Consider the following 62568-nt stretch of genomic DNA (forward strand, 5'->3'; position numbering starts at 1 on the left):
GGTTCATGTTTGAACCTATTTTTTACAGTCCATGGTTTAAACAGACATATACACATAATTAATAATAATCACATCTAAAGATGTCGATCTTGGTGGAGTTTTTGTTTTCCAAACACAGCAAATTTTGTCCTAAATGAGCATAAACATTTAGGAAAGCAATCAAATGCTTTTTTTTTTTTTTTAGAGGTGTGCATTTTTAAAGTGACACCTCTGTTATTTACTGTAATCAACAACAAAAAAATCCAAATAAATGAGATTCATTCGTTGCTCTTTAATCAAAATGTGTAAGTTATACAGTGAAGAAAAGATTGAGATTTGATAACTTGATTCTATTTCTTTATAATGGCTATTAATTTTAATAACATAAACTGTTTTATTTGCAGCTAATGTATGCTATTTATTTTGTCTTTTGTAAATAATAATAATAAAACATATTACTCACTGTTTAACTGTTTATTTACAATGAAATAGCTCCAGAAGAACATATTAAGTAATTTGGGGATTGTTTTAGGAGTGGTTTGGGAGATATCCCTTATCATGGTGGGTTTATCCCTTATTTTCACATCCAAATATTGACAGGTATGTTTTAAAGAGTTACACATGATTGATTGGTCTTGATTGGTCAATGATACGAAATCATTTTTCTGGCCTCATGGTGCAAATTACCATACCAAATCGCAGCATAAAAACTATGAAACACCTGTCCCAACAGCAGCTTTCTCCATCACTAATATAACACCAACACCACTACACACATCTCCACTACAGGTCACAGTCAGGCATGCTGTCCGTCTATGGGGGTTAACTTGAATGTTAACCCTGTGTGTGCTGGAAGGACAAACGCGCCAGAAAGCAGCATCTGTCCTGGACATCCAATGAGCCTGTCGCCTAGCAACAGAGGCTTTGGAAAAAACACAGCTGCTGCCGGAGCTCATCCTGCTGGAATGCCACCGGACGCTTACTGGGCATATGCATGGAGGAAACATGGTCTAAAGACCCCCTGAAGGGCCTTGAAATGCGCAGCTTTGTCCGATGTTAGCCTTATTGTTGAATCCACTTTTTCGGACACCACTACAAATGGCTGCTCTCTTAAATTGTGCAATATTTAAGAGTATAAAGGCGATTTCGGATACAGTTACAGTTTGTTTTGGCAATGCTGAGCCTGTCTGTTTCTTTCTGCTTTAAAATACATGTGTGTGTGAACTATAAGGGAGTGTGTATAGCATTCACCATAATGAAAAGCATGCTTGTATAGAGTTCAGATGTCAAAACCTCTGAAATTTTCTGATATTACGAGTATTTTAGTCAACTTTCTATGTTTATGTTCAGTCAATAAAGATGCAACGATTCCGATTAAACTATTTACTGCACTTTAATTACAGTTAATTAATCGGTAAGTCTCTTAGCCGCATTTCTAATGCACGGAACGAAACGAAACTGCTGCAATTTAACAAAGTTATGCCAAGTTGCCAACTGTGCGCTAGTTTAAAGTTCCAAGCTTGTACACCGAGGCTAATGTGCATGCACACTGGATTAACTATAGCAGCGGCCGTTCTCATATCACGTCTTATCCGCTTGCAAGTTTATTACTTCTACTGTAAGAATAGATGACAATATGCGCGCACAAGCGGAGCAACAGGCTTGCCTCTTTCCAGCGTAAGCAGTAGAAAACATCTGATCTCATGGTGAGAGTTGTGCGTGCCTTTCAGTGCAATGTCAACAAAAGATATGACGAATTATTATTAAAATGATTATGTATGCATCAACGTAGGGCTCTGCAATTAATCGAAAATCCAATTTCGATTACGGCTTCTAACGATTATGAAAAACCATTAATCGAGATAAACGATTATTCCATTATTTACCGTCCCCTGTCCAGTTGTCCTCACTTGTTGCTCTTAAATGCTTGTGTGTGCGGCGCGCAGACAGTCAGAAGCATGCGGTCTGCACTTGGTCTTATTCGCACATTGTGACGAGCAGAGAGCCCACACATCTAAAGTCATTAACGTGAGCGCTTTAATGTTCAAATAGGTGTCAAAACGCGGTGTTTAGTGATTATTCATATTAACCCTCATTTTGTAATAAACAAACGAGTTGAGGATCAAAAGACAAGTGAAAGCGAAACCATTAAAGTGACAGAGCACAGCTGCCGCCTGTTTTATCATGATGAATAAAACAACGAGAAAATCCCTCTCTGCTCTTGACTGAAGACTTTTGTAGCTAATGTGTTTTTCTTACGGTGAAGATGCTAAAAGCACAGTTTGTTTCGTATTTTTATTCTATTGTATTTATTTCTCTTTCCTTTGCAGGGAGGAAAATAATATATGCAGTTGAAGTCAGAATTATTAGCCCTCCTGAATATTAGCAACCTTTTCCCCCAATTTCTGTTTAATGGAAAGAAGATTTCTGAATATAATAGTTTTAATAATTCATTTCTAATAACCGATTAATTTTATCTTTGCTATGATGACAGCTCATTATATTTTAGTAGATTTTTTTTAAATACAAACATTTAAATTCAAAGTGTGATTCAAAAGCTTAACTAGGGTAATTAGGCAAGTCATTATATAACAGTTTCTTCTGCAGACAATCAAAAAAAAAAAATAAATAAAAAAATAAAATATATATATATATATATATATATATATATATATATATATATATATATATATATATATATATATATATATATATATATATATATATATATATTGCCTAAAGGGGCTAATAATATTGATCTTAAAAGAGGTTTCAAAATATTTAAATTTGCTTTTATTCTAGCCAAAACAAAACAAATAAGGCTTTCTCCAGAAGAAAAATATTAGAGGAAATACTGTTAAAATTCCTTGCTCTGTTAAACATCATTTGGGAAATATTTATTTTTAAAAAATTCTCAAGAGTGCTAATAATTTTGACTTAAACTAATAATCGTTTGGAATAATCGTGATTACAATTATGACCAAAATAATCGTGATTATGATTTTTCCTAAAATCGAGCAGCCCTACATGAACGCAGATGGCAACAACAGTTAATCTAAATAGCTGCTAACCCCATATAAAATGTACATTTACATTAGACGTGATAACAGTGAAACCATGATTATTCTTCAGACTATATAATCGTACAACCAAAATCCATAATTGTTGGATCTATAATTGTTATGCAGTTCAAAACATAACATATGAATGTGTCTGAATGTAGAAGAAGCCTATTTCAGCAATGCACTGCTTTTGTTGTGCTCTGAAATACAACATTTGAATGTAAAAGAAAAAACAAAATCCTATTGTACAATGCACTGATGTTAAGTAGTTTCAAAATAGAATATATTAACACTTTAATGTAGAAAAAGCCAACGTGGGAGAAAAAATACAGCGTATGGTCTCTTATGTGCAGTTATGTCATCACTCATATTGCAAGTCAAATCTCTCCGACCCTTCTTTTGGGATGCTTTTCATGAACCGGCCCCCATGACAAACTAATTGAATAGCTCTGATTTACACTGTCTGAATGTGCCATTCACCATATAGATAATTGTAATTGTGTGTAACAGTTTCAGGAACACTACTTTTTGTTTGCAAATAGGCTCATTTGACATCTCTTCTAGAGTTAAACAGTTGAGTTTAACCCTTTTTGAGCCCATTCAGCCAGTCTTTGTGTCTGGTGAGAACACTTTTAGCTTAGCTTGATCATTGAATCAAAGAGTTTTGATAATTTTCCTATTTAAAGCTCGACTATTATAGTTACCCAAGACCGACAAAAAATCCATCCAATTTGTTATTACAAAAAATTATTAGTGTTTTGACCTGTGAAAGTCTGAAATTTTATTGATAATGGTCTTTAACTTGACATGGTGAAACCTGCAGAAACCCTGTTTTTACCCAGACATTTAAAAAGAATATATTTAGAGTAGTAATCACTATATATATATATATATATATATATATATATATATATATATATATATATATATATATATATATATATATATATATATATATTTTTTTTTTTTTTTTTTTTTTTTTTTTTTATCCAAGGTACCGGCTAATGCCAATTATACATATTAATATATATACAGTTGGAGTCAGAATTATTAGCCCCCCTTTGAATTTGTTTTTCTTTTTTTCCCAAATGATGTTAAACAGAGCAAGGGAATTTTCACACTATGTCTGATAATGTTTTTTTCTTCTGGAGTCTAAAAGTCTTTTGTTTTATTTCGGCTAGAATAAAAGCAGTTTTTCATTTTTAAAAACCATTTTAAGGTAAAAATTATCAGCCCCTTTAAGCTAAATTGTTTTTCGATAGTCTCCAGAACAAATCATCGTTTTACAATAACTTGTCTAATTACCCAAACCAGCCTAGTTAAACTAATTAACCTAGTTAAGTCTTTAAAATGTCACTTTAAGCTGTATAGAAGTGATCTGAAAAATATCTGAATAAAAGATCAAATAAAACAGTTATTAGAAATTAATTTTTAAAACTATTATGTTTAAAAATGCGTTGAAAATATCTTCTCTCCCTTAAACAGAAATTGGGGGAAAAATTAAACAGGGGGGCTAATAATTCTGACTTGTATATAAAATATTGATTAGACTCTTTTTATGAACGCCTGGTTGCATGTCAATAGTTGACTGATTTCTAGTAGTAGGCAGACAGCCAGATAGCAGACAGCCTTTGATTGGTCAGGAGATCTTATGAGATGCTAAAGTGCCCGGTGATGTCATAAAACATTGATGTTTAGTGGTAGAAACCGCAGACAAATCTTAAATGTTTATTTCTTTGAAATGTGAACGTTGTCAGTTTATTAGCACACTAGCTTATAGATAACATAAAGTCATCGTGAACAGGATGTTGCGGAGACTTTTATTTGAGTAAGTTGATGTACTTCCAACTGAAACGGAATATTGAGTTGGGTTGGGGCTTTCTTTTTGCGCATCATTCGCTTGTAGCAAACTAACGGTACAAGGGGCATGGGCCGGGCCAGATGGAATCTGCGGATGTTTTTTGCTATTTCTGTGGAGAATTTTGGTAAAAATCTGCGGATTTCTGCGGTATTATTTTGGGAGTATCCAGTGGAGTATCATAACTAAAACCTTAATATATTAAATAAAAAGTAATAAATACTGAATAAAAACTGAATAAATTCATATTTACACATTTAAATAAATAAATTAAAATAAATAGAATTAATAATGGGCTAAAAATCTCCAGAAATCTGCGGAAAATCTGCGGAATTCTGCGCGCGCAGATTCCGTGTGGGCCTAGGCATAGCTAAGAATATTGTGGCTGAAGACGTTAAATTGACATCATCAGAAGGACTCCCCACTCCAAACGCAGAAGTAAATGCTCATGTTTTGATTGATGATTACCAAAACAATTGTTTTTTTTTTTCAATGGCTTAACTTACCTGAAGAACAACAATGTGCGCTAGCAAAATAAATATTGATTTCACACAGACTTTAAGGAAAAAAAATTATGCTTTGATTCCAGTGGTACTTTAATACCATCTGCTAACCGTGAAAATGTTTATATAATAGTCTATTTAAGAAATCTCTTGGCTTGCTCGGTGTTTATGACAGCGATTCATTGCATAAACACAGATGGAGACTCTTGAAAAGCGGCAGGTGATTGTTTAGACCTCTGACAGGGCACTAAGCAATGAATACAACAAATGTGGCTCATTTTCTATCACACAGATGAGCTAATACGGTGCGGTGGCTCACAGTTTGGCTTTCCTTCGGCCCTGATCATGTTCTGCTGGCAGATGCAGGAGGCAAATTGAATTAATGTGAACATGATTAGGGAGGCGAGCCTTGAGCCCGTCTGAACCCGCAGGATTTACCGGCAGCTCAGGAGAGATGCACACAACCTTTACTGAGGGCCAGGGGATTTCCAGATGAACAACAGTGCTTTTGGGGATTCAATGAATTTAATTACACAGCAGCTAAACTTTGCTGAATATCACCTAAAATTCTGAAACAGTTTTGCATTATTAATATAGTTAAGGATGCACATGAGATTACAAAATGTATAATATAGCATTCAAATCAAGGTTATTAAATTGTACTGAAAATTAATGATACACTGTAAAACAATTGCTGAGTTCCACTTCCACACAATCAATTTGTGTTGGGACAACATGAAGGAGTTAACTTATTAGTTTTCACATTTTTAGGTGGATTGAACAAAGAACAATTAAGTTGCCCCCCCAAAAAACTCAAGAGTTGTCTTGTTTCAGCTCAATTTAAATAAGTAGTTTGAACAAACAGCAAGTGTCATTTTTTGAGTGTAGACAAAATGTATATTTATCATATGTGAACTTTATTTCTTTATTCATAATTGCAGTCAGAATTATTAACCCCTCTAAATTATTGAGGGGTTAATTTTTTTAATTTAATTAGTTTTATTTAATTAGTTTATTTTTTCCCTAATTTCTGTTTAACAGAGAGAGGATTTGTTTTCAGCACATTTCTAAACATAATATTTTTAATAACTCATTTCTAATAACTGATTTATTTTCTCTTTGCCATGATGAGTAAATAATAATTGACTAGGTATTTTTCAAGACACTTCTGTACAGCTTAAAGTGACATTTAAAGGCTTAACTAGGTTAATTAGTTTAACTAGGCAGGTTAGGGTAATTAGGCAAGTTATTGTATATTGATGGTTTGTTCTGGTTTTAAAAAATAGCTTAAAGGGGCTAATAATTTTGACCTTTTTTCACCTGCTTTTGTTTTAGCCAAAATAAAAAAACTAAGACTTTCTCCAGAAGAAAAAAAATATTATTAGACACTGTGAAAATTTCCTTGCTCTGTTAAAAATCAATTGGGAAATATTTAAAAAAAGAAAAATTAATTCAAAGGGGGTTTAATAATTCTGATTTAAAATGTATGGGTCAATTAAAAAAAGAAAAGTTTTCTTAAGTTTTTCTTAAAGCTGAATTAATAAGCTTTCCATTGTGTGTTTCCTATAATAGAACGATGTTTGTCAGAGATACAATTATTTGAAAATATGGAAATTTTTTAAAAATCTGAAAAAAAACACCTATACAAAATATATATTTATACAATTATAAAACACATCCATAAAAATGATTGGATGGATGGAACAATAGAACGATCAACATATAGACAGAACGATAGAATGATAGAACAACAAATGCATAGAATGATAAAAAAATGGATGGATGGATGCATGGAACAACAGATATATAGAATGATAAAAAAACGGATGGATGGATGGATGGATAGATGGATAGATAGCTAGAACGACATACACAGAACGATAAAAAAATGGATGGATGAATGGATAGAACGATAGATAGATGGATAGAGCGACAGATACTTAGAACGATGAAAAAATGCATTGATGGATGGATAGACAGAATGATAGAACGACATACATAGAACGATAAAAAAATGGATGGATGGATAGAACGATAGATAGATGATAGATAGAATGATGGATGGATGGACAGGCAGAACAGATACATAGAATGATAAAAAAACAGATGGATGGATGGATGGATAGAATGATAGAATGACAGACAGACAGATATAGATAGATAGATAGATAGACAGACAGACAGACAGACAGACAGACAGACAGACAGACAGATAGATAGATTGATAGACCGACAAACGGATAGAATGACAGACAGATAGAAGGATGGACACATAGAACAGAGGAGAGATAGAACGACAGACAGAATTTAATTAACGGATAAATATAATAGATCGCTGTTGAAATGGATAAAAAAACAGATGGATGGATAAGTTAGATGGATGAACAGATTGATGGATATGTGGATGGACGGATAGATGGACAAGAGCAAAATAGAGAGAGACAGGGCATGAAATCAGGACAGAAACAAATTATAAAATAAAAATCTGCATATATTAATACATACATCTATATTTAAATTATTTATAATATTCAACCCCTCCCTCTTTCTCTCTCTCTCTCTCCATCCATCTTTCATGGCCAATCACTGAGAGACATGAATAGCAACAGGTGCCAAGGTTCTGGTCTCGCTTGATGACAGAAATAGCTCCACAATGGGTCACGGCTCAGAAAGAACCAGGGGAGGGGGCGGAGCCTCACTGGCCTTCATCTGTCAATCACAGAAATGATTCTGAGCTTCCAAAATTAGCAGCTAACTAAGATTAAATAAGTCTCCGGCATAATTTGGCACGCATCAACAACACACACAAAAAAAAAAATCAATAGAGTACAGACAACCGGACTTTTTAACAGAAGATCTTGTGGGCTGTTTTTAGCTTGTTACTTCAAAGCTTTTATTAGCATGACACGAAATATCAAAGCCTTGTGTGACACATTTCTGAACCCGAGACCCAGGATCATATCCGTGTGGTAAATCCACAGGGGTATCAGAGTTACGAACGTCAAATGGAGCCGAGGATTGAAAACATGACTCGTTTCTGTAAAGCCGCATCGCATTGGCCTTTTTATGGAATAAGCATTTGGCCTCCCGTCCCACAATTCCTAGCAGAGGGAAGTCCCTAAAGAGCAGGGGCTCCACATGCCTGCTGTACTACATTGCTGAAAGGCGGGGAGAGCCCTTACTCACTCGCTGCTGAGAGAACCCATATCAAGTGCACAGCCAACAGGGAGCACTTCCTCTAAGGTTCACTTTCACATTGAAAGGTTCTTCGATAGTAATGATGGGGGTCCAGAAATAACTTTTAACAGCCACGGGAACTTTCCAAGGTATAAAAAGTTATATACAGTGGGGAAAAAAAGCTCTATAGATCAGGGCTATTCAATTAGTTTGTCATGGGGGTCAGTTCATGAAAAACATCCCAAATGAGGGGCCGGAGAGATATGACTTGCAATATGAGTGATGACACAACAGCATATAAGAGCCCATATGCTGTATTTGTGCTCATAAAGACACACACGTTGGCTTTTTCCACATTTTTGAAACTACATAACATCATAGCATTGTACAATGTGGCTTTTTTTTTACAAACATATTCAAATGTTGTATTTCAAATAGCATCCCTAATCCCACCTAATACCTGAACCCAACTACTTCCTTAGTCACTATTACTAATAAGTATAATTAGTTGTTTTCTGTGGTAAAAAGGTTATATATAATGGGAGAAATCTCTATAAGTGCTTAAAATGCTCAACAAGCAAAGAAAAAATAAAAGTACTTTAGTTAAAATACTAACTACTGGCTAATTACCTGCCTTGTAATAATTTACTGGCTGCTTATTACTTCCTATTACTTATTACATCCTTATTCCCACATGAGACCTAAACCCAACTACCTCCTTCCTAACCATTAATAAGAAGCTAATTTGTTGTTTTCCAAAGTAAAATGTTATATATAGTGGAGGAAAAACTATAGATTTGTAACACTTTAACACTAGTTAAGATTTAATTTTAAGTACAAACAACTCGCTTATTACCTGCCTATTAATCCTATACTGGCTGTTTATTAGTACTTGTAGTGGATGAATTAATTCTACATCCCAAAACCCAATACATAAACCCAACTGTTTCCTAACTTACTACTATTTAGAAGCCAATATTTGTTGGTTTCCGAGGTAAACAGTTAGATATAGTGGTGGGAAAACTATATAGATCAGTGGTACTCAAACTGTGGTACGTGTGCCACTACTGGTATGCGGGCTTCCTTCTAGTGGTACGAGGAGGCATCAAATATGTCATATGTACAAGCTACATATATTTAAAAATGTAAACATAAATATGATGACAAATAGCCTATATTTCTAGGTGTTGATAAATAGGCTACTATGTTATTACTTTGCAGTAGTACAGGAGTTTTTTTTTTACTTTTTAAGAAAAGTAATCTATCATTTTAATAAAATGAAAAGCACATAATAATAATAAAAAGCATAATAAAAGCACATTTTAATTTAATTGTTGACTTTTTTTTTTTTTTACATGTAAGCACAGTGCAGGGTTAATGTTCAAACTATAATGTTTAAAGTGGCTGACAATAATATTCTTATTAATAGGAATTAATCTGCCTCGTTTTTTTACTGTATTAAGTTATAGCTGCTTTACTGGGCCTACTACGCAACCATATTTCAATACTGCTCATTACGGTGGTACTTGATGAAAAAAGTTTGAGAACCACTGATATAGATGCTTAAAATGCTCATCAAGCCAAGAAAAAAGTAATACTTTAGTTTAAATTCTGATTACTGGCTTATTACCTGCCTTTTAATACTATACTGGCTGTTTAGGACTTATAAAACATAATATTTATTCGACATCCCAAATCCCACCTGATACCTAAAGCCAACTACTTCCTCACTAACTACTAATCAGAAGCTAATTCATTGTTTTCCAAGGTAAAATGTTATATATAGTAGGGGGAGAACTATAGATCTTTTACACTAGTTAATGCTTTAGTTTAAGTACTAACAACTAGCTTATTGCCTGCATATTCATACAATACTGGCTGTTCATTAGTACTTATAAAGGATGATCTTATTCTACATCTCTAAACTCAATACCTTACCCAAACTACTTACTCACTATTATTAAGCAGATAATTGGGAGTTTATTGTGTTAAAAGTCTTAGTTAACGGCTTGTCAATATGGTGTTTCATCCATTTGGAACTTGTATTTTTGAGATTGTTTGGATTGATTGGGTTGGAATTGCATTAAAACCTGTGATATGGCAACTTTAACCTAAAGAGAGAGGTAATTCTTTATAATGAACCAGATTTTAGATCATTTATTTAACCATGTCATTAAATAAAATAAATATCAATATGCAACGAAAGGAAACTTGTCACCTGCAAGGCATTTTGATGTGGCTAAAAAGGAAGGTTAGGAAGGCAAACAGATGCAAGGGTTGTAAAGGTCGAAAACCTTTCACCTTCTGCAAAGCAACTGGACCTAGATCATGTTTTGATTAATGAAGCCAAGTCCCTGTCAATCAACATTGCACTTTAACTCCTAAAAGAAAACCTACACCAATGAATAGTTCATTTTATAGGTGCTCTGTGCAGTAATTTAGAAAAGTCCATGCCCGATGTCACGCGCTCCGGCACCAAGTGTATAGTGAATACAGTGCCAAGCAGCAAAAAGATGCAGCACACTGCTCTTTTTTTATGCAAATAAACAGGCAGTGTGTACACCTCATGCTTTCAAAACTGAAAAACATGTTCAGACTGATTGGCTTAAAGATATAGATTAAATAAATCTCCTACATAGTTCGACACAGATTGAAACCAACAATACCAAACGAAAATTAAAAAGTAAAGACAACCATGATCAAAAATTAGGTAGGACAATAAGACTTGACTGCATGATTTTTTTTTTTTTCGCCAGAAGTTCTTGAAGACTGTTTTTAGCTTATTTTTGATTGACTTTCTAATTATATTGACATAAATAGCTGACCAGAAAGAATAAACACTTTCATGCAAAACACTAAAGTTACAACTAGAGGTCTGCATTCTGGTCTGACCCGAACAGATTTCTTGCCTCACGGGAATACATTTCAGAATAAAAAGCAATAGCGGATGGTAACTCTTGTAAAATTTGAAAGGGAGAGGGTGGTCTAACAATATAGGAGTCCCACCGTTATTTCAGAACAGCATATCTGAGTTTTCCTCATTCTTATTGAGCACCAGTACATCCAGTGCTCATGTCTGTCACACATGCTGAACGCATGACCATGTGCTTTCTGCATATGAGCAATTCCATGAAAATGTCAACCTTGCCATGAAAAGAAAAATGTTTTCACCAAAATAGTGAAACCGTTTCTACATTTTTTGCGCAGGCAAGTGTTTTACAGTACTTTAAAAATACTTAAAAATGTCGCTGTCAATGTTTTCAAACTATTATATTTGATTTACCAAAGTCAAACAAATGATAATTTCACATCCGTCACATCCATAACGAAAAAGTGTCACATCCATAACAAAGCTTTTCCCTCAAAAATGCAAACATGTCAAAAAAAAAAAAAAAATCAATCAGTTTTGTTCTATAAAGAGCCAACTCTTATCCTTTTGTTGAGCATTATTTATTTTGGGTTGTGCAGTTTAATTCACAGAATTTCTACGAAATATGTTGTATACTGTAAACTCACAGACTTTTTTTGTCACATCCATAACGCTTGTTTATTTTCCTCATTTAAAGTATAAAAAAGTTCACAGATTGAATTTTTTTGATCCCATAACTTTGTGGTTAGTTGTTTTGGAAAATATAAACAGATGGTTCAATATAATGTTAACGTATACTTTCTCTGCGAATTTATGTTTTGAATTTTTACTGCAAATGTCACATCCATAACGCTGGAATCAGCCATATGCATTTTATTTGCACAGTCTGTGCCCTCATCATCTGCATAACAGTTCTCAGAGTGGGCTTTACCATGGCAGAGCAAACTGAAGATGCGCTGTCCTTAAAGGACGTTCAACTTGCATTAGAAAACAGTCAGTTTACTGTAAGGAGACCCACATCAGGGAAGTCTGATGTATGAGAGTGTTTTTTAAGCGTCATAGTTATCATGCCCTTTGTTTGATATGATAATACCTCAAGAGTTTACCCTTTAGCAGTCAATGGGGTCGGATGTGCCACTTTGCACCATGCCATGCAGCGACATGCATTTTAGAATTCTAGATTTCTATCAGGATATACAAACCAGCGATGCAAGTTGGCAGCTATCCGCGGCGCGACTTAAGACACTGTTCATATTTTTGCCGCACCACATAATGCCATCTAAATAGTTTCGTTTTAAATAACATGCGAATGTGTGCGTCCATCCAACTGTCATATGCATGCCGCAGTGTGGTGCATCCGGTGTGCTACCACCTTCAGAAGACTATAATCTCAGGTTTAAGGCAGCACTCATATCTCATCCAAAGGAACAAACAAAACCGACATTTAGCCTACAGTCCTTGCACAACCTAGTTTTAGGAAAGGCAAGTTTATTTATATAGCACATTTCATACACAGTGGCAATTCAAAGCGTTCTACACAAACAGGAATAAAAAAGAAGAAGAAAATAAAATCAAATAATAAAAATGATTAAAAACTGATGAAAAATGTGTTAAACAGGTTATAAAAGAATGAAAAAGAAAACAAAGACTTATTAGTGCGATCTGTGGGACGTAGCACAGCGCTCATTCAGTAAAGGAAAAGCTAAACAGATGTGTTTTCAGTGTTGATGTGATTGTGCCTAATGTTGGAGCACATCTGATCATTTCTGAAAGCTGATTCCAGCAGCGAGGGGCGTAATAGCTGAAAGCTGATTCACCCTGCTTTGACTGAACTCTTAGAATTTCTAGTTTATTTGATCCTAAAGATCTGAGTGATATGTTAGGTTTGTATTCGGTCAGCATATCTGTAATATATTGACCTCCTAGGCCATTTAGTGATTTACAGACGAGTAATAATACTTTAAACTCTATTCTGAATGTAACTGGGAGCCAGTGTAAAGGTCTGAGGACAGGTGTGATGTGCTCGGATTTTTCGGTTCTGGTCAGAATCCTAGAATCCCCAGAATTGTATCTGTTCTCTCTCTCTCTTTTGGTAGTACCCAATTTAAATGTGAGATTTTGGAAACCAGGGAACAGTCGGGTCCGGTAGAAAAAGATTGCGGGTGATCAAAGATTGATTATACAGCAGGGGCCTCATGTACGAAGACTTGCGTGGAAATCTTACTAAAACATTGCGTACGCACAAAGCTGTAAATGTGCGTACGCAGAAAAAATTTCAGATGTATGAAACACTGCGTACGCCGAATCTCACGCATATTCTTTTGTACATCTGAATGAACGTGAAACTGAGCGCAACATGCACGAGCACAAAACCCCTCCCTGCCTCCTCCCCTGTATGAATATGCTAATGACTATGCTAATGGAAAAACCCTACGAAAAAGCAATGGCAAAAGCAAGCAAAAAGAGAAACTTTGAACAGAATGTGAATTGGAGGTGCTGCTTTCGGAGGTAGACCGGAGAAAAGCGGTGTTATTTGCAAGTTTGTTCTCCGGAATTAACAACAAAAGAAAAAAATAGAGTGGGAGAGTTTAACAGATGCGGTTAACACAGTTGGGTCTGAACATCGCACTGAGTGCATTAAAGATAGAAATAGTGTGCTTTATATCTGTAAAATGTTGCGGAACCCTTACCAGACTCAGTGGCGCACCTTGTAAGACGCATGTGATCATGACTAGTTACGTACGAGCATGAACTCGCCTCGAATCCAGCGTCTGATGAACTCTTTCTTGTTTTTTCCCCCGCAACATATCAGATTTTGCCCACTATTTATCACGAGAAAGACAAGTAGGAATCATCAATAAGTTCATATCAATAAGCATCATATTTTATTTGCACATTTATTGAATGGAAATGTTTCTGATTCACGCATGCAAATTCATCTTCAGAAAGTGTCTTTATAGCATTGTGCGTGCGGTAGATCGCTCAGATTACATTGGGAAAACAGGCGACTGCTGCAAATTGTGCTTTAATGTTTGGCTGGTCAAATGTATGGTATGGAAACCTTATATACCTGCTGAACCCGTCTCATACAGCTGCCATTGCAAGGCTCAGACACTTTGTAGAGAGGAATTTAACACAACTGCCTCTAGGAGTCGCCAATGGAAATAAAACAGACACGCAGAAAAAATGTGCGTACGCCTGCCAGAAAGCTGCCGTGAACCTGCGCACATTCCCACGTTCAGTTCATTGTTAGTAAATCCAAACGTGAGCCATTCTGAGCGTGAAACCTGGCGTACGCAAAGTTTTTGTGCGTACGCAGCGTTGATACATGAGGCCCCAGGAGCGGTCGTGTTTCAAAATACAATGAATATTTATTTATTAACTATTAGAGTGCCTTTTAAAAATCTTCAGATTGTAGTGTTGGCAGGTTATTCATCACAGTACCAAATGCTTGAAGACACGTAGAATAGACCATGTAAAAACTAACATTTTTACATTAATCTGGTTTACATAGAAAATTATTGTCTATTTACGTCTTTTCATTGTTAATTCTGTACATTTAAGGCTCTATTTGTTAACATCAGTTAATTTAACTAAAGTAAATATAACGACAACTACAAAAGCATTAATTAATTTTAGGTGACGTAAATTTCTTAAGTAATTCCTAATAGCTAATTGAACTCTAAAGTCATAATCAATTTATTTAACGGAGTTATTAGCTAACTAAATTCTTAAAGTAATAACTTTAATAAACTTGAACATAACTGTTACATGGGTGACGCAGTGGCGCAGTAGATAGTCCCATCAGGTGAAGTTTTTTTTCCCTCTCCGCTGTCGCCACTGCCTCGCATGGTTCAGGATTGATAGAGCTACGCATCGATGAATTTGCTCTTCAGTGTTTGAACTCTCAGTAATGATTAAATCACACTGAACTGAGCTAAACTGAACTGAACTGAAATTAAACACTAAAAACTGAACTACACTGTTCCAGTTACTATGACCATTTATGTGAAGCTGCTTTGACACAATCTACATTGTAAAAGCACTATACAAATAAAGCTGAATTGAATTGAATTTAATTGCTATCGTCTCAAAGCAAGAAGGTCGCTGGTTCGAGCCTCAGCTGGGTCAGTTTGCATTTCTGTGTGGAGTTTGTATGTTCTCCCCGTGTTCGCATGGGTTTCCTCCGGGTGCTCCGGTTTCCCCCCACAAGTCCAAAGACATGCGGGACAGGTTTATTAGGTAAGCTAAAATTGTCCATAGTGTATGTGTGTGAATGAGAGTGTATGAATGGACAAGATGGCGGTTCATTCCGCTGTGGCGAGCCCAGATTAATAAAGGGACTAAGCCTAAACGAAAATGAATGAACGAATAACTACAATATGGCTATTTCTCACTTATAATTTAACCCATTAACTAATGTTTGCTAACAAGACTTTATCATAAACTTTTACCTATTGTACCTTAGCGTCCTTTTGCAATTACATTCGTTTAAAACCTTTATTTATTTCGAACATGTATAAACAAAAAAAAGTCATTTTTATTATTATTTTTTGATTTTTATTTATTATTGTCTATTTTGAAGATTCAATATTGCGGTAATACCATATATTGTGATCAAAGTTTCAGCAATTAATCGCAACAAGAACATTTGATAGAAGCCTACTTACACAATTAGACTGAAATTCGATTTTCACAGAAGCTTAAAAGCCTATATGTACCAGTTCCAACAATCATTCAACAATCAGACACATTTTAGCCCATTGGAAGCAACAGCACACTAAACGCAGCAGGACTGGTGCAGACCGCCCTTCTGCTGAGATAATGCATGGCCTTATATGGCCAGTGGCCGGGAATAAATAAATTGTGATTGTGTCAGGGTGACAGCAGCTGCACACTGGATCCCAAAGACGAGCACGGACAGCAGGGGAGGGCAACAGAGGAAGAGGACGACGGGATGGGGGAATCTATAGTAGACAGTGTCCGGTTACAGGACAACTTCCAATCTTAGACACCTGACGGCAGCCTGGGCCCACGAAGGCCCAACGCCGGGCCAGAGAGGAACCCAAGGACGGAGCAAGGGTAACTGCGGCTGCCAGAGCCCTTGGAAATAACATCCAAAGCTGGAATAACTAGACTTTAATAGCCTTGTGTTATAACACAACACCTTCAGGGTTAAGCGGTTGGATTAAGCCGACAATGGCAAATCAATTAAACCCAAAATGTGAGTCTAAAACTCACACCAGCAGAACTCCCAATCAAACTGTATAATAAGAGATGAGTGGTTAGCAATTGTCAGTCCGCTGTTTGATTGGCATCCCATAAGGTTTCTGCCAGTTTTTAAATTAAGTTTGCAACCATAACAAATACAATCGCTCTAGTTCATCCCAGAAGATCGTGCATTATGACCAAGGCTCTAGCACTTTCCATACGCTAACGTGCCATGCTTCACGACAGCTGACACAATGCATGGACCGAATGTGTCTACTGTACAAAAATAAACCCCCATACATTTATCTCACTCCTTCAGAGCTTCTATGAACATATATAGAATATATATAGTAAACTGAACCTGTAAAAGATCTGTTTAGCATTAAAGGGAAAGATCAAACCTTTAGTTTCAAACGTTTCTCACTTTCTTCTGTTGAACATAAAAGAAGATAGTTTGACGAAAGCTGATAACTGTAACCACTGATTTGTTTTTCCTACTAAGAAAGCCATTTGTTCGGCTTTCTTCTTTCTTTTGTGTTTAACAAAAGGAAGAAACTCTGAAACCTTCTTCAAAATATCCTCTTTTGTGTTCAATAGAGGACAGAATCTAACACAAATCTGCAACAATTAAAAGTACGAGTAAACGAGTGCAAGATTTTCAGTGTGAACTACCCCTTTAAGGCTACTTTTTGTTAAACCGAACATCCCAAGATAACTCATCCATGCCCAGAGTTATTATTGAGCACTGCGGGTGGGTTTAAATAGCTCAGCAGATGGTGGCATGGCCAATCTCCTGCTGGTGACCGTCACAGTTTTAAGGCACCGTTTATTCATTAGTGCCGCCATGCCTGCCTAATTCAAAAGGCCTATACTGTCATGAACATAACATCCAATGCTTTCGATCATTGATTCAGTTTCCTGTTGAGTATAAGGGTTTCCCCTTTCACACGCTAAACTAAAACATTTCAAAATGCTACACATGGATTGGCTCTACAGACATCTGGTCCGCATTTCGGATCTACTGTAAACGATATAATGCTCTTACCTGCTGTGGCCAGTGCCAGCAGGGGCACAAAGACGCAGAGCGAGACTAAGACCTTCATGTTGGCTGCCAGGAGACCTCTGGTAGCTTCTCTGGCTATATATACACCAGGCTGAGAAGGTCAGAGGGCGCCAGAAAGAAGGTGGTCTTTTAGATGGGACTGTATGGAGGGGGCTGGTGCCGTGGGTGTCAGAACAGGGTGCACCCGGAGCAGCTGACTGTCACTTTTAGCAGAGCCGTCACGGTCGTGACGTGAAATCAAGGGTGTTCGGACATCTCGTGCACCCAGTTTGTACAAGAGTGGCTTGGTAACCCAGCTGGTGTTGATTTTGGCAACTGAGGTGGAATGTTGTATGTATGTTTTACAAGGAAACACTATTTGTGACATGGCACTCAATTTTTTTAGAAAAGTTTAATCAAAACTGGATATCAGGGTGATTTTTCCTAGTAAACCTGCCACTTAAAAAAATTGTGAATTTGGATCAAGAATGTGTACATAAACAACAACAAACCACTGGAAATATTGTTTAGCTTTTTTTGACAGTATAATTTATTTATTTTTTGGAAATGTTCCCATTTTTGAATCCATTTAGCTGATTTCCAGGCGGAAGCATTTATAGCTTAGCTTAGCACACATTGTCGAATCGGATTAGACCATTAGCATCATTACATAGTTCAAAAATACTATAGTATACATTCTTGATCCAAATTCATAATTTTTCATCAGCAACAACAAATCACTGCAATTGTTTTGCGTTTTTGACATTATAGTCATGTTTTTTGGGAAATGGGCTTAGTCAACAATCCTCCTACAGTTTAAAAGTTGAGTTTTACCATTTTTGAATCCATTCAGCCAATATTCGAATCTGGTGGAAGCATTTTTAGCTTAGCTTAGCATAAATCATTGAATTGGATTAGACCATTAGCATCTCTTCCTATTTAAAGCTTTAATCTTCTGTAGATACACAGTGTTCTAAGACTGGTGGAAAATGAGAAGTTGCTTTTTTCTATGCTGATATGTCCATGCATCTGTTAAAGTTTGATCAAATCTGGTTATCAGGGTGTTAGTTCTCTCAAAAATAAATTATTTTCCTAATAAACCTGCCATTTGTATACAGTTATGATTCAAATTCACTATTTTCAATCAGCAACAAGAAATCACTTGAATTATTGTTTAGTATTTTTTACATTGTTTTTTTTTTGTTTGTTTGTTTGTTTGTTTGTTTTTTAAACGTGCCCATATTACAGCTTTCCTAGAATTAAACAGTTGGGCTTTATCATTTTTGAATCCATTCAGCCAATTTTCGGATCTGGTGGGAGCTTTTTTAGCTTAGCTTACTAGCTTAACAGAGATCTTTGAATCAGATTAGACCATTAGCATCATTGCATAGTTCCTTTAAAAATCCAGGTGTCTCCTAATAAACCTGCCAATTGTATACATCTGTGATTCAAATTCATTATTTTCAATCAGCAACAAGAAACCACTGCTTATTCTTTTGCCTATTTTAACATAATAATATATTTCTTGGGAAATGTGCACATTTAACAATCCTCCTAGAGATAAACAGTTGAATTTTAACATTTTTGAATCCATTCATCTGATATCCAGGTCTGGCGAAAGCATTTTTAGCTTAGCTTGGCATAGATCATTATATCAGATTAGACCATTAGCATTATTAGATAGTTCCCTCAAAAATCCTGTTGTTTCCTAACAAACTTGCCACTTGTATACATTTGTGATTCAAGTTCACTATTTTCAATCAGCAACCATTAATCACTGCAATTATTATTTAGATTATTTTAACATTATAGTATATTATTTTGGGAAATAGGCTCATTTAACAATCCTAGAGTTAAAATGTTTAGTTTTATTAAATCCATTCAGCCAATATCTGGGTCTGATCTCAAGAGAAAACGTAAGTATTTTACGTTTTTTCAGTTTAGTGGCTAATTCGTACAAATTCATACAAGTTCAGTCAAATGAAAATGTATGATTTTAAAAAGAAGGTGTGGCACCCAACCCTCATTGGGTGATGAGCAAATAGTACTAAATTGTTCGAATGAGATTGTACAAATTCATGCCGATTAGCCAATAAATTCAAAAGTTACGAATTGCCATGAAATCGCATTAGATATGTGCGTTTGTCACAAGCATTTTTAGCTTAACATAGATTATTGATTCCGATTAGACTATTAGCATCTCTTCTTATTTAAAGCTGGAATCTGCAATAGATACACATGGTGTACTAAGACTGACGGAAAAAATGAGAAGTTGCTATTTTCTAGGCCGATATGTCCAACTAAACTTTGCCTTTTACCATGCATCTGTTTTAGTTTGATCAAATTTGGTTACTATTGTGATAGTTTCCTTGAAAATCAATTTATTCCTAATAAACCTGTCACTTGTATACATTTGTGATTCAAATTCATTATTTTTCATCAACAAAAAAAATAATAAATAAACTAAAAATAAACTAAAAATCATTGAAATTATTTTGGCTTTTTTGACATAAGAATGCATTGTTTTTGGAAATGTGCTCATTTAACAATCCTCCGAGAGTTAAACAGTTTAGATTGGCATTTTTGAATCCATTCAGCCGACGTTCAAGTCTGCCAGGAGCATTTTTAACTTAGCATAGATCATTAAATCGATTTAGACCATTAGCATCTTCTACATTCGTAATTCTTCTAGATTTTTCATCAGCAACAAGAAATCACTGCAATTATTGTTTTGCTTTTTTTGACATTATAATCATGTCTTCTTGGGAATTGTGCTTATTTTACAGCTCTCCTACTGTTAAACAGTTTAGTTTTACCATTTTTTAAACTATTCAGCCAATAGTTGGGTCTAGCAGGAGCATTTTTAGCTTAGCATAGATCATTGAATCAGATTAGACCTTTAGCATCTCTTTCTATTTAAAGCTTGAATCTTCTATTGTTACACAGTGTACTAGGACTGACGGAAAATGAAAAGTTGCTATTTTCTAGTTCGATATGTCTAACTAAACTTTACCTTTTACCATGCATCTGTTCAAGTTTGATCAAATCTGGTTACCCGGTGATAGTTCCCTCAAAAAGCCAGTCGTTTCCTAAAAAACTGCCACTTGTATACATTTGTGATCATTCAACATTTTTCATCAGAAAGAAGAAATCACTGCAATTATTACCAGCTACCAGTTTTCAAAATTCTTTAAATAAAACTCAAAAGACTTGGAACCATATGAGGGGTATGTAATGAGTACATTTAAGGCGGTTAATGTACAGCTAGAGTTTTTTTAGCCAATGGTAAACTTCTGGTGAAAGGTAATGTGTCTAATTCAAACTTTATAAGCTTCCTTATACAGTATTGATGTTGTAATGCAATTAAAATGCATGCAGTTAAATAATCTTAACAATTATATTGCATGTTCAAGCGTAAAACGAGATGAAAGACTGCATAAGCGCTAGCGCCATCAGTAGCAGCAGACTAACGTAGCTTAGACAATGTTTCATGCATTTTTCGTTATTCAGCACACTAACGGCCACTCCTCCATCATTATGGATGTGGGGGTCATTTGGCTAAACACAAGATCCTTCATCGTCTTCCTGCGAATGAGCAACAGATATTTTAAAGTGAATTAAACGTATTGAGATTCGCGCCATTAAAAATAGCTGATCCACCGAGTCTTTCAGCACTCTCTCTATTCGATTGATCTCGGCTGGCGGATCAACATTCTCTACGGGATCGCTCTCATCAGCGCCATTGTTTTTAACTTCAGGTGGGTTCGCAAACATGCGTACGGTACTTTTCATTGCGTCTTTCTTAAACTTCAGCTGTTTGCATGCGGTCATCTCAACTAGGTGCGGCTGTAAAGTGTGAGCGCGTTGCCTAACGTGCGCGTCCCTCCATTGGAAATAACGAACTTGCCTTAGTGATAGCCTCAGTCAAAGTTAATCCAGTGTGCGTAATTATTAGTCTCGATGTACAAGCTCAGAACATTAAACTAGCACACAGTTGCCATAACTTTTTTTAGTTGCTGCAGCTTTGTTCCGTGCAGAAACAGGGTTTAGAGAAGCCTTTACGATTAATTACCCCGTGACGAATTAGAGCGCTGTTAATAGTGAAACCGGTAAATAGTTGCATCCCTATACGGATGACGCATGCATCGTTACATAGCGGCTGTAAAACACAAGACACAAAGGATTTTGTACTTGCCAGTCTGACACATTCTGGCACAATAGGAATATTGATTCCTCAACAGTAGTCTCTGCTTCGTCTGTGCTGGTCTGCTTGGTCAATGCTAGTCCTCTCACTCATGTTACTTCTTACTGCCTGCCTGTCTGTTTCCATACACAACGCAGGAGAGCTCTTGGCTCCGCCCCCTTGTTAAGTTAGGCAGGAAGTCTAACTAATTTCATGTAAAGCATCACACCCCTAAAACAACAAGCTGTTCACGTCCCCAAAATGACACTTAACACATTATAATAAAAAAATCTTAATCGTGTTTTGAACTGAACCTAACCTGGCACACTCAGAAAGACCATAATATAAATAATAAATCTTTAAAAAGGGGTAAATCAGGTGCCCTTTAAGCTACTTGGACATAATCTACATTGTAAGAGCGCTATAGAAATGAAAGATGAATTGAATTTTGTACAGGGCGCATAACTTCAATTCACCGGCAAAAATTAACATTGTTTTAAGTTTTATCAAAAACCAACTATTGTTGTGTTTAACTTTAAGTTAATGATATCCTACAACTGACGTTTAAATATCCCTATTTCAAAGCATTTTTTCAACAAAAGATCATATATTTTGCAATTTGTGATAACATAATATTTATTAATTTCATAAAGACTGTAATACTGTGTGATACATTAATTAAATGCAAATGCATATTGTTGTTGCTCTAAACGTCTCACTTCCCAAGCGACACTCACCCCCTTAGCTTGCCCATTGTCTATTTTCTTACTTGCATTATGTGGATGTCGCAAACTTACTGAATTTTCTCAGAAAGATATAGTAGGAGGGTCTCTGTTGTGCCCGGAGGTGAAAGAGTGCGAAATAAAGATTACGCAGACATAAAGCTTGTCTACGACTCGTAAGTATTTATTCAGAGAATGGCGTAATCTGTATGGAACATTGTGTGGGGAATATGGTTAGTCTACGTTAACACAAAAACTCAATTGAAAATACTGAGGTAAAATAAATGTTCATATTTTAAAGACATGGCGGGGAAAGATGGAATTTAACGCAGTGCTTCTTGTATTATATTGGATATCAATTTTTAAAGGAAACAAATCTTGAATGTGGGATTTTAGAATGGAAAGAGCGTTCACCAAAAGTGCTTGGGAACTACCTGACTGAAAATTCAGTAGGGGTGTCAAAATTAATTGTTTCTTCGGTGCACCGCGATGCAGACGCGGACAATTCGGTATCGGTTCAGTAATAATCATAACCGGTTATTACTGACGTCATTTACCTCATATGCGCTCTGTTGCGAAGGAAGCGAGCACGAGTATTTACAACGCTCGAACTACTTAAACTCATAAACTGTGCACAATTTCACTGTGTTTGCTGGATCAGTCTTTCACTGACATATACAACAAAAGCCCCTATTTCACTGGGATCGAGAGAATGAAAGTACTCCATTTCTCTCTCTCTCTCTCTCTCTCTCTCTCTCTCTCTCTCTTTCTCTTTCTCTCGCTCTCTCTCTCTCGCACACACACACACAAACACACACACACAGTGGCCCATTTGACCTGCTGGCGTGACTTTTCTTCTCCTCTCGGCTGTTTTACAGTGTTACTTCTGGATAAAGAAACGAGCGCAGGTCTTCAGAGTTTTCTCTACCGTGTCTATCATACATTAGCTGTGAGTTCGCTGCTGTCGTCTGCCACTTATTAGTATCACTCATCTGTGAAGAGCGCAGTGCACAAGAGCCAATCGCAACCGTTTTTGTTGAGGGTGTGACCAATCAAAGAGGTGTAAGAGAACTAGACAAGGATCAGAAAGTGAGCTGGATATTTATATTTGTTTATATTATTTGCTAAATGCTCCTGTTGTTTGTACAGTTTATATATCTGACTGTTTGTATTATATGACAAAATTGTATTACAAATAATATATTCATACATTTTAATACAAGAACTGCTGCTGTGAAGAAAATATAAAACTGTGTATAAAAAGCACCGTCAATGCACCGTGATTCACCGAAACATCGAATTGAACCGAGTCGATGGCATGATAATCGTAACCAAACCGAACCGTGAGACTAGTGTAGGTTCACAGCTCTAAAATTCAGTCAGCGTATTCTACTCCATTTTTGGGTGAATTATCTCTTAAAAAAAAAAAATACAAGTAGCCTATAGTTTAGCTTGTTGGTCTTCATAACTATAGCCTACGGAATTAACTTCAACATACCCTGATCAGGTTGGAGACGGTGCTGTTAATCGCTGGCAGACATGCTGGGTAGGATTACGGCAGTCGACAGTCGGGAATAAGGTGTAAAAGTCAGCATCATCATCATTTCCTCAGAGAGCGGAGATTAATCCTTATCGTTACACAGCAGACACCGACCCGAGCGCTTCACAGCCTCATGAACTCTCCCTTCATTAATCTGTAAAAGCGTACATGCACAATTCGTCTGTGAAAAACAAAAGAGGAGCGAACAGCAGGTGGTTGTTTCTGTTGTTTAGTTTGTTGAGAGTCAGCCATTTAAGGACATTTAAAGCTAATGAACTGCAGGGCTCCTTTGATTCCTCAGGCATGCTCACTGTGAACTTGGGACTAGAAATATAGTGTTTAAGTATTAGCTTCTAGCCACTCAACATCGTCTTCACGCCACTTATAAACATAATTATGTGAGCTTGCCAGGGTTTTATATTCTACCATATACACAGCAAAGTTGCTAGGAAAAGTAACAAGGTACATTTACTGGCCACTTTATTAGGTACAGCTGTTTAACTGCTTGTTAACGCAAATTTCTAATCAGCCAATCACAAGGCAGCAACTCAATGCATTTAGGCATGTAGACACGGTGAAGATGATCTGCTGCAGTTCAAAACGAGCATCAGAATGGGGAAGAAAGGTGATTTAAGTGATTTTGAACGAGGCATGGTTGTTGGTGCCAGACAGGCTTGTCTGAGTATTTCAGAAACTGCTGATCTACTGGGATTTTCACGCACAACCCTCTCTAAGGTTTTCAGGAGAATAGTCCTAAAAAGAGAAAATATCCAATAAGCGGCAGTTCTGTGGGCGTAAATCCCAGGTGAAAAAAATATATACTTAAATGCAATTAAAATACACTTAAATACCCGCAAATACTTTTTTAGTGTTATTTTTTTGTGTTAAATAAAAGTTTGATGGTTTTACACTATAAATATACTAATTAAAACTATGTTTATACTTCAGTAGGACTTTAGTACACTTGACAATAGTATACTAAATACCAGTAATTCTTAAATACATTTTTAGTGTACTACAATAAAGTACACTACAGAAAAACATCCAAAAGAGTTTTATTAGTGTGTTTTTCAAAAGTGTGCTTTAAATGCTTTAAACATTAGTTGATTTTAGTACACTGTTTACATACTATTCCTAAGTTTAAAATAAATTAATATATAAAAAATCTATTAGTAATGTATTGTAGTAGAAGTACATTTTCCCAAAACACTTTTAATACAGTATTTAGCACACTTTTTTTTTTTACAATTTGTATATTCTTTTAATATATTACGATTATACTTTAAATTAGTCATAAATATATTTAAATGTTTAAAATTAGGGTTCACGTGTATTTCTAGTTGTAACTAAATATATTTTTTAAAATACAGATATAGTATGTTAAAAGCACATTTTAGTTCAATTTCAGGGTGTCTCAAAATAGCACAGTTGAGTGCACTTAGATGGTATTAAGTTTATCTTAACATATACTTCATACTATCTTTTAGTACATTAAGTACAAAATTAGTGTGCGAAAATAAAGCACTTTTAGTACATTACTGAAAAGTGTACTAAGTAAACTTAAATAAAGTGCATTTTAGTGCACTTTTTTTTTTACCTGGGAATGCCTTGTTGATGCCAGAGGTCAGAGGAAAATGACCAGACTGATTCAATCTGATAGAAAGGCAACAGTAACTCAAATAAGCACTCGTTACATCCGAGGAAAGCAGAAGAGCATCTCTGAACACTTCCAACCTTGAGGAAGATGGGCTACAGCAGCAGAACACAAGGTGACATTCCTGTCAGCTAAGAACAGGAAACTAAGGCTATAACTGGCACAGGCTCACTAAAATTGGACAATAGAATATTGGAAAAAGGTTGTCTGCTCGGATGAGTCTCAATTTCTGCTACGACATGCAGATGGTAGGGTCACAATTTGATGGCTACTTCTAGCAAGATAACACGCCATGTCATAAAGCGTGAATCATCTCAGACTGGTTTCTTGAACATGACAATGAGAATGGCCTCCACAGTCCCCAGTTCTCAATCCAATAGAGCCCCTTTGGGATGTGGTGGAACGGGAGATTTGCATCATGTATGTGCAGCTGACAAATCTGCAGCAACTGTGTGATGCTGTCATGTCAACATGGACCAAAATATCTGAGGAATATGTTCAGTACCTTGTTGAATCCATGCCATGGAAAATTAAGGCGGTTCTGAAGGCAAAATTGGGTCCAACCCGGTACTAGTAAGGGGTACCTAATAAAGTGGCCTGTGAGTGTATGTTAATGTTGTGAATTTTATTTAACCTAGAATGGACAGCTGAAGTAACTACTGTAGATTTTGACTTCAGCATGCATCTGATCAGTATTTTAAAACTCGTTTGAAAGCCAAGATTACCTATGATTTGCTTCTGTATCAATTATTTTGTCGATTAAAGCAGATCAGTGTTATTGTCGTTAAAAAAACAACTTTTTATTTAAGCTTAAAACTAAAAAAAAAAAACTTTAAAAATAAAGTCTTATTTTTCCCTGCTTTTTTCTCAGGTCAGACAGGACCACTTTTAGCTTAACCTAGCATAAATAATTGAACCAGATTAGACAATTAGCATCATACTCATTATTTAATTTTTTTAAGTTTCAATTTCCCATTTAAAGCTTGACTCCTGTAGTTTCATAATGTACCAAGACAGACAGAAAAAGAAAATGTGTTATTTTTTAGGTCCATATGGCTAAAAACTGTTAAATGCACATTGCCGCTGTACCATAGCTGTGGCAAGCACAATAAAAAGAAGTCTTAGTAAGCTACTAATGTAACTGCAGAGAAGTCAAGCTTTAAAGGTGCCAAATACTGCAGTGCATTTGTTTAATGTTAACTTGTTCTCTGATATCAACAAGTTTATGGCATCAGTAAGTTAAAAAAAATCTCCAGAAATGGTTTTATAAGCTCATTTATTACTCCATAAAACACCCACAGAATCAAAGGTTCATGATTGACCATATATGGCTCATGTTGTGATTATTAATGAGCTCTACTCTGCAGTACACACACACACATAGAGGTAAAGTTGGTTTTATATTCACACATTCGTTCATTTAGAAGTCTCTGTATTGTTTACTATGTTACTTTGAATATTCAATCGGAATTAGCATGCAAATATGACTTGACTAAACACTGTTTATTTGACTGAGAACAATGTTGTACTTTGGTATTCATTGGCTGCTAATATGATTTCGCTATTTAGAGTTTGCAAATAAGGTAGTGCTGTCGCCTCACAGCAAAAAGGTCGCTGGATGAAACCTCGGCTCAGTTGGCGTTTCTGTGTGAAGTTTGCATGTTCTCCCTGCCTTTGCGTGGGTTTCCTCCGGGTGCTCCGGTTTCCCCCACAGTCCAAAGACATGCAGTACAGTTGAATTGGGTAGGCTAAAATGTCTGTAGTGTACGAGTGTGTGTGTGTGTGTTTGTGTGGATGTTTCCCAGAGATGGGTTGTGGCTGGAAGGGCATCCGCTGCGTAAAAATGTGCTGGATTAGTTGGCGGTTCATTCCGCTGTGGCGACCCCGAATTAATAAAGGGACTAAGCCGACAAGAAAATGAATGAGTTTGCAAATAATACTTTATGAGGTTATATTATTAAGGGGAACGTTTGAATGTGCTAATATAAACCCAACTTTACCTCTATCACACACACACACACACACACCCACAACACAAACACAGAAAGAATGATGTACTGAATGCAGACAAATATAACCCCGATCAGAATAACATTAACCTATTTTACTCACCTGTTGTGTATAAAGGCTAAACTGCAGTTAAACTTGACAAAAGAGAGTGATAGAGGTGTATGGCGTTGTATTTTGAAGCTACGGTCAAATAAAAACACAGCCAGGAATTAACATCAACAATATCAACCTGCATCATGATGTAATATAAACCCAATCAGAGTTAACCTATTTTGCTCACCAGATCTGTTGTGGATAAAGGCTAAACTATAATTAAACTTGACAAAAGAGAGTGATGGAGATGCATGGCGTTGTATTTTGAAGCTATAGTCAAAGAAAACTCAGCAAGGAATTAATGTCAACCTCGGCATGAACAGGTGACAGTTGAGCTGAGTGATTTGACACAGTTCAGCAGTCTAACTTTACATGCGTTTGTTGAAACACACTCTTCAAATTTCACAACTAACAACACTAACAAAAGACGTAACTAATCATACCTTATGTCTCTTCAGAGTGGAGATGAATAAATGTGTTAACTGTAAATCTTGCATTTTGCTCTTCATGGCAGTTTGAACGTGCCTCGTGCTGTCGTTGCCCAGTAGCGCATGTAAACAAATCTGGCGGTCGGACGTTTTTAAAATAAAAGCCCCACGTGCATAGTAAGCGAAATGTACACTTAAAAATAACTAAGGGAGGAAAATTATCATTGTTGTCTTACTAGAAAACGTTGTTGCTTTTCAACTGTCTGAGGCGTGCATATTAATTATGGCGCTTTTTTTATGATCTCAGAGCTTGATGAAGTAGCTGCTTGTCTGGTCCGGATGAACAACCCAAATTAGACATACATGCAAATGTGCAGGGGATGACCCGTGAGGCTCGTCAAAGTTCGTTTTGTCTTTTGATTGGCCCGTTGTCCACTGTGGTTTTATACTCGTGGAATTTACATGAGAATATATGTGTCTGAGGCTCACATATAGCCTATCTTTCTACTATGCCTTAGTATACCCAGGTTTTCATTATAAGGGCACCTTTAAATTATTGAAAAAAAATTGTGAGATGCTAACGATCTAATTGGATTCAGTGATCTATGCTAAGCTAAGCTAAAAGTGCAGACAGACCCAGAAAGCAGCTAAATAAAAAATATATAATAAATTAAACTTTGTAAAACTTCCCTTTTTCAAAAAGAGTGTTCCTTTAATAGCTAAAAAATGACAATGAAAACATTTTAGTTGAGTTTTTATAGAAGCGAAAATAAATTTGAATAGTTCAAAAATCATTCAAATAGAGCAAATTAAAGTTTAGCTAATCAGATTATAAGACCATTACCAATAAACCTCAACACCGCCACTATAGAGTGCTGAACAATGTAAAACTATTTTGAAATCAGCATCATTCATTCATTTTTATTTCAGCTTAGCCCCTTTATTAACTAAAGTAGAATGAATCAGCAACTTATCCAGCATATGTTACACGCAGCAAATGTCCTTCCAGCCACAACCCATCACTGAAAAACACCATACACAATCATTCACACACACTACAGACAATTTAGCTCACCCAATTCATATAGCATGTTTTTGGACTTGTGGGGGAAACCCGAGCACCTGAAAGAAAACCTACAACAACACGGGGAGAACATGCAAACTCCACACAGAAATGCCAACTGACCCAGCCGAGGCTCGAACCAGTGACCTTCTTGTAATTAGCATCATCATTAGAATAAATTTTTTAGGGTTAAAAAAAAGCTTGGTGACAGTACTTGAGATAAGTTTTCATAAGCAAAATGAGGTCAAATATTATTTGAAAAGCTTTTGTAGAATTACTGACTGCTGCTCCTAGACAACACCAAAAAAAAAAATCACATTTTAAACTTGATTAGAGAGAGAATTTAGCTTGAGCATCAATGGAATCCTAAAATGTTCTTCGAGCTCCAGGGGTTTAAGGATCTTCGCTCACGTCTGGCACACTCCAGCAGTAAGAATAACCCGATGGAAATCTGAGCTCATCTTCCTATTTGTGAGGCTCCCAAATGCAATTCAAATGCCACAGCAACACGTCGAGCTTACATTTAAAAATATTCCTCTGAAATGTTAAAGTTGAACCACATTTGTAACCCTGGATAAAAAACCAGATGTTCAGAAATAGCGAAAAATACATGATATGGGCCAAAATATAGATTTTTATACCAAAAACCATTCAATTTTCAAAAAACCTAAAGTAAATTTAACATACCAAATTGGAATCATTAGTAAGTCGTATATCTTTTTTCAGCCATCCCTATTTCTATCATTAGCCAGAAATAAGTCAAGAGAGTTCATCGAGTTCTACCTGAGCTCAAACTCCCCATCCTGTTAATGTTAGGGAGCTCAGGGCTCTCTCCCAAGACATCATGCCAAACAAGCTTATTAATAATCGTCAGCTAAGTGTGAACTCTTAAAATAAAGCATATGATGTTCTTACCGGAAAAACAACGACAGCAAACTGAGATTAAAGTATTTGTTACAATATAGTCTGTGATGTGGAAGTGGAACCTTGAACTGGCAATGTGCTGTCTTACAATAGCATTTAACACTCACATACTTGGATCGTCATCATCAAACCGTCAACATTAGTGGCGGGAAAAATGGCAGGGGTAGGCCAGTTATACTTTGCCACACGGCAACTTGGCATCCTATGGAATGCCTAGGCCAGGGGTGTCCAAACTCCGTCCTGGAGGGCCGGTGTCCTGCATGGTTTAGCTCCAAGTTCCTTTAACACACCTGCCTGAAAGTTTTTACTACACCTGGAAAGAGCTTGATTAGCTGGTTCAGATGTGTTTGATTGGGGTTAGAACTAAATGTGCTGTCTTACAATAACGTAGTTCGATCGCCATCATCAAACCGTCAACATTAGTGGCGGGAAAAATGGCGGGGGTAGGCCAGTTATACTTTGCCACACCGCAAATCGGCATCCTATAGAACGCCTAGGCCAGGGGTGTCCAAACTTGGTCCTGAAGGGCCGGTGTCCTGGAGAGTTTAGCTCCAACCCTAATAAAACACACCTGAAACAGCCAATCAAGCTCCTACTAGATATCCTAGCAACATCCTGGCAGGTGTGGTGAAGCAAGTTGGAGATAAACTCAGCAGGACATCAGCCCTCCAGGAGTTTGGACACATCTGGCCTAGGCCATGGTTTAGCTCCAACTTTCTCCATCACACCTGCCTGGAAGTTTCTAGTACATCTGGAAAGAGCTTGATTAGCTAATTTATGTGCGTTTCATTGGGGTTAGAACTAGAATGTGCAGGAAACCAGCCTTCCAAGACTGAGTTTGGACACCTCTGACCTATGCAATGTATAAAGCAGCAATCATTTCCTACTTTGACGTTCAATTTTAGACATTCCCTAGGCGTTCTATATGCCAGTAACATACATTAAAAGGAAAGCATTTCATTCAGCTTTCAGATAATGCATAAATCTTTAGAATTTCCTAACACTAATGACTGTGTTTTGTGCGCCATTTGATCAAATTAAGTGTAACACAGGCTGAATACATGCATAAATCACCTGTAGGACACACTCCTCCTGTCCTAATGTACCCAACATTTTGTTAGAAACAGTCATATCAGGGTTTCTACTTGTTCTATCTAGTCAAATTTAAGACTTTAAGACCTTTTTAAGACCATAATGAATGAAATTTCAGACTTATACAAGGTTAAATGTTAAAGATTTTTAAATGGCCAAGTTAAAACCTTAAAAAAACAAATGTTATTGTAAGGAAGATAATTAAACCATATTAATAAGTCAATATAGTTAATAAATGTTCCATTTAAACCTTTATTGAAATATGTTGATAGTGATTTGATGGGTGTTGGCCCAATTGGGTATAGCTTTACATGGGAAAATTCAGACCGGTTTATAATTACTTAAGACCTACAACACAATATTTCAGTAAATCTAAGAACTTTTAAGGCCTAAAATTAGTGTTTTTGTAATTTAAGACATTTTAACACCCCGCTGAAAATGTTGAAAATGTTGCGCACTTCTTATCAAATTCATACAACAATGGAAGATCAAGTTGCGTGTGGTGTGGCTTTGCTCTATTTATCCAATATGTGTCCATATGTCTGAAATATCCTGAAGCAGCAGTACTGTTTTGTACTGTCACATCGCGTGAGATTCCCGCTTTTTTAAGATAAATTTGTATATCACTAATGAACATCAGTAACTCGCCAGTAACTTATTTAATGTATGTTTCTGTAGGAAAAAATGTTAAATAATTGGAAATCGGGCGACCGCAATAATCAAACCCTTGGGAACAACTGTGGTCGGAACCAAAGTTCACAGGTCTGTGTTCTCTGAACTGCTATCAAGCGGTGGACGTCTTCATTCTGATTGCTTGCCGCCGAACCGCGTCATAGCTCATTACCATAAAGTTGACTTCATTTCAACTCTCATTGACGCTTATCGCCGCCTATCGTCGCCGGCTCTCATTAAAAATTAATGACTTCTGGCTACTTTGACGCTCTCGCCGCTTTCGGTGTGAACGTACGGTTACTTGGTATACTTGAAACATCCAGGCAGGTGTGGTGAGGCTAGTTGGAGTTAAATCCTGCAGGGACACCGGCCCTCCAGGACCGAGATTGGTGACCCCTGCTTTACTTGTTTGTTTCTATGTTTGCTTATTGACCTTATTTTTCAATGGGGAAGTGCGCTCGTTTTTGCGATTGTTTTAGAACTTCCTAGTCATTTCTCCCATAGACGACTGAATCGCAACCATAAACGTCTGAAAACGGTCAAACTACTCACTCCACAAACAAGTGTTTGCATGACTATACAGAGAAAGTAGAATAAAATAATAATAAAATATCAGTTTGCAAAACCAAGCAGCAAAACGAGCAATTTTTTTTGTCTAAAAAAGGATGGAAGTGAATGATACTGGAAGTCAAGAGCCAAAATTATTCAAATGGCTGCGCTCACTTGTACTCGGAGAATAAGCTGAATATAACTACTATTTTCAACACTTCATTTTTGCATCTTGTTTAAATACACTGAACAGCAGCTACGCTAATTATTTTTTACCCTTAAGTCCATCTGGGGATACTCATCCAGAGGCCCCCAGAGATTATACAGCGCCATTGATGCAATGCAAGACCTGTGAAGAAATGATACCATGGTCTCCATAATCCTGGACCAGGCCGTATCCTGAGCAGATGCTGTGGTGGTCATAATAAAATAACACCACAATACTCTAAGAAGTTGTAAAAAACAAAGTACAAACTTTATTATTCTGTTTTTACAAAGGCACAAGCCTCTTTTCCCCAGTTAAAAAAAAATACAATAGTTTCTCAACAACCAATTGGACTGACTGTCCCACATAAAGAAAAAAAAAAAGACAAAAACAGAAACGAAACAAAAATCAAGAGATGACAGACGATAAGAGAGGGAGAAGATGAGAGACAGGACAAAGTCTGGAGACTGCAGAGACGGCCAGAGGACGTGTGGTGTGTGTGTGTGTGTATGTGTGCGCCAGGACAAAACGCTGAGGGTTAAACACAGCCGTGTGGTTCAAAAATCACAGCGAGAAGAGCTTCGGTCGAGGAGAGCATCTCTACGAAAACAAGAGTGGCTCCTCGTTGTACTACAGTAAGTGCTTCAGGTTCATAAAATCGTCCGCCGTTCCCCCTCGACACACAACCCAACCTCTGATATGTCCTCAGGATTTCTTACAGTGATTTCTTCTGGGAGTAGAAAATACACAAAAAATTACACACCCTGTGGCTTCTGTAGAGGAAATGTTCAAACGGGAGGACCAAAAAACCTTTTTTCTCGCAAACCGTTTTTACAGACCGAACATGGAAAACAAACGAGACACTCGTTTCTATGACCCAAGCAAACCATTATCCGAATAGAAAAGCGCAATGAACAAACAAAACGGAAAAAACGACCAATATTAGACTAGAATGTTCTTCTGAAAGCCAAATACAAATGACAAAATCCACAGAGCCAGCGTGCTGACAGCACCTGATAAATCCAGAAGGGAAAAAACAACAACACACAATCTGTCCAGCAGCAAAAAGATTCCCTGTAATAATTTGGAAATTGATTAGGGACATGCACGCTCTCGAAGATTTCAGCCTAATGCGAATAAAAACAAGACACTTTCGACTATGGCCAAATCGTGCCGGCTGCATGACCGGCAACACAAAACAACAACAGACTTTTCTGGAATGTTTGGAGATGCGACTGGAGATGACGATGACTGTGATGCACCATGCCTTACCGCTGCCGTCCGGCCTCGCTCTCTAGCACCACCTTCAGGGCTAGTTTAAGGCAGGCCTCTGTGCCTCACTGCGCACATCGAAGCTGTGTTAAGGCAAGCCACTGGCACGGGATATATACACGCTCCGTCTCTCAATCCCACCAGGGGTATGAGGAGCTCACAGTTTCGCATGGCTGATCCAAGAGGTGTCTTAGAGCAGCGTTTCTCAACCTCGTTCCTGGAGCACCACCAGCACTGCAGGTTTCGGATGTCACCTTTGTCAGTCACACCCATTACAGGTCTTTTAGTCTCTGCTAATGAGCTGCTGATCTGAATCAGGTGTGTTTGGTTAAGGAGACATGGAAAATGTGCAGAGCCAGTGGTACTCCAGGAATGTGGTTGAGAAACAGAGCACAGTCTCGATCTCAATTGCTGGAGGGCCGCAGCTCTGCAGTTTTTCCTCCAACCCTAATCAAACACAGCTGATCCAATTAATCAAGGTGTTCGAGACTACTAGATTTAACAAGTGTTTAATTAGGGTTGGAGCAAAACTGTGCGGAGCTTGGCTCTCAAGGAATTGGGTTTGAGATTTATGTCTTAAAGGCATTGTTCACCCAAAACGTCACGACTCGCAATACTGGCATTTCGATACCAAGCAGTACTGAAATTTTAAAGAAATGTCAATTTTTCTGCTAACATTTAACTGCATTACTAAACACAAATGATTGGCCATTGTGTTCACATGCTCAACAGAAAGGACTGTAATTGGCTGTGACTTTCACCGCTGTTCACAGAGTGCACACACAGAAACAGAGAAGGTATGAAGATTAGCTAGTCAGTCGATGAGCTGACATATAAGCGATCTGCTGATGGATCGACTGATCTACGCTGCTTTCAAACAATTAGCGGTGCGTTTGCACTTTAGCTGTTTAAGAACGCACACAAATATTAGCTGGAAATGGATTGTTTTAAAGCCTGGTACGTCTATGAGCTGACATACAAGTGATCTGCTGATGGATCGACTGATCTACGCGGCTTTCAAACAATTATTGTTGCTTTAAAATTTTTATTTTAAAATTGCAGTATCGTGACGACACAGCTATTTACTCTCCATCAAGCACAATAACAGATATCCTGAAGAAAGCTGAAAACGTGTAAGCGTTAACATTCATGGTAGGAGAAACAAATATGTTCGTCAGTAGCTACCAGTTTCAGGAAGTCTTCAGAATATCTTTTGTGCTCAACGGAAGAAAGAAACTAGTGAATAAACACCACAATTTTCAGTTTTGGGGTGAACGATTGCTTTAAAAATCCCAAAGGAGCAACTCCTGCATTATTTAGCATCAATTGATTACCTTTGCTCGGGTGTTTATAGTTGGAGTTAAGCTCTGCAGGACTGTGCACCTATAGGACTGGACATCTCTAGCTTTTTTCCGGCAAGCCCAAGCAGGAGTAGCACCACATCGTCATCCGTGTGATTATCTGCAGGGTGTACGAATGTACAAGTCGTACGGCGAAAATTACAGACAGAACAAAACATTCAAAATGAGCGGAGTGAACCAGCGAGTGCATAGAGCGCGAGATTATAGGCCAGCCACTCCTTGGTGCAACCGTAAACATCACGAAACGCCACAAATGTGCGCTTGACAGGACAAAACGGACAAGACAACATGTTTGGGAGAAGGGTCGCAAAGTTCATTCTGAAGGGGGCGAGAACCAAAAGAGCTGCATAGGCTTAAATCGGGCCTTGACAACCCTGGTAGTGCTATTTCCACACTTTCTTTACAAAGAACAGAACTTTACGCTTCTATTAGCAAGTGTGCTAACAAAAAAAAAAAATACAAATTTACTTGCAGGTAGACGTACCTGCCATTTAGCTTATTCCATTTTACACACAAAGAACATGAGAAAAAAAAATCAGCCAGAATTTTTTTTAGGACAGGACTGGGGGGGCGTTTATGGTGACGGAGGGAGTGCTTCACCTTGCACAAGTGTGCGTACTGGGAACCCAGCCCAGTAAAGGCGAGCGACAATAAGTGCACTAAGTTCCCCCTCGTCTCTCTTTGCGTTATTTACAAAGTGTGCATGACACAAAGCCCCATTAAGCAACGGCGGTCTTTATCCAGCTATCGGCGCCTGTCGGCAAATGGGAGCATGTCTGCAAACGAAAAAAAGTGAAAAACAAAAAGGTAACATTTCCTCTAAAGTATCCGGAAGCCGTGGTGTGGAACAGGTTTCTGAAGTCTCATTGGCTCACAGTGATGCTTCAAGCCTCCCCAGAACAGAAAGAGAAATATGACGGGGCGGGGAAGCGGAGAGAGAGTGAGAGAGCCCGGGGCAAAGGGGTTGTTTTTGAGAGAGATGAGACGTCTTGTAGCGCAAGGAACAGGAATGGGAATCCTCCAATCAGAACACTCTAATGCCCTCTTATGGGCAGGAAGTGAAAACAGGAAGTGAAAGGCCTTAAAGGCCCATAGCAGATTCAGACAGCGATTTTTCGTGATTCCCCTCACAAAAATCGCCTACCTAGGAGCGTGTGTTGGCGAAACTGAACACAATTTTAACAGATGAGTATGAATGAGAGCTGTGTAATATGAATGTATTAACAAGTGACCAGAGTGCTATGGAGTACGGTGTGAGTATACATAAGCGTGCTCGTTCTGTCTGCGGCACATTTCCTGTAACATTTCCTTTTATTTAATCCCCTCAATGTTTTCTTTTTTTAAACATTTTTTTATCCCCCCAAGAAACCTTCAAGTCATTGAGTCTGTGAGTCCCGTATGCGAGTGTGAAGAAGACAGGAGGAGAGAGAAAGAGAGAGAGAGTATTTCTGCAGGAGACCCTTCCCTACGGACCCTGCCGCCCTGTTGCGCACCCCCTGGTACACACATGGAGGGCGGATATGAGGGCGGAGGCGAGCCGGGCAGTTAACAGTCCTCAGATCCTTCGTTGTCGGAGGCGGTATCGGAGTCGCCGGTGTCTGTCAGGACTCGTCCCGGGGTGACGATGACCGCACGACGCTTTTCCTCCTCGGGCACCGCCAGCCTGTCCTGCGTGCCTTCGATGTGCTGAATAGCCTGCAAAAACAAACCAAGCAGCTGTCAGTCATGATAAAAATTGTGATAAGTGAAATTATTGTCATTTATTTTAAAGGAACACTCCGCTTGTCATGCAAACAGACTCATTTTACAGCTCTCCTAGAGTTAAACCATTGACCTTTAGCATTTCTGAATTCTTTCAACCAATTTCTGGGTTTGTCGTGAGCACTTTTAGCTTAGCTTAGCATAAATCATTGAATTGGATTAGACTTTTAGCATCTGACTCAATGAGCTTTGATAATTTTCCTGTAATAAAAGTGATATTATTGTCATTTAAAGGGGACACTCCAATTTCTATGCAAATGGGCTCATTTTACAATTCTTTGAGAGTTGAATAGTTGAGTTTTACAATTTTTTTGTCCATTAAGTCAATCTCTGGGACTGTTAGAAGCACTTTTTGCTTAGCATTAGCATCTCACTCGAATGACCAAAGAATTTGGATGATTTTTCCATTTAAAAGCTTGAATCTGTAGATACAATGTCTGTGTATCTGCAATAGTCACATCGTAGGATTAGATTATATATTAAAAATTAAATGGTAGAGATATTATAAAAAAAGTATTCATAAAAGGATGACCATGTTAATTTACATTTGATTGTTTATTTTCTGCACTTGAATACTGTTAGACAGCACAGAAAGCTATATAGCACTGTTTATTTTTGCTCTGTCGCGTTTAAATATGCTTTTAATTTACTATATTTCATGCAAATGCACTGGATAGACAACAATTTGATTATCTCAGTGCATCTAAATAGATGAAATCTTTCCAAATCGAGCTATTCAAATCATCTCATGTAGTTATATTCATACCGCTATATATAAAATCGCAGCAAAACAAAATATTGTCAGATTTTTCCAATTGCCCTAGCTGTCAGTCATGATAAATAAATTGATGAGTCATATATGTTCACTGGTGATGTTATTGAGATATTATTACCATTTAAAAGAAAACTTTTTATGCAAATGGGCTCATTTTATAACTCTCTTAGAGTTAAATCGAATCTCTGCGATTGTTGGGAGCACTTTTAGCTTAGCATAAATCATTAAAACGGATTGGACCGTTAGCATTTCACTCAATGACCAGAGTTTTGATCATTTTCCGATTTAAAGTTTGACTCTTCTGTAGACTGATGAGAAGATGGCAGATGTTTACTGTATGACGACTGAAATCACCAAACGGCTCTAAACAATTACTAAATGCGCTACAGAATATCACGTTTACACTACTTTTTACTCATAGTTTGAGTAATATTTTACAACAGATACTCTTACTCGCTACATTTTTGGGCAGATGATGGTACATTTACTAGAGTATGATTCTTCTGTGCTCTTTCCACCACTGTCCTGGAGCGGTGCAGACGTGTGTTGTACCTGCACAATGGTGTCCAAGTTCTGTCGTGATGTGGATGCTGTGTTGATCACGGAGGCGGGGCACATGGTTACCACGGTGACATGATGGGGTGGCGGAGGCGGCGCTGGGGCAGGAACAATTACTGTGGCGTGTTGAGTGGGCGCAGGCGGCGTGGCAGGAGAAAACACCTAAGGAGAAAACACAACACACGAGGATGGTTACCAACAGCCAATCAAAACATCATGCATGCATTCCCTTTATATATGCTCTTATTCTGACTACCATAAAGCAGTGCTTCCCAACCCTGTACCTTGAGGCACACCAAAAGTACATATTTTGGATGTCTCCCTTATCTGACCCATTTATTTTAGGTTTTGGAGTAATCTAATGTTCTGATGAGTTGATTAAGGTGTGTTTGATTAGAGAAAGGTTGGTGTACTGTTGGGTGTGCCTTCAAGAACAGGGCTGGAAAACATTATTAACAAGTGCTCATAGAAGATTAAAAAAAGACAAAGAATCCAAAAAAATGGTCTAAATTACAGTAATATTGAGAATATCTTATAATTATTTTATTAATGTCAGCTTCTTAGCATTAACAACTCAAAATAATACAAGTATAAACAAATAAAATACAAATACACAAACAAATATTCTTTACATCAGATTTTTAACACTAATATTACAAATTCTGCATGTTAACATATTAAAATCCAAATAGTTTCCATTGTAAAATTATCTAATTTCATTTCTGAGATGATCCAAGAGTTATGCGATGCTTCAGAAATATTTTTATTGAGATTTTGATGCTCAACATTTCTTAATGATGGAAAACATCATAATTCTTCATATTTTTGTGCAAACCTTAATGGATCCTTTCAAATTATCCTTGGACAACGTTTAACAACATGCACTTAAAACAGAAATCCCTTTATTTAGCTGTTTACTGTTAGTTTTTGTCAATTTAATTTGAATAAAAGTATTCATTTAACAACAAAATGACCCCAAATATGATTAAAATTTAACAGTCAATTTCTACAACATCTTCACTACACGCATAAATACATTTCACAAAAGATGACAAAAACATATTCAAATGATTTAATGATTAAAATAAAGTCTTACCCTGCATAATTATTTGAGCACTGCGCATATTATGTGTAAATTATGGGAGTAATCTCTGATAATCAATCATTGAAGTGATTTATAAAACTGGGTACAGTAAGGTGTCATTATTCTCCCCACAGTTCAAGCATTCAATACTAAAAAAGAAACTTTCATTAATTTTCCTTTAGCCTAGTCTCTATTTCAGGAGGTCGCCACAGCAGAATTAACCGCCAACTATTCCACAGCTGAATGATTCAGCATGTTTTACGCAGCAGATGCCCTTCCAGCTGCAACCCAGTACTAGGAAACGCCCATACACTCTCACATTCACACTCATACACTACCGACAATTGAGTTTATTCAATTCTCCTATAGAGCATGTCTTTGGACTGTGGGGGAAACTGGAGCACCTGGAGGAATTAGAATCGGTTTATTGCCAAGTAAGTGTGCTTTACACACACAAGGAATTTGTTTTGGCTACCGAAGCATCCAGTGTACGTAGAGTAACAAGCGACAACACAAAATATACATAAGAAACCCACGCTAACAAGAGGAGCACATGCAAACTCCACACAGAAATGCCAACTGGCCCAGCCAGGACTTAAACCAGCAACCTTCTTGCTGTGAGGTGCCAGTGCAAACCACTGAGCCACCATGCCACCAAAAAGGAACCTTACTAGAATTAACAAATGACTTTCAGCAGACTATAAATAACCCCAAAAGTACAAAACCTGTCTTTCTGCAGCAATATTTCAGACATGAGGCTGAATAAAAAAAAAAAAACACAAATACTCTTCAGATAATAACATTACATTAACATACCAAACATAATGCTATTTTCATGATGGATAAAATAAAAACACAAACCCAAAATGTACCTGTTAGCCTGCATTTACACTGCACTGTTCAAGTGACTCAATTCCAATTTGTTTCTCCCATGTGTCACAGATCGGATATGGCCCATGTACGTGTAAGCAAGAAAAAAATCGAATGGATTCCGATTAACTCAAATCGGATTCAGGCCTTGTTCATTTATGGAAATGTATCCGATATTAATTGGATCTGTGTTCTTGTGTTTGCAGTGTAAGCAGGTAGATCGGATTTTCACCTGTCAATGCGAGTCGTGCGTCATTAAAAACCGTAGCGAATGACGTCAAGTCTGACACTTTCATCTCTAGAACAGACTTCAGCAGAGTCCCAAACCTTAAATCTCATACACGAGCACTTAAACAGCTTTTTATATTGTCATATAGCACAGGTATTTAAGCATGTTAACAAGAAACAGAGAGACAGCATGTGAGAGCGTAACATAAGATGCCTATTGGTTTAAAATGTCCAAGATTAAAAGAAGACGGCCAAATGAGAACTTTTCTGTCATAAACTATAGTAAAACAACAATTTGTCAATAAATTAAAGCCAGAGAACAAATTAAATACGGGAATGGAGAAAAGAGCGCTCTTTAATTATCAGCTGTCAGTCAGCGCCCGCTCGTTTTTTGCCCGCTCATTGCGTCATTACTATGTGCAGTGTAAATGCAGAAGATGATGTAAGCAGGTCATCAAAAAAATTGGAGAGTCACAAAATTGGAATTGACCATTAAGATCTGCAGTGAAAATGCAGCCTTAGTCAGTTTTAATAATGAATATATAGATCATTTATAGCCATGGGACCCACATTTTTACATGGTCATCAAGCCGTGACCCAAATTTTTAGGAACTAAAATACAATTTTTGGAATTATAATTAATTTGTATTTGTTTCCATACACAAGTAGTGACTGATAAATCATAAGAAAATCACCAACAATTACAAATAAACTATATTTTATTGCCGTCACAGAAATATTACAAAGTAAAAACAAAAAATACTGTAAACAGTGGTTAGGGTAAGGAAATGTTCAGTTACCATTAACTAAAACTGAACTGTTAATAAAACATGTTGTCAGGTTCTATGTTGTTTTAGTTTAGGAGCTTTCATGCTCACTTGTGAGAGCACCTCACTACCTATGACACACTGAGGCTTTAAGTCTTTTTTTTTTCCTTGTCAAATATGTAAATCTATACTTTACTTATTCAGGGTCATACTTGTGCTTCGACATATTTGTTGCTTTAATTAAATGAAATTTCACATGTCAAACAGTACGGTTGTCGTGCACACATTTCATAATAAAAGTCAAAATAAGTTTACAATAAAACTTTTGTTTTTTTGACCACACAATCCGCGGCCCACTGAAAATGTTCCCGCGACCCACTTTTGGGTCACGACCCACCAGTTAAGAAACACTGATTTATAGCACACTCCTATTATTTTACAATGATTCTTTTCAGTTCTTTGGACAAAGTTGCTTGAATGATTTTAAACGCGTCTACTTTGCAGCTTGTGTGTAGCATGTGGTTTATTTACATTCTTTAGTAAGAGGCTCAGCGCTTTTAAGACTAGTCTACTAATTTTATCTTCATTATAAGTTCATTAGGTTTTATGTTCAATCCGACTAAATTTGCAAAAATAATCAAGTCAACTTAAAGGAGACCTATTATGCCCCTTCTTAAAAGACGTAAAATAAGTCTGCGATGTGCCTAATGTGTGTATGCTTTTTTCCCCCCTCAAAATACCACACAAATGTTTATAATTTTTTTTAAACTGACCCTATTCAAGTTTGATCCTAACTGTGCCATTTTGGTGACTGTCGCTTTAAATTCAAATGAGATTGTGCTCTTTTGAAAAGAGGGCGGAGCTACAAATGCCTGTGTCAGCATAGTGGCAGATTCAAAAATGCTAATGAGGGATAGATCGTCACTAATGGGCGGGGCTTTCCCCCTCTGATGACACGTACAAAGGGAGAATGTCAATCAAAGTGCTTCTGCAGACTGTTTTTAATCAAGAGTGATTATAAAAAAGTAAAATGTGTATAATTTTACCATTCAAAGCTGGTTATGTTCACAGTCTGTCATCACAAAACTGTGTTTAAACCCCTTATAAAAGTGATTTTTGCATAACAGGTGCCCTTAAATCGGTTTGTGTTGGGACAACCCAGCGTGTTCTACAGTGTAAACTTTAATAACTTCTGATTTGATGCAAAATAAAACTCAAATTAGCATTAAAGATTTCTCCATTTAATTTTTGATAATTAACTTAAAATTCTTCCAGCTGATACTTTTTTTTAAGAAACATCCCTGAAAGTGCTCAGACCCAGAGTATAAAAATGAATCAGCAAATGAATAGATCTTTAAATTCTACTAATGCCCTCTAGTGGATCATCACAACAGATCAACACATGCATGATGCATTGCAAAACTTGTCTGTTATGCGAAAGCACTGGGTTGAGTGTTAGTGAAGGAGTGATGTATATGAGAGCGAGTCTGACCAGCGGGCTGCGTGCAGGAGTGCTGGACTCTTTTCCCAGCTGTTCCTGTTGCTGCTGCTGCTGAAGACGGAGCAGGGTTTGTGTCTGCACATGCTGTTCCTGGACCTGCTGTGCAATCACCTTTAGCTTTTCAGGGTACAAGTGAGCATCCAGTGAGCGGATCTGACAGAAAGACACAATGAGTATGTTTTTTTTACATGCACACCAATATGCTGAGAACTCACAAAAGAATCAGCTTCCTGAAATAAACCTGACGTTTACGTGCAAGCCAACAACATGCCAACGCTAGGTTTACAAGATGCATTGGGATAGTTCCCCCAAAAAATAAAAATTGTCATCGTTTATTTGTTCAAACCTATGAGATTTTCTTCTGTTGAGCACAAAATAAGATATTTTGAAAACTCCTGGCACAAACTAACTTCCATAGTAGGAAATACTAGTTTAAAATATCTCTTATTTTGTGCTCAACAGAAGATGGAACCTCCTAAAAGGTTTAAAACCACATGACGGAGAATAACCGAAGAGGCAAATTTCATTATTGGGAAAACTATACCTATAATAAACCAGTTTATTTGTTGTAAATGATGCAAAAACCTATTTATTCTGTGTGTATCCTAGATTAAATGTTTAATTAATGTCAGTTGTCATGTTGAATAAATAATTAAAAACTGGACAGCTTGTTTTTTAATTTATCTTCTTAAGTTGCTACCTTGTTTCGCTTAAATTTATTTCGATTAAAATTCTTTGGTTAAGGAAAGTGTTTGAGATTGTTGTATGCATTAACATTAACACTATTTTTTTGTTAGAAATGGGCAAATTTTACAAATAAACAGTAGAGTAATAACATTTTTTCTAATCCTTTCAGTTGATCTCCGAATTTTAGCATAGCTTAGCATAAATCATTGAATCGGATTAGACCATTAGCATCACAAAAAAGTTTAGATATTTTTTTTCTATTTAAAGCTTGACTCTTCTGATGTTATGCAGCGCGCTGCAAAAAATATAATGACAAAAAGTCAACAGATATTTTTATGTTGCTTTAACTTATTTTAATGAGTTAATCAGGTTTCAACTACTTTTAAGTTATACAAAGTATAACTTCATATTTTTAGTAAGTTTGATTGTTGCAAGTTGAAATGACTCAAAAAGTCAGCAAGATTTTTTTTTACAGCGTGCATTTATAGACATTGAACATTTTCTAGGCTGATATGGCTAGCAACTACACTCTCATACAGGCACTTTGCAGTCGTCCATGGCTGTAGCAGGCCCAATATTAAGTTGTGCAGCATCACCGTGTGTACCAGTGCTTTTCATCAAGTACATTAACTCTAAAATCTATTGTACGTTTGCTCGGTTCACTGCCAATGAAAAAACACTTGGACATTAATGGCGAAAAACATTTAGAAAAACAAATGTGGTATTTAGTTTAGCTTAGTTCAGAATGATTAAAAGTAACTGCTTAAAATAAAGTAAAAATGAAGCAAAAATTTTCGCCCTCCCATGCAAAATATATATATATATATATATATATATATATATATATATATATATATATATATATATATATATAATTTATAAAGCAATTTTTCACAGTATTTCCTATAATATTTCTTTCTTCTGGAAAAAGTTTTATTTGTTTTATTTCAGTTAGAATAAAATCAGTTTTTAATTAAATAAAAAAAAAACACTATTTTAAGATTAATGTTATTAGCGCCCTTAAGCAACACTTGTTTTCCACTGTCTACAGAACAAACCAACGCTATAAAATGACTTGCCTAATTACCCTAACCTGCCTAATTAACCTAGTTAAGCCTTTAAAATGTCATTTTAAGCTGAACACTATTATCTTGAAAAATATCTAGTAAAATATTATGTACTGTCATCATGGCAAAGATAAAAGAAATCAGTAGGGATGCTTTGATCAGTATTTTTGCAGCCGATACGGAGTACCGATTCCTTGTCATGGTGATCGGCCGATATAGAGTACCGATTCTGATCCTTTAAGCTTTATAATGCATAAAGCACATTTACCTTCTAAGTATGACACTTAAAATAAAACTATAAAATAAAACTGTATCCTTACCCAAGAGAATACATGAAGGATGCTGCAAATAATCCCTTAAAATTGTCTCTTATGACCATTTACTGTGAATATTCCATGAAGCCGCTAATAGATAAAACTGATTTTAAAAGTTGTAAGAAAAATGACTTGCAATCCAATTTGAAAACCTTGCAAATGACGAGAGAAGAATTCAAAATGTCTCAATGAATAAAACGTTTTGAGTGCAAATTTGAAGTTAAAAGGCACGCCAACATATTCATTACTTCTTTACTAAAAAGGAAATAGGCCCTATAAACTACTGTTTATTGCAATAAGGATATTACAACAATTTATATGAATAAATACTGAAGTTTAAATTCAAGTTTTAACTTTCACTTTATGTAAAAAGCCCTAAATACACGCACTAAAAATATATACTTGTAAACAAACAGATCGGCCAGATAAGGAGTGAGTCATGAAAAGGGATTATCAGCCAATAGCAATTGATTGGAGCATCCCTTGAAATCAGTTACACCAAGTGGTTAACCTAGGTATTGCACTGCTGGTTTTTAACATGCATATACAGGTTGCAAGATTGATGAAACCAACAGCAGTGTGCCTGACTGTCAAGCCTAAAGGCTGATTTAAACAGTGTTGAAATTAAAAGCAACGGCACTCGATAGAAGGAATAGTAAATAAATTAAAAGGAGTTGTCCTAACAAACTAGCATGTCCTAAACACGTAGTATGTTTCCTAAATTTCACCAAACATAGTGTTTTTAGGCTTTAGAAGAGTCAAAAACGTACATACAGCACCTTTAAAACTATTATGTTCAGAAAAGTGTTCAAAATATCCATCGTTTATACAGATATTAGGGGGAAACACATTTGACAGGAGGGCTAATGATTCTGACTTCAACTGTATGGCCGGTGCTACTGCTTGTGAATGAACCAATAGGTGCTTATTACAAGTCTCATGCCTCAATGATGCATTTATAATGATCAGTTAATGGATTATCCATTCACAACTTTACTCCAGTAACAAACAATTGGAGTGCACGTTCACATGACCACATGCAATTTGGTTTAAGTAAAAATCAGGTTAAGGATGTACATGTACACACACTCATTATGCAACAGTCAGCTCACATCTTGAGGAAAACTCTTTAATACTTGTTTTGTGCGCCTGAGGTTGTTTCTCTAGCGCGTTTCACGCATAGCGCCAGAGATTGAGCTTTAATTTGCACTTCAAGAGTGATGTTCAGAAGCGACTGGCGCTCTCGAGGGAGCTGCACACCTTCTGTGATTCCTCATTAAATATGCAAAGACTAAAGTGAGCTAATTTTAGCGCGCAAACCGATGCGGTGGAGGAAAAAGTTTGATAACGGATTGCACAGATGACTTATCTTCAGCACTGGGACGTCTCAAATACAGACCTATAGGAGCAAAACTTTGAAAGAGGTGTTTTTTTTCATTAATAAATTTGCCAAATAATGATGGCAAAGATCTATTATGAATGAGAACAGGCTGTGAAATAGGATGACCAAAAGGGATAGTAGGAAAAAAAATTGATAGATGTTAATATAATAGTGGTAGCACGGTGGCTCAGTGGTTAGCACTATTGCCTCACAGCGCTGTCACTGGTTCGAGTGCCAGCTGGGTAAAGTCTAGATCGGATATGCGGCCGGCTGGGAATGCAATATTTACATCAATACAGCAGCATAACAATTATTCATATCTAAGGTGGGGGTAGGTGTTGAAAAACACAATTTATTAGGTCATTTAATAGACGACAACATAAACAATACTCGAAACAACTACTGTTTTTATGTTACTGTGATGGTTGGGTTTAAGATGGGGGTAGACGTTAATTAAATACAACTAATGGGAAATTTAACAAATAATATAAATAATTCCCTTTAACTTCCGGCCGCAACCATATCCGAATCCAGCAACAACGTTCCAGCTGGGTCTGTTGGCATTTCTGTGTGGAGTTTGCATGTTTTCCCCGTGTTGCTGTGGGTTTCCTCCACAAGTCTAAAGACATGCACTATAGGTAGTGGTGTAACGGATCACAAATCTCCCGGTTCGAATCACATTATGGTTTTTTTAGTCACATTAAACCGTTTATCAGAACAGCCAACAAGAGGAGGAGACCAGTGTAATTTGCTTTCCATTTATTACCAAAACAGCACTGCAAGACACTTTTGGTTTTAAACAAACAGAACTTAGAAGATGTAATTTTATTAAAAATCAAATGAAGAAATAATCAGCTGAATAATAAAAAAGAAAAAGAAAAAAAGAACAGTAAAAATATTCAGTACTGTGAAAAATTCACTGTTACCACAACTGTTGCTGATAACACTACATGTAGAATATTTATGTTTAGTCTCATTTTTAATAAATGTTTCAGTTATTCACTCATAAAACTTCATGTTTCATTGCTACACCGCAAAAAAATCCTGGTTGCCTTAAATTAAGCTGATTCAAATTATCCATTAAACTTACATTACGTTAAACTGACTTAAAACAACTTGTGTAACTTATAAAATTAAGTTAGAACATGAAAAACTTGGTTTAATAAGTTACAATGACCTTAAAACACATGTTGTCAGGACTAATTGATCATCAATGTTTTACCGTGTAGATGTGTCGTTTTCGAAGAATCATTCAGTGGAATATTTTGACGGCTGGTTGTCGCCACCTGTTGGCTAAATAATGTAATTGCTGCCTACAATTCCCATTTTCGAGCGTCAAATAAAGTGTTAAATGAGTATGATTTCAATCTTTACCATAATCATCAGTGGCTTTTTCTGAAGTATAAACTGTTCTCCCAGTACTTCTGTGTTATTTGACTGTTTGTAACTTCATAACTCAAGACTAAAGACTGAATCTCTTGATTTTTGCGTTTTCAGATTTGAATGCAGTGAATTGAAGGATTAAAAAACATCAGCAAATCGCCATCATTTATAATTTATGTTGCGTGGGTGTTGAGATCCTGACCTTTCAATGATTAATCGTGCAGCTTATACTGAATATATTAATGCAGACTAAACAAGATGTGACAGAAAACACCTTTAATAACCTAAGAAACCCACCTAATTGCAAATAACCCACCACAACTTCTTCCATCATATTTTACCGGAAAGCCTAAATGCTTTCATACATGTGATGTTAATGACGCGAGAGGCGATCTCTCTGTGAACATTACACATTTAGAATTAATCTACAAATTGAAGGTGATTAATCTGCGGGCCACATGTGTTCTGAACTGTGGATTATGATTCATACGAATCTTTCAAATCTTTTTCAATGTAAACACGTGCTTGACGGACGCGTGTGATCATTACACTTGCATGTTTTTTAGACACCGTGTCAAGACCTTATTTGTTCCTCATTTGTAAGTCGCTTTGGATAAAAGCGTCTGCTAAATGACTAAATGTAAATGTAAGATCTTAAGCTTTCTCAGGAAGCACTGTCCATAACTGTCAGGTCCGAAAAGCAGTGGACCAATCAGAAGAGCTTGGAGGCGGGGCAACCATTGCGAGCTTCTGTTTAGAGTACAAAGTAGGCATGAAAGCCCTTTTAATTTACTGTTACATCATGAACAGTAGGGCGGGACAATAGTGAGGAGAGGCGGGACATAGTGTAGCTCCTCCCCATTTGTTTCATCACAGCTCTGCAAGTGAGAGTGGCTGAGCTCGAGTGCATCAAACGAGAAGTGTCTTAAAGGGGGCGGGGCATGTCAGATACTTGGGCGCATTTGATTGGTCAGGAGATGTAATGAGAAACTGAAGTATGAGGTGACGTGAATAAAACGGTTGATCCATTTAAGTGGAAGTGACAAACTACAGGCTTTACATGTTTATATCAGTTTTATATCTTCTAAACACGAATTGTGTCACTGTTTTGGTGCGCACTAGCTTGTAGATATCCTAAATACTTGCAATACTGATGCTAACATCTAACTTTATTCTAATTTCATGATACCTTTAAATATACTGTTAATAACAAACAGCAAATTTAATTCAAGCATTTTTAAGGATCCGTGTTTGTTTTGAAGTACTTCCCAGGCCTTGAATACACGTGTGTGAAATTCAAGCACTTTAAAAGGAGTGTAATATGGTCACTAGTGTACCTGCTCTTCCAGCATCATGCGAACGGAGCGCTCTTTATCCAGCTGCTGTCGGAGCTCGATCATCTCTCTCCGCAGATCCTCCACCTTCTCCTCCTCCAGGATATCTGGAGAGCCGATGCCTTCGTCCTTCTCCTCCGCGCGCCTCCTCTTCGGGGACGAGCCGCTGAACTCCTTCTGATGGCAGCAAGAGAAAAAAAAAACATTAGAGGATATAAAGAAACAGACAATATCTTACATGAGCTGTAAAAAAAGATGAGCAAATCACAAATCTTTAGGCTGCATTGATCATATTAAAACATTAGAGGATTTGCAGAAATGGATGATATCTAATATGAGAGCAGTAAAAAAGATGGATTTATCTGATGTGTTGATATTAAAATACCTGTATGTAGCGTTTGAGTTGGGTGTTTTGTTGCAGCAGTCGCGTCTTCTCCTGCTCCAGAGAAAAGATGTATTCGGCCGTCTGCTGTAAGATGGCAGCCTGAGAGAGAGAGAGAGAGAGAGAGAGAGAGAGAGAGAGAAAGAGAGACATATTACATCCATCTGAATGCGCTGACATAATCTGGGATCAGTGCATTTTTATATATTTTTTCTTCAGCAAATAGTATAAAGGTGCTGTAAGTCAGTTTTTGACTTATCTAAAGCATAAAAATACCATCATATGTTTGCAGATATTTAAGAAACATGCTAAGTGAACATTGTTTATGTGAAAAACAATGCTAATGTCAGATATTTTGCTTTGAAAATGTGCGTTACGTGCCAGAACGTCTGTCTTTGTTTTGGTCATTTAACCCGCCCACTAGGCTTGGGCGGTATTATGGTAATATGGTACACCGTGGGGTCTAAAAATAGCAACGGTGTCAGTTTCAATATCGTTATACAGTCCTAAACAATGCACTTAAATAGTAGACAAGTATTAAATAAGAAATAATATTTATTTAATGCCTACAAATCCATATGCGTGACTCATCACGGGACAGTGTGGAGGAAAGAGAGATCGAGAGAGAGAGAGAGAGAGAGAGGTGAGGTGAGATGGCGAGTCGTGCACCAAGTGACCTGCAGTTTTGCAGTATTTTCGATTTCGACGGAACGAGAAGGGAGATGTGGCAAATACAAACTAGAGGTCTGCATTCCCGCTGCTGTCCCGCAGGAGCTGACCATATTTCTTGCGGTATGGGAATAAATTTCCAAATAAAATGCGGGAGCGGTCGGTAACTCGTGTAATTTGAAAGGTTTGAATACTTATACGTCAAGTGATCGGCGTACCCACGGCGCAAGCCTTGCGCAGAGCCGTGCATTTATACCTCTGAGCACTGTTTCTGTTCCTCTGCAATAACACTTCCGAAATGATAGCTGGCAGTGACGTGCTTATGTTCCTCTGTGTCGAATTTCTTCGCTGGTGTTATGTTTTTTCTGAACGCTTCCTTTGCATACAAGTGGTTTAAACACACTCATTTTGAAGCAGGAAACGGTGGACGTGCAACAACTTTAACCATGAGGTAAACACAAAACACAATCAATCACACAATAAACACAATCGCTCCATTGGGGTCGTGCTGCTCACGGTCCAACCCACACTCGTCAGAGCTAACAAGTCGCCCAATCACAGAGCTTGCGCTACGCGTCGTTGTGACATGTAGTTACTTTTTTTGAGAAGTGTGCATCAGTGATGCGGACGGCCACGGCAAGGGCTATGCGTCTACGTGTAGGCCGCGGCGTAGCATAGCTGTAGCTGTGCTTGACGCAGAAGTATAAATCAGCCTTTAGTCAATTATATTGCAGCACTTTGCGGTAAACAGCATATTTGATTCATTAGGTCATAAAGGCGCTAAAGGTATGTGTCTGTGACCAAAATGCGACCTCCAGTGGACAGAAGCAGACTCCGAAATGAGACGCAAATTCAGAGTTCTACATGAGGTGGTTATTAATTAGCTTATAACATCAATATTATGAGCGTAAAATTTGGTGAGCAGATTACAGTATGAACCCGTTTCCTGACAACATAATACGTGACAAGATTTGCACCAGACGAAACACAACAGAAATGTAAGTACTGCCATTCAGAAGCACAGAATAGCAATAAGTTGGGATGCAACAATAATAGATTTGGGTTGTACGACTATAGTCTGAGGGATAATCACGATTATCGCAATTTTTATGCATCCATTAATTTCAAAACACTACTAGTTTAGAAAAATCCCATGAAAACGCCCAATTTTTTTTAAGTGTTATTTATTGCTGCTCATTAACCAAATAATACAGCACAAAATTAATAATAAAAAAAACAAACAATAGTCCATTTCTCTTTGGACTTAAAAATAAATGAAAGCAAGACTTTGCCATTTAAACACAAGTGATAATTTTAGACTGAAAATGACTAACAATTAATAAATAAATAGGACCTGTGTAATGTACATCTAAACCACATATTAGCTTAGCCTTTTTAAATGTTGTAATGTTCAACTGGGTGCGCCTGGAAAGCACAAGCACGTTGTTCCCAATGTGCACACAAGCTGCGCACCTCCATTGGAAATAACGAACTTGCGCGCACAAACACATGTGAATAGCCCTTAATTAATAGCCTCAGCCATAATTAATCTTGCGTGTGTTGTGTGTATTAGCCTCGGTGTACAACTCGAAACTTTAAACAAGCGCACAGTTGGCATAAGTTTTGTTTAGTTGCAGCAGTTTTGTTCTGCACAAAAATGCGGTGTTGATAAGCCTTTACTGTTAATTACCAATGTTAAATGAAAACAAGTTTAATAGTGAAATTGGTATATCGCTGCATCCCAAAGTGAATCATTTTTAAGTGCTGAATGCATTCAATCAATCGATTAATCAATCAAGCAGGAGAAAAGAACGGCTCCAAATGATTGTTTTATGCATCAGACTAAACCGATTTGACTCCACTTCATTCAAGCACATTCAATTTCAGCCCAATGGAATCACAATTTCACTTCTTTGCCCCGATCATGATTCAGTTTCCTGCAGTTCCACCTTTTTCTTCGCAATTCTGAATTTACCTAAATTTCTCAATGTGTCTTTAAAAGCTCAACAGATTCAAACCACATTCGTTTATAAGAGCTTCAGAATGATTGGTCAGCAAGCAACAGCATGTATTTTTCTATAGTGTGAGCTGAAGATTTGGATCAAGTGTGTTTTCCTGCAGCCGTCTGGACTCACCTTGCTGAGTTTTTCTCCGTCACTGTGTGGGATGAGTGTTTTCAGGGACTGGAAGCCGGCGTTGATGCTCTGCATGCGACGGCGCTCGTTACTGTTGGCGATTTCCCTCCGAATGCGCCGCTCCTGGTCCCGCGCCGTCTCTGGCGTGAGGGGAATGTTTGCTAAGCTGCGAAAATGAAACACCGCTGCCAATCAGTGTGCATCAAATAGAAGATCAAATATATAATAATGATGATATTATGATTTAAAAGCGCCTCAAGGACACCTGACAGTCAAAAATAAATAAACAAAATTAAAAACAAATAAAGAAAAATGTATGAAAATGGCACACTGTTGAAATTGTTAAAATTAGCAGTGGACAAGAATTAATCGTGATTAATCGCATCCAAAATAATTATGTTCTGACGTAATATATGCGCGTGTACTGTGCAGAAACATAATAAATATGTTATTTTAAAAATATGGTTATTAGGGCTGCACAATCTATCATTTCAATTAGGATCCCAATTTCAATTTTCTCAGATGTTTTAACAATTACATCTGTCGCAGACAATATATCATGTTACCTGATCTATCTGTAATTATAGGAGAATCATATTAGCTTTATTGTTAAGTTTACGTTTCAATTTGCCATTAATCCAAATAAAGTAAACACTAATTATTTTCCACAACATTAAATCATAATTTATTGGCATATTTTAGCATAGATGTTGTTAAATTGCAGAGAATTATACGTAAAAAGTAGACTAATCTTTTTCATTTCAATTTTTCCACACTTACAATTTTGATGGTAATGGCAGACCCAAGTATAACTGCAATAGTTTGTGATACACCCACAAACATCACTTCTTGTGAAATTCACCTTTTAAATACAAAAATGGGCTATTTTCGGAATAAACAATATTAAATAAAAAGATTCCATACTAAACTTTTATAATATGTGTTTGTGTAAAGGTACACCAATTCCAGCAAAGTGAAAAAATATGAAACAACCACAACTAGAATACCTGGGCAAAATAATTATGAACACAAGCTTAATTATAGAGCAATTTCCACAGTTTTCCGCATTTTATGGCACTTTTATGAATGAAATTTGCTAAAATTCATTCAAGCAAAACAGGGCTTAATTTGTGCTGGAAAAACATCGGATCCAGATTCAGTACCTCTGAAATCTGATCCGGCACCTCATTGTACCGTTCCCCATCCACTATTCACTTTATTTTGCGGCTCACCAACCCTCTCCAACTTCTCCCGCGACACATATACATCCGCGGGTAATATGGCGGATCTGTTAGCCAGATCTGTTCTGGGACCTCGCAATTCACAAATGAAGCACTGGATCAGAATAACAGTGTCTTGTATTTAAAGATTGAAAAGTCGGCTAGAATTGAATGAATGTCCATGTTTGAAAAACTTTGTTCTCCATTAAGAGATAGTTTACCCAAAAATGAACTTACTCCCCATTTACTCTCCCTCATGTGTTTCCTTTAGATTTTTTGTTCAAAAAGAAAGAAATTTATTCTGAAGCACGGTAACTACTACCTTCCACAGGGACATTCAACATTCTTCAAAATATCTTCTCACACACAAAATATAAATTCATTTACTCATCTTTCACTTGATCCAAACTTGAGTTTCTTCCTTCTGTTGAAGGCAAAAGGGCATATTTTGAAGAATGTTCCGGTAACCATTGACTTCCATACTATTAGTTTTTCCTACAATGGAAGTCAATAGTTACCGGTTTTCAACATTTTTCAAAATATCTTTTTTCACACAAAACTCATTTACTCATCCTTCACTTGTTCCAAACTTCTTTTGAGTTCCTTTCTTTTGTTGAATTCAAAAGATAAAAGTTTGAAGAACGTTAAAAAACTGGTAACCAATAAATTACATACTACAAGTTTTTCCTACAATGGAAGTCAACAGTTACCGATTTTTGACATTTTTCAAAATATCTTCTTTCACACAAAATGCAAATTCATTCACCTATCCTTCACTTGTTCTTGTGTTTTGAGTTTCTTCCTTCTACTGAAAGCAAAAGAAGATATTTTGAAGAATGTTCCCCAAATTCCACACTATTAGTTTTTACTACAATGGAAGTCAATAGTTACCGGTTTTCAACATTTTTCAAAATATCTTTTTTCACACAAAACTCATTTACTCATCCTTCACTTGTTCCAAACTGGTTTTGAGTTCTTTCCATCAGATAAATGCAAAAGAAGAATTTTCCCCAACTTCCACACTATACGTTTTTCCTACAATGAAAGTCAATAGTTACAGATTTTTTTCATTCTTCAAAATATCTTCTCACACAAAATGCAAATTAATTTACTTATTCTTCACTTGTTCTTGTGTTTTGAGTTTCTTCCTTCTACTGAACGCAAAAGAAGATATTTTGAAGAACGTCTCGAACTTCCATTGTAGGAAAAACGAATAGTGTGGAAGTCAATAGTTACCGGTTTTTAACATTCTTCTAAATAACTTCTTTCACACAAAGTGCAAATTCATTTACTCGTCCCTCACTTGTTTCAAACTTCTTTTGAGTTCTTTTCTTTTGTTGAATTCAAAAGATAAAAGTTTGAAGAACGTTAAAAAACCGCTACCCATTAAATTACATACTATAAGTTTTTCCTACAATGGAAGTCAACAGTTACCGATTTTTGACATTTTTCAAAATATCTTCTTTCACACAAAATGCAAATTCATTCACCTATCCTTCACTTGTTCTTGTGTGTTGAGTTTCTTCTTTTTACTGAACGCAAAAGAAGATATTTTGAAGAATGTTCCCCAAATTCCACACTACTAGTTTTTCCTACAATGGAAGTCAATAGTTACTGGTTTTCAACATTCTTGAAAATATCTTTTTTTGCACAAAATGCAAATTAATTTGCTCGTCTTTCACTTGTTCCAAACTGGTTTTGAGTTCTTTTCCTCTGTTAAACGAAAAAGAAGATATTTTGAAGAATGCTCCCCAACTTCCACACTTTTAGTTTTTTATACAATTGAAGTCAAGGGTTACTGGTTTTGCACATTCTACAAAATACCCTCTTATTCATTCAACAGAACAAGGGAACTCAAAACAGGTATGGAACAAGTGAAGGATGAGTAAAGATGAATTTGCCTTTTTGTGTGAACCATCCCGCTAACCCCTACAGCACGATGCATCCTTGAGAAAAAGAAACATACGAGTGTGAAACAAACACGTCGGCTTTCCTGAGCGCTCACTGAAGCCTATTGTCTGTAAATTGGAGGCTCTGGAAATCTGTGGCTCTCGCACGATCACAGACGTGCTTTGGCCGAGGAAATCGAACCCTAATTGAACTTCCTCTCTGGTCTGGGCATCTTGCGGGGCATCTCTGGAAAGCCTCTCTTATCAGCAGCGCCTCAGCCGCGTCGGGACAAACACAGTGAACAATTGAGCAGCTAACACCAGCTTTCCCTGATCGCTTCCTTACGGCCAACAGCTCAAAACCCAGCAAACAGATCCAGTGCCAAAATCACAGCGAGAGCCAATAGTGGAAGCCAGAGATACGGCCAGATCAGACGCTTTTGCAGGCTTACACAGGAGCACGATGACCCAGCCTTTTTCATGCACAAAAATAAAAAGCTCACAATGTAAACTATGTGTATTTGAGGTGACAGGCTTTGGACTGGATTCATTTAAAGCACAGGTCTCAAACTCAATTCCTGGAGGGCCGCAGCTCTGCACAGTTTCGCTCCATCCCTATTTAAACACAGCTGATCTGACTGACGAAGGTGTTCATGACACTGTTGAACACCTTGACTATTTGGATCAGCTGTGTTTGATAGGGTTGGAGCAAACCTGCAGAGCTGCGGCCCTCCAGGAATTGTGTTTGAGACCTGTGATTTAAGATCTCGTGATATTAAAATACAACTTGTTTAGATGCTAGATTCAAGGATGCCCATAAGCACAGTTTGTCACTTCCACCTAAATGGATCAACGGTTTTATCCACATCGCCTCATACTTCAGTTTCTCATTAAATTTTCTGACCAATCAAATGCTCTTAAGTGTGACATGCCCCGCCTCCAAGACACTTCTCATTTGATGCTCTAGAACTCAACCACTCTCACTGGCAGAGCTGTGATGATAACAAAACGCTATAGGCTGTTTTTGTAAAAGGGGAGGAGCTACAAGATGTCCCACCTTCTCTCCATGTTTCAGTTGTGATTATGTCAAACATTGAATAAAAAAGCACATCATTCATAGCACTTTACAGGACCTTTAAAGCTGCCATTACAATAAACCAACACATGCATTAAATTATTTATTTCATCACTTTAAAAAATATTTGTTGTATTGAATAATTATTAAATAATAATATATTTTTATTAATATTGTACAATAAGCTTGTACCTTTCTTTCCATATATAATGTATAAATTAAATCCCATTGAGCTAGTATTTGATTTATTTGGGTATTTTAATGTGTATAAAATTGGCCAAACTATTTTTATTATTATATTGTATAAGTTATAAGCTTAAGTGCTGTTTGCTTGGCACTACTCATCTCATAATGTCATTCAGCTGTAATCTATTTAAAAGGGGGTATTGAACGACGTATATATGAATTTAAGCTTTTGCTTTGATTGATCAATTAATTACTAAAAACATTAAATGAAATAATATTAATTATTATTAATATTAATTTACATCACAGGCCTTTAATTCTGTTGCTAATTCAGTGTTAACAGACTATTTATAAATATTAAAACTAATAATAATTATATTTTTAAAATAATGATATTTTAAAATAATTATTTGAGCATTATGGGAATTGTAGTTTTTTTATATTCCCGGCCAGCATACAATTCATGCATTTAATTATATATTTTTTAAATTATGGAAAATAATAAATAATTATGCTTTTATTTTAAAATGATTAAACGGGCATTATGGGAATTGTTTTTTATTCCTGAACTCAGTTAGCATACAATTTCAAAATGGCATTTAATTGAAATTAATTGCAAATGCAATAATTAATGCAATTTATTATTATTTATTATCGAAAATAATTAATAATATTTTTAAAATAATAATATTTAAAAATGATTCATTGGGCATTATAGGAATAGTTAGTTTTTTTTATTCCCGACCTCAGTTGGCATACAAATGAAGCGTTTTATTATTATTATTATTATTAATTATTGTACGTTATTACTGTTTTCAAAATAATATTTTAACGATTAAATGAGTGTGCCTAATGTGTCTAATGATTTATTGTTATAGCAGCTTTAAATAAATCTAGTCCAAAGCTATAAAAATAAAAAACAAATTTACTCTATATTCATGCATATATTTATATTGACAAAGATATTCACAGTACCCACAGATCTGTTTTATTAATCTTTTAAACAGCACTAATAAATCTACAAGGTTTAAATTTGTCAGTAGCAATGCATGCAATCAAATTACAAAATATTACTAATACTAATAATAGAAGTGACTATGTATGTTTATTTCACAACACAAGCTTGTGATTCTGTTCGTAATTCAGTTTTAAGACAATTCAACGAAAATAATAAATAATATTAGCAAAAAGCACAACATTTCTAAAATATTCCACTCATATTAATTGCATTTTGATCACATTATAAACAAACTGCTATAAGCGCAAGTTTTGGCTCAAAATTTTCACTATTTAATACCTACTTGAAAACAACCAGAAAAGGTCTTTCTTTATGTTTGCAAAACTGACCACCAATAAATAAATAAAATTGTCGCTAGTTTATTACATATACATTACAACTACAGCAACACTTCTCAAAAAAAGTTCAAACATAGGCTATTAAGTTTGTGTTTCAGACTAGTACATTTGCAAACTTAAGGCACTATTTTATACCTTAGGGTATTTCAATATACATTGATAAATTGCGTGTAAACAACAACCATCAGCTGTTCGTATAACTACAAGCATCATTTGTATGCCAACTGAGGTCGGGAATACAAAAGAACTACATTTCCCAAAACGCCGTGCGCTAATCGGCTCACTTGCCCCGCCCCCTTCTGAGAATGGATCGCAGACGCATTGACGGGGCCTTCCTTCACCAGCATACACACCCCCTTATTAAAATAACACCAGTTATTAATTTACTAACCTCTAAAAACATAAATCCCCACTCACGCTGCGCCGAAATGGACACGTGAAGCGAGTTAACGAAGCACCTCGCCGGCCTAAATTAAAAAACATCGTGTTCACAGATGATTCGGTCCGCCATTACAACAATGCGCGCTTCCTCCGTCCATGCGGCAGCAGCGACGCAGTCCAAAACCCGTCTGAACCCCGTCCCGCCGCAAGCACCAATGCGTTAATCGCTCTTATCGCCCATTTTCACTCAGAAATCCTCGCGCGCGGGGACTTTTAATGCATTATCGCACTGGGGAGAAACACACGACGCCAAATGCACGAGCCACAAGCATGGCCGCGCACTGCCCACAATAACTTAAGCCCCCCAGAACACACTCCAACTAAAACGCAAACGCGCTCCTAGTCTATAAACAAGCACACACGACCACCAATTCACCAGCAAAATCAAAACAGGCCGCGTTTTTTAATATTAATCGCGCGCGCGAGGTGAGCAGCGTGCCGTGTGTGTGTGCGCGCAACCACGTGGTTTGTGTTTGTTAGACACAAAATGCATCGATTTCGCGGAGATATTTCATCGCTAACAGTGACCTGACAGCCTGGTGGGCTTTTATACACCCCTAAGAGGTGAATGGGAGTTAGAAAATCGAGTCTCGCGTGGGTTAGGCGCTGTGTTGAAGCATTGGAGAGGCGCATGTACACAATAACACAGAAATCGTGCACGCATGTTACTCTAGTAGTAGTGCTGTTGCTGCTGCTGTTGGCGCGCGATTAAAGACAAATCGCACACATGTGAACGTCAAGGCAATGTTTTTGGGGTTTTTACGTACCTGCACAAGCCCCCTATGACTTCTTTCTCGGTTTTCCTGAAATGTTGCAAGGAGGGCACCTTCTGAGCTGGTACCATGAAATACTCCATGCTTCCCCTCTTCTCTCCAGCTCTGGCTCTCCTCTGTGGCTTCTTTTCTTCTTCTACTTTTGTTGTTGATTCAGAAACAGACGCGTTACTTTGGGTCTCGTTCTCATGTACGGAGCGGAGGCGCGCGCGTCCTGCTGATTTTGGGCATGAGCGCGTGAGATGAGTGTTGAGTTGTAAGGTTACTCTATTCTTCCAGCTGATGGGGTTCCCTCGTAGTGTGTGTGTGTATGTGTGTGGCGCTCGCTCGCTCTCTTTCCCTCCCTCCTTCTGCCTCTGTGTGTGTGTGTGTGTGTGTGTGTTTGCAGCTGATCGGATGTCTTTCAAGGCGGGAAACAGCTGGTAGGAATCACACACACACACACACACACACACACACACACACACACACACACGGCTCTGCACAACCAAAAAGCCTCCTTCCGCCGAGCAGGAGGACTTGCATGTAAACAAAGGAGAATTGCAACAGCAGTATTTAAACATCGTCCATTTTTGTTCTCCTAAAAAAACCTCTTGAACTGTTACATGCGTATTGCGTGTTGTAATTTAAATGTATTTAAATAGACGCGCCTTGGGCGTATTGTCTGTTGTGCATATACAGAATGCATTGATTGGTTATGGAAATATGTAATATGATGTATAATTTATATAAATATATGTTTGAAATATGTATAGAAATGTATTTATATATATATGTGTGTATATATATATATACACACACACCCATTTAACGTACATTAAGCGAGCATTTTATATTTAAACTAAAAAATTTTGAATGTTAAAATACTAATATTTAATAAATTTAATAAAGCGTTTAAATCTTTGTATATATTATTTTATAATTTATATTGCATAAAAATCAGTTTTATATTTAGTTAATTATCACGGCAATAAAAAAATTTATCTATCTATCTATCTATCTATCTATCTATCTATCTATCTATCTATCTATCTATCTATCTATCTATCTATCTATCTATCTATCTATCTATATATATATATATATATATATATATATATATATATATATATCCAAATACAATATATAATTAATAAAAAATAACAAATATATATATATATATATATATATATATATATATATATATATATATATATACAGTTAAAGTCAAAGTTATTAGGCCCCCTTTAAATATTTAAATGATTTACCCAAATGATGTTTAACAGAGCAAGGAAATGTTCACAGTATGTCTGATAATATTTTGTCTTCTGGAGAAAGGCTTATTTGCTTTAGTTCAGCTTTTTTTAAAACAATTTCAAAATGATTAGCTCCTTTAAGCTATATATTTTTTCGATAGTCTACAGAACAAACCATCGTTATACAATAACTTGCCTAATTACCCAAACCAGCCTAGTTATCCTAATTAACCCAGTTAAGCCTTTAAATGTCACTTTAATCTGTATAGAAGTGTCTTGAAAAATATCTAGTCAAATATTATTTACAGTCCTCATGGCAAAGATAAAATAAATCAGTTATTAGAAATGAGTTATTAAAACTATTATGTTCAGAAATGTGCTCTGCGTTAAAATTGCTTTAAAAATAATACTTTTTTGGTTCATTTAAACAAGACAGATTTAATAGAGACATTTTATATTTTTTGAAATAATAATTTAGTCACCAAACATGTTTAGAAATTGAAAGAATTAAATTGAAGTAAAATATTGCAAAAAAAAAAAAAATTACAACCTACAAAATTTCGACAAAATTCTTCTTTTGTTTTGCTTCTCTTCGATTTTCCTCTTTTTAAAAATTTGTTATTAATATTTTTCTATAAATTTGGGTGGGTGTACTAGTTTTTGGACTGTTATCATCAGCTATTTTGTTAGATAAGCTCCATATTTGGCTTCAGTACTGACTAATCTAATGTATATGCACAAATATAATATTGTATAGGTTCGGGTGGTTCGAAAGACCACCAGACAAAGGTCCAGAATTTGCCATTGGTGCAGAAGTTTGCCCCTATTTCCTCATTTATCCAATTTTGACAGCTATGCCATTATAAATTGTGTAAATAAACCATTAAAAGTTTTAAGACCATGCAGAATATGACGTAAGTAAAGTCATGTTTTAATTGTTTTGATGACCATCCGTCAAGCTAATCCAGCTAAAAATTGTGCTTAAAATGTCCCTTAATAGAGCATTTAAACCTCATAATTAAACAGAAAACGAGGCGAATATATATATATATATATATATATATATATATATATATATATATATATATATATATATATATATATATATATATGAAGTCAGAATTATTAGCCCCGTTTCTTTTTTCCCTAAATTTTTGTTTAACGGAGACACATTTTTCGACACATTTTTAAACATAATAGTTTTAATAATTCATTTCTAATAACTGATTTATTTTATCTTTGCCATGATGACAGTAAATAATATTTGACTAGATATTTTAAGACACTTTTATACAGCTTAAAGTGACATTTAAAGGCTTAACTAGGTTAATTAGGTTAAGCAGGTTATGGTATTTAGGCAAGTTATTGTATAATGATGGTTTGTTCTGTAGACTATCGAAAAAAATATAGCGGGGCTAATATTTTTGACTTTAAAAAGGATTTTAAAAAAAAATTAAACTGCTTTTATTCTAGCCGAAATAAAACAAATTAGACTTTCTCTTGAAGAAAAGATATTATCAGACAGCCTACTGTGAAAATTGAAGCTTTCCTTGCTCTGTTAAACACCATTTCCATTTAGCAAATCAAAAAATCAAAAGGGTCCTATAATTCTGACTTCAACTATATTTATATATATATATATATATATATATATATATATACTTTTAACAATAAATAAACAAGATCTAAACAGACAGGCTTTGTGAACAGCTTTTACTTTTTACTTATTCACCATTATTCACTTAACTCGAACAGAATTGATCGTAAGTTTACAGCACATGCAACATCAGAGCACAATGAGACGCATAACGCACATCTGGGATGTTCATCTGCATATTGTATTTGTTGACGTTTGTTTTAAAGCGAGCGCGCTTTTTCTTATAAAGTGAAACGCGTTTAAAACCAAACGCACAACACAAATCACAATAATTATTGTTAATTACATTATAGCTCCAGCTCAGTTATTTAGTTTATTGACTGTGAATGTAAATGGCTCTTGTTCTTCGTCTGGGCGGTGAAACATGCGGG

The 62568-nt window shown here is 36.5% G+C and overlaps 2 protein-coding genes across 5 annotated transcripts in view; both read right to left on the reverse strand.

Annotated features, from left to right (window-relative positions):
• The window catches only part of srl (sarcalumenin), a 67106-nt gene extending 38644 nt beyond the window's left edge, over positions 1–28462 (reverse strand). The window contains exons 1-2 of one of the 3 annotated variants that reach the window (XM_073939936.1): positions 28347–28462; positions 24105–24300 (exon numbers count right to left, since the gene is read on the reverse strand). Coding sequence is in view for 2 of the 3 variants with exons in the window: in XM_009299804.5 (XP_009298079.1) it covers positions 17705–17762 (58 nt within the window). In the remaining variant the exon portion in view is untranslated. 3 annotated transcript variants of the gene reach the window in all.
• Positions 28463–33084: 4622 nt separating this feature from the next.
• tfap4 (transcription factor AP-4 (activating enhancer binding protein 4)) lies at positions 33085–59681 on the reverse strand. 2 transcript variants are annotated; one of them, XM_005168469.6, is made up of 7 exons: positions 59300–59681; positions 52366–52531; positions 49565–49663; positions 49183–49356; positions 43005–43166; positions 38558–38725; positions 33085–37164 (listed from the first exon to the last, which is right to left on the reverse strand). In XM_005168469.6, exons 1-7 carry the CDS (start codon positions 59386–59388, stop codon positions 37015–37017), a joined length of 1008 nt encoding a protein of 335 aa, XP_005168526.1. In that variant the 5' UTR covers positions 59389–59681; the 3' UTR covers positions 33085–37014. The 2 variants fall into 2 exon arrangements, with proteins under 2 accessions (XP_005168526.1, XP_005168525.1); XM_005168468.6 differs by lacking the exon at positions 43005–43166.
• Positions 59682–62568: the final 2887 nt, after the last annotated feature.

Source organism: Danio rerio, chromosome 3, assembly GCF_049306965.1.
Source record: "Danio rerio strain Tuebingen ecotype United States chromosome 3, GRCz12tu, whole genome shotgun sequence".
Classification (NCBI taxonomy): Eukaryota; Metazoa; Chordata; class Actinopteri; order Cypriniformes; family Danionidae; genus Danio; species Danio rerio.

Excerpts from the sequence above, each read along its gene's own strand:
- tfap4 (XM_005168469.6), bottom strand. The coding sequence starts at position 59,388 with ATGGAGTATTTCATGGTACCAGCTCAGAAGGTGCCCTCCTTGCAACAT. Across the intron at positions 43,167-49,182 it reads GCATGATGCTGGAAGAGCAG|ATCCGCTCACTGGATGCTCA; the intron begins GTACACTAGTGA and ends TCTTTCTGTCAG. Across the intron at positions 38,726-43,004 it reads CTCCTGCACGCAGCCCGCTG|GTGTTTTCTCCTGCCACGCC; the intron begins GTCAGACTCGCT and ends TTTTCTCCTTAG.